Genomic DNA, 67,832 nt, shown 5'->3' with positions numbered 1-67,832 from the left:
AAAAAGCATGTCCTGCTTTTGATTGGTTTTATCAGCTATTTTAAAAGATTTTTCATTCAAATTCACCAACTTTATCATTCAATTTCGTCCACGAAAAATTTCACACGCTTAAACAAAACCAATTTAGTCCAAGTTAGTCCAGATTTTGGCCCCAAAATAGCAAAACGCTCTGAAGCTGAAACAGAAACTTATGTTTATAATGTCTATAATAAGTCATTATGTCTATAACATGGCTGAGAATGATCAGAAAAGTGAGTGCCCACCCAAGACAAGCAGTTTACTTTATATAGTTATTACGGTTTGTTGAAATTCTGTTTCGAAGGAAGACCCCGTCAGCTAAGAATGCCCACTTTTTTTGTAGTTTTGGTCCTAGACTTTACTACAAGTAGGCTATTTTTATACAAATCTTCGTTTATTGCGTTGGGATTCATTTCAGGTGTTCATCGGTAACACCGATATCGACACCCCGGTCACTAACCTGTTTGATGAGAGTGTGGTCGCCACGGTAGTACGCATTGAGCCTACTGGATCGTATTTTTATCCCGCTCTGCGATTGGAGCTGCTTGGATGTCGTCGTGGTTAATTCAGCTGAAGCATTCAGGTGATTCTCTCCGATAACGCTGACAAAATTTCACTCTATATAAAAGTAAATGCGACGGTAGATAATATTAAGGTTGATAATAAATACCATGCTTTGTAGGAGGAATATTTACACAAAGTAAGGATACACTGAATATTTAGAATAACCACTACGGACTCTTATGAGTTGTTTTGTCTTTAGCTTAAGAAGTAGCTCCCGGAAAAACAATATAGGTTTTACCGGCTATTTTAAAACGTTTGTCATTCGAATTTACTGTTTGTAATATTTAAATTGGTTAATCAACATCGATTAAGTTTAATTTCGTTTAATTCTATGTTTAATTTTGTCTTTTGTCAGACAATTTCAAATTCAGTTCAAGCAAATTGAAACAATAAGCACACACTTTTTTCTCGGGTTATTCAATTTTGTCTCATCTACGCCGAAGACGTTATTCAGAAATTCAAATCGTGTGATTGATTTATATAAGACGAATTCGATCTCTGAATGCTGCCATTTGGCAACAGCTTAGTGATGGCGAATATTCTCGAGCAGGTGACTAAAGAGCGTGACCAAACTTTGAAATTGAATGGTAAATGACTAAATTGAATTTGATAACGGGTGTGAAATTTTGCCCGGACGAAATTGAATGTTAGAGTTGGTGAATTTGAATGCAATATTTTTTAAAATAGCCGGGAAAACCAATACATTAGGGTAATGTTCACAGTTTATATTAAAATTAATGAACCTATTATCGGCAAGTTTCCTACATGGAATGCAATATAAACAAGATTATCTGAAATTTAAAAAAAGTCAAAAAAAGAAAAAAATCACCTAATGAATAGTAAAAGTAAAGTATATATATATATTTTTAAAAGTATTTCCGCTCTAAACAGAAACGTCTAAATTTTGCAGTATTTTTGTTGCATAGTTGTTTTTTATTGTATATATTAAGTTTACGCTGTTTATGAATTGATAAAACGTGATATTTCACACACAAAATAAGAAAATCGAAATGGCTAGTGGCAAACCATCTCGAGAATTCAAATCTTTTTAGTGATCAAACTTTGAGTTTAAAGTCCGGTTCATATTTTACACGTATGCAACTGCGAAGTGCATTTGACGTAAGGAAAGCATTCGCTACGAATTGCCTTGGTGTTGAAATGTGTTCAACTTTTGCGAATTCCCGGCAGGAAAACTTGGCATGATGTCACAAGGTCGCGTTCGCTTTCGTTCCAAGTATTATTATTATTATTATTTATTCGGCCAACAAATGAACAAAGGTACATTGACAAAGCAAATAAAAAGTAAACAGTAAACAAAAATTGGAAATTGAAAAGTAAGACCAGACAAGACTGAAGAATGCGAGTAGGAATGGGTCGTGGGAGGGGGAGGGAAGGGAGTTTGACAGGGGAGAGGAGATAGAGGGACAGAAAACAAAAACAATATAACATTCCAAACCGACCAGGGTAAACAAAAGTGTACTGAAACACTGTAGCCCTAAAGCCTGCCAACCCATGCTCGAAATGTCTACACAAAAAATAAATAGTATTCAATGTAAATATAAATATATAAATGAAAAAAAAGAAAAAAAAGAAGAAAAAAAAGTATGAACTGGTGTTGAATGTAGTCTTTGCTTAATTATGTTTAAGCATGTCATGAACCGATGTATGTTTTGCTGTCACTGTCACGATATCAGATAGTCATATAATACTTTAGGTGAATAGTATCAGGTGTGTAGTGTATTGCTGCCGTAATGCAACATCTTTATTGGCATTTGTAATTGTGGTGTTCGATATGGAAAATATTTAAATACAAATACGTGTATAGATTTATGTGTAACAAAGTTAATTGATATAACACCATGTGGTAATAACTACTGCTTAGAAGATATTAGTTCTGAGAAGAACTTGTCCTGCTCATTTTCAACTTTGCTAAGAGGTTTTTGTTCTGTTAAGAACAGTCCTGCTGTAAGTTCTATACGAACTTGTCTTTGGTCTCAACGTTTCGACTAGCCTACTCTAGTCATCGTCAGGAGACTGACGATGACTAGAGCTACTTAGCAAAGTTGATAATGAGCAGGACAAGTTCTTCTCAGAACTAATATCTTCTAAGCAGTAGTTATTACCACATGGTGTTACCGCAAACCGAAACGATACCGATACCCCACCATGCAAAGCCTCAAATCTTATATTAATTGATATAGTTTTAGACAATATTTTTATCAGTTATATCATTTTGACACGTGATTACTAGGATGTATGGGTCATCAAAATACCCTAATTTCAAACTAAGGGTCAATTTGTATTAAGAAGAAAACTACATGAGTATTAACACATAAAGTGTTATGTTCATTTGATGCCGAGCTGCCATAACAAGAAGCTAAGAGGAAGCAATATTTATCTCATTGAAGCACATACTTACCAATATTGTTCAATTATAATTCAAATGATTGTATACGCTTTGTGAATATGAACATGCTTGTGAAATAAAAAAAAAACCATAGAAACATTCACTCGTTTAATTTTTTAGTTGATCAGTTGATGTGCTTTGCGTATTAAAAATGACGTGTACAAAACGACTTGCTGCCTGTCCATATTTGATTGTAATGATTAAATACATCAGAAATGGAGAGAAGAAAATCCCACTTTGTACTTCTATCCGCGTATTTAGCAAAGTCTCGTAATCAAGGTACCGTTATCGTCTGTACCAACTTTATTTTACGACCAGAGAGCGCCTAGCAACACTGACCCATTGCTATAGAACCCAACGTCCCATCCTATACAATACTTTTGTTGTTTTGCTCTGTTTACTAGCTGTTTGTATATAATTAAGGCAATAAGGCCCTGAGACAAGGAGCTTAAAGATCGCAGTTTCAGTATCATAATCACCGAGCCAAGTGTACACATCGGATCGCGACGCTCCGTTAAGTTGTATCTGTACCGGCTAGGATGTATTTATGCGTGTATTCTATGGGCAAATGACTCTTTAGGCTTCCCTTCCATTGTCACGTCACGAAGAGGTTTGATTTAATTTTTCATATTTCAATCCCTTCTGACTCGTAGGGCGTATCCTATCAACACTGCCTTGAACTTTGTAGGCACAATACATGTATCTTTATTGTAATATCTTTAATATTACGGCCCTCTCGACAGTGTTGGAGTCAAGACCTCAGAGTCCTAGACCGAGACCAAGACCGAGACCTCATAGTCTGAGACCGAGACCAAGACCGAGACTAATTCCCCATTCGAGACCGAGACCGAGACCGAAACCTCATAGTCCGAGACCGAGACCGAGACCGAGACCTCATTTTAAAATAAATAAATAAATAAGTAACATGCGAGGGCGCACTCAATCCAAGATGGCGGCGCCCATGTTCCGTGAAAACTTTGAGGACCGAAATAAAAACGTAAAATCACTCAGCTTCAATCCTACTCAAGTCAAAGCTTGCCGCCACCTTCCGCCTGATGACTAACCCGAGCATTGCAATGCTCATACCAACGCTGTTGTACTTGGGAGTGGATGTGATGTTAATGGGCGGCCATTTTACAAAGGTGGGTTTGAACTCTTGGTGGTAGCAGACATGCCGATAGACTGGTTCCCCGACCTGACAATTTCCCCCGACGTCCACACGTCTAAATTGTAGGTCAGGCAGCCTCCGTGGCTAAAAATAAACCGGCATGACGACATTGACGGCCTTTTTTTCAAAGCTCGGCTTCGTTTCCGAATTTGCTTTATCACTTAAAGCTTTTAACGTTCCTATCAAATTTTTAAAATAAATCACTTGCTTCATATATCATACAGTTATGATAATATAGTTTGATTTTTCTGTAAGAAAATATTGACTAATGTTGACCTGGGATCTTGAAAATTAGGCACCCAAATAGCACTGTTAGCAGGCGGAACCGAATGAAGACCGAGTTTTGGAAAATCTCAGTAACGGTCGTCAAATTTAAAATAGTACATGACGAAGCAAAAAGTTCGCGCATACGATCCGATCGATGCACAAAATTGTCGTTGAATTTCAAGTTTTCTAAATAAAAGCAATGAATATTAATTATCAACTCATTAAAAAAAGTTTTTAATAAGCAATAAACAGTTAACTAAAACAATATTATACTCGGAAATACTCGGGCGCTATCCGATTGTCGACAAAATTCGGCAAACTTCGGACATTTTCGTAAAAAGGAGGAATTCCTCCCGTTTTAGTCACGTGACGTAAATTGTAATACATGTACAATGTATTACCGGAGGCTACCTGACCTAAGATTCATCAGAAATAGTCAGAATCGTTTGGTCTGGGAACCAGACTAACATGCCAAATGATCACGCCTGCGCACAACCGAAAGATTCACCGAAACAGGCTTGGATTTATCGGTTTTACATGTTGTGCAATTTGCCAACCAAATTAAAACTAACCACTGCAAAAGTTAAGTTAGACGTATGGTGACTTGAACCTCAGCATGTATATAGACCCTGTAGATAGGCATTTTGTAAATCAAATAGTGTATTGATTCCGTTATTGCAGTGGTCTGAAATTATCTGCTCGTATCCACTAACTTTGGTCACATAGTTTTTCGTTGGTTGCACACGAGGTTGTCGGCTACGTCATGATGGGCAGTTCCGTCTCCAGCTGCATCTCATCCTTCCTGATTGGTCGGCTGATGAAGTGCGTCAGCAGGTTTGCACTCTTCATCGTTGGGGGCGCTACTTACCTGCTGGTACTAGTTTTCATGTTGGTCTGGGACCCTAACCAGGGCAGATTGTGGCATCTCGTTCTGATGGCTGTGGCGGTTGGCTTTGCGAGAGCAAGCATTGCTACGATAAGCTCCGCAAATAGGGCTCATATTCCAAAAATCACCGGTTGTAATAAAGCTACGCAAGACAATTACTCCCAAATCAATTAATCATTTAATTGTTGTCTCTGAAATAAATCATCGTTGTTACTTGAGATTACAGACCATTCAGTTGCCAGTTGTCCTTGTTATTGTGTTATTGCCTAATTAACAGAAGGTTTAGGGATCAATTCCTGCGGCGGTAGATTTCCACCCAAAACGAGCCTGCATCCTTTAGCCTTTAGACTGCTTCGTGTAGTCCCTGGTCCGAGGAATAACTTGGTTTGGGAACAGTCCCGCCACACTATACTTGTTGACAGAATATTTTTTAACCCTATGCACCCCGAGAAACATGTTGGAATTTTATTTTGGCATTCCGCCAGAATGCGATGTGATGCGGGGATGCAGCCCAGGGGCGGATCCAGGAATTTTTGCAGGGGGGAGGGGTGCCGATAAGCAAATAAATGCTGAAAGGTAGACAGGTTTTTTTTGTCCCGACACTTGGCTCCGTCAAATAAAGGGGGAGGGGGGGGGGGGGGGCTCGTTCCATACTTTGAATGGGGTCGCTGTTCAAATGCTACGATAATTAATACTATTTTACACGATAGTGTACAAATACCCCCGTTACCAAGCAGGCTCTTTTCTTTATTTTTTGCAAAGGCATTTATTAATACCACTATTAAAAGCTTTTAAAATGCGCCGTTTTGATGTAGGAAAGAGTATACATATTGATAATACATCTACATCTTGAAGAGCCCCTAGTGTAATGCGGTGTCCAGCCCCCCCCCCCCCACCGCTTTTCGCATTGCCACGGCCAGGCAATTTTTGGATTTTGGTCATCCCCCATCACCCCCCATTCGCCGGCATTACTGCTGATGCTTCCGCTGCTGATGCTATTATTCATTTACAAGCAAGTAAGGTATTTTATAATTATTTGGTGTTTTTTTTATATTTGAAAAAAAAATGCACAAAGCACAAAACTGGGTAGAAGTATCTATACACCCAACGAATGCATAATATTATTAAATAGGTATTAGTTAGTCTAGACATTATGCCGGCAGACTGATTAATAAGTGACAGCAGGCAGCCAGTTGTAACCTCCATGTGCAATTAGTTAATTAGCAACAACGACTAGCAAATTCTGGTACCGAGGGTCTATTCCATTTAAGATGGCAGTACATTATCCCGCCTATTCTGGGAAACCAACCATGTCGAGGGGAAACACCCATCCACCCACCACGCCCCCCCAACCTTTGGCATGCACCGATCTTGGACTTCCTGAAACATATTTACCGCTTTTTGTTCCAACAAAAATCTTTTAATTATATTGCAAAGTGGGAATGTATGCTGCCCTTCTATATTTAAAATAAAAGTGAAATTAAATCACAGGTAATAATATAAACGGCATAAAATGAATTTCAGTCTACAGTTAATCATAGCCCATTATAACTTGTTACATTTTCTACTTTTTTGTTATCAAAACTATTAGAAAAACAGCCACATTACTGTTTAAACCTCAATTATGAGCAAGCAAATTTCCGACGGATTTGGTTAGTTTCCAGCATGCATTGGACCATAACGTTTCTATTATCATACTGGCCAGTTCTATTTTTCCATTCCAACCAATTTAAAATGGCTATATCGAAAGACTCACCAGATAAAATTTCATTCAAAGGACAAATTTTCTTTCAAACAATAGCCGCGCTCTCGCTTCACATTTTCCCAAAGTTAATTAGCGTTTCATTACGGAGGTTCGTTAATGGAAGCACGCTTGTTGGCTACAAGGCATTATGTTTTAATATGTCGCCTTTTCAAGGCATTCTAGCGTCCCCTTCAAAATCCTATGATCACGTTAATATCAAGGACAAAACTTCTTATAAAATTGCAATATCTGCGCTCTCGCTTCACATTTTCCAAACCTTCATTAGTGGTTAATTATAAAGGTTCGTTAATTGAGCAAGTTTGTTGGCTTCAGGGCATTATGCGATTTTCAAGGCAATCTAACGTCCTCATCATGATCACGTTAATTCAATGACAAAACTTCGTTATTACAATATTTGTACATTTTTGTATCATAATTTTAACGTTCCAGCCTAGTTCCTGATTGGCTAGGTTTGCCATAACGTAATTTTGTTCCGTGGTATACGGCTGCGCAGCTGCTGGGGTGAGCTGTGCCGTGGTTGTTCCTATCGGTGATTCTATCAATATAACAGACTCTCGATCATAGCGTCGATCATAGCGTCAGACACGGTCTTAGGCACATTGCCCATCGTCGTGCAGTACTCTACCTGCGTAGCTTACTTCTAGTAGGTCGCGTTGGTGTGTGTGTGTCGCTGAAGAATACAAACAACACAACGGATTGCCAATATTTGCACTTATCAGACAAAGTTTTGGGCAAGTTTTCGAGTTGAGGCTGTTACCCGATTTTTGTTCAGTGGTTTAATGCGTAGCCTTTTAATTCGCGTAGGTGCTTGAGTCGTTGATATATACATCTATCGCATTCGTGCTCTGAATTCACCTCATCTAGGAACATGGATGGAGCAGCAGCTTTGGTTCTGATGTTGTCAGCAATGGCAGGTAAGATGTAATATCTATCCCCTGAGGTACTCTCTATAAATTCCAAAGAGTGAAATTAGGGACTAGACGTTTTAGAGTGAAAATCACTCTAAAACGTCCCTAGTTTTCGACTGTGGAAGTTAATCTTCACTCGAATGGAGTGAATTTTCACTCTTTGGAATTTGGAGAGTATGTCCTCAAAACCATGGCTGGTTTGCTGACAATAGCAGTCCAGCTTAGCTAGAACATTTCAAAACCTCACGTTTGCAGTTGTCGATCACTGTTGAATCTGATGATCCTATCTTTGAAGTAAATGTGTGTTGGGTTGAAAAAAATACTTTGAGTTTTTGTATGATCACCATGACAGCCGATTAAACAAAACTTGATTTTGATGTGGTAATAATTATGCGGGTGTAAAGGAGAATCCCAGATTGTTTTGGGGGCCGGGCTGCTACATTTACTACCAGTATGATTATCCCTACCAACATTGACCCAGTCATGTCCTTTGAGGACGAGGGGAAGGTACGTTGTGCCCCATCCTTATTTCCATACTGTAGCGTTTTCGGTGGTTCAATTTTATTCAGTGGACAGACAGAATAAGACACAAATGACACCAATATTCCGGTTTCTTAACTTCTAATTCTTTCCTCCAAACATCCAAACAATGACTTTTCGCGCCAATTTCAAGCTGACTTGCGCTGACCCTAACCTCCACTAAAAGTAAACAGCGCCGCCTATACTGGATTCTGCAAACTCTACATCATCCACTCCCCGGGGAAAGAATGCGTCCCTCATTCACAAACAACAAATTTAACTAGAAAAACGCCATTAACAAGTTAAGGTTCTAAAAATCAAGAACAATTAAAACTATAAGTTGACCACCATGTCCTACTCCTGAAAGAATTCCTCCGAAGTAATCCTCGCGATCAAGGAATCCTCATCGTAGAGGTCGAAAACGCGCCTCCGCTTGACGAGCTTTCCTGTTGCCTAATCTGATTGGCCCGAAACCGTTGCAAAACTTGGGGGTATGATAACTTTCCTTAAGGATGTTGCACCTTGTGGCGAAACCAAACGCCTCACGTCATCTGGAGACAAGTGTAATTCCAGGCACGGTCCGGACTTCTATTCGGGCGTCTTGGAGATCTCGGGCGTCTTGAGAGCTTTGGAGGAGTTGCTGACTGATACCGGCGACTTGTTGCCTGCATCAAGATTGCCTGTGTGAACCCGTCGGATGTGCCTCGCCAAGTCGTTCTTCCGGCCGTAGATTATGTCGCAAAACGGACAGGGGAACCGATCACGTGGTTGGTGTTGTTCGGCCATGTGCCTTGCCAATGCTGACGTGGCCCCAAATGACTTATCGCATTCGAGGCACCTGCAGCTTTCCGCTCGTTCATCATGTCGTTGGTGGGTTCGGTCAGGTGTGGGCGATCGGCGAGGAGAATCCCGGTGATGACGGCTGTGACTTCTTCTCGGCATCTGCAGAGAATACAACAGAGAACAGGGGATTAGGTTAGTTCGTATTTGCTCCGTAGTTAAAAATGTTATTCGGTCCATTCGCCATAACGCTGAGGAGGTCGACGTTTTCTGTTGTGCCCGTCCTGATGACCGTCTGTGTCTGAAGCTTTCTTAGGTTCAGCAACTGGTGGAACCCCAATCTCTCCATTGACGACTTCAATATGTTCCTGCATGTTGTGGTCTTCTGCTGATTCCTGTGAGAACCCTTCTGTGGTAGCCTCTTTGCTCTCCTTGCCTCCACCAGAAATATCCGGCTGCAGAACAACTCGAGGGGCTTCCTCTTCCCCCTCCTCTTCGAGCTCTTCGGACCCAGGAAGTTGCTGTAATGCATGGCTCTTTGGCCTCCACCATGACTTGTCCACTTCACCCACAAAGCGCTTCAGACGATTAATATGGACAACTTTGGGCTTATGACGTGTCCTCGTTGGATTCTGACGTTGACATCATTTAGCACTTCAGTTACAAGGTATGGGCCTACCCATCTTGGCTGGAGCTTGGGAGACAGCCCAACAGTTCTTTGCTCAACTGTTAACATCACAGCAGTACCTGGTTCCAGACACTTCGGCTTGCCTGCTACTTTGTAATTCCGCCTTTGGTGCTTTGCGGCCTTATGAAGGTGTACTCGTGCCTTCTCATGGGCCTCGTGCATTCTTTCTCTCAGGTGTATGGCATATTCGGTGATTTTTTGGGGTTCTTCTGGGGATCTTAAAACCAGGTCTACCGGGAGTTCTACTTCCCTACCAAAAGTGAGATAGTTGGGTGTTTGTCCAGTGCTGCTATGCTCTGATGCCCGATATGCCATCATCACTAGTGGTAAATGAAGGTCCCAGTCCAACTGATTTTCAGCAACATAGGCGCGCAGCATGTCTTTAAGCGTGCGATTGAATCGTTCAACTTGGTCGTCGCTTTAGGGATGGTGGGGACTCGTCCTGGTCTTATCTATTCCAAGGATTACACACATCTTTTGAACAGCTTGCTTTTGAATTGGCGACCCTGGACCCTGGTCGCTATGCAGCTGTTGCGGTACACCGAGTCGAGAAACAAACTCTTTGACAAAGACATTGGCAACCGTCTGGGCTGTAACATCCTGTACGGGAAAGGCTTCCGTCCACTTAGAGAAGTAGTCCGTGATGACAAGGTTATATCGTTTTTTCTTGTTTCTGTAATCGGAAATGGTCCTGTAATATCAATGGCGACCCTTTCCATCGGAACCCCGGAGACCTGTTGTCTAATTGGTGCTCTGCCCCAGTTGGGAGGAGGTTTGCGTTTGGCACATTGGAGGCATTGGGTACACCACGTCACCACTGAGTCTCTCAAGTCCTCTACTAAGAATCTGGACTTCACCTTTGCATGCATTTTGTTAATGCCGAGGTGGCCAGCTGTAAGGTCATGAAGTTGCTTGAAAACGTCCCCATGGAGGGGCCTGGGGACTACTAAAAGCCACCGAGAGTGGTGCCGATCATCCTCGTTCCAACGCCTGTATAACACGCCGTCGTGCAAACAAAGCTGCTGCCATGCCCCCCATAAAGTTTTGAGCCACGTACCCTCAGCAGACACATCTTTTCAAGTTGGTCGTGGATTTCCACTTTCCAGCCAGCCTATGATCTTCTGCAGAGTCGGGTCACCTGTTTGTTTTTCTCTCAACTCCGAAGCAGTGAAACCTTTCAGCCAACAGAAAGACGACACCTCACGAATGAACTGACTGCTGTCTGAACTGTGTGTATGATGCTGCGCAGGTAGTGAATGGACTGGTTCAGTTGGCAGGTCTGGATCTTGCTCTTGAATTTTCCACAACATTTCTATTCGTTGGCATTTCTCCTTTGTGCTATGGTGCTGGTCTCCCTTAACTTGGTGTCCGTCCCTCACGCGATGGTTGTTCCCTGCTGTCGTATCCTTGCTCAACTTGGTCGCTCTGACACCGTGTACAAGTGCACAGCTTTCGTGACACGGCATCGGCATTGCTGTGCTTGCGTCCCGGTCGATGTTCAATATTGAAGTCATATTCTGCCAGCACTTGCAGCCATCTTGCAACCTGCCCCTCTGTTTCTTTGAAAGTGAAGAGCCATCGGAGAGATCCATGATCTGTTCTAAGAAGAAAGCGGCACCCATATAAGTAAGGTCGAAAGTGTTTGATGAAGTGTACGACAGCAAGCAACTCCTTTCTCGTTACACATTAATTTTGCTCTGGCTTTGACAAGGCACAACTGGCGCTAGCAATTACGCGCTCCTGACCATCTTGCAGTTGGCTAAGAACAGCACCTATTCCGCTATTGCTGGCGTCGGTGTCCAGAATGAATTCTGCGTCAAGTTTCGGGTATGCCAAAACCGGAGCAGAAGTGAGCCGCTGTTTCAGTTGTTCGAAAGCCAATTGGCAGTCATGCATCCAGCTGAAGTCCTTGTCTTTTTCTGTAAGCTTGTGAAGTGGTCTGGCGATTACTGCAAAGGAAGCTACAAACCTCCTGTAGTATGATGCCAGGCCCAAGGGACTTCTCACCTCCTGTATGTTTCTTGGTACTGGCCATTCCTCGATTTGCCGCGTCTTGCTTGGATCTGTCTTGACTCCCCCTTTTGAGACAATATGCCCCAAGTAGGAAACCTCTTCCTGAAGCAGATGACATTTATCCGGCTTGAGCTTTAGTCCGGCCTGCCGTATGCGATCTAGCACCACTCCCAGTCTGTCAATGTGCGACTCAAATGTCTTGGAGAATATAATGACGTCATCTAGGTACACAAGACATATCTGCCACTGTAGCCCATGGAGGACTCTCTCCATTAGACGTTCAAAGGTCGACGGGGCATTGCAAAGCCCAAACGGCATGACCCTAAACTGGTACAGCCCGCAATGGCTTGAGAAAGCTGTCTTTTCCTTGTCTGCCGCGCTCATTGGTACTTGCCAATACCCCGAGGCTAGGTCCAATGTTGTAAAATATCTGGATCCTGCAAGTGTTTTGAATGAGTCGTCTATTCGGGGTATTGGGAAAGCGTCCTTTCTAGTGATTGCGTTGAGCCTACGATAATCAACGCAGAATCGAACTGAACCATCTTTTTTTTTCACGAGCACAATAGGCGCTGCCCAAAGTCCGGTTCTATGATGCTGCCGTCCATCATCTTCTTGATTTCTTTCTCTACCGTCTCTTTCTGAAGGAGGGGTATGCAACGAGCCCCTTGTCTTATGGGATTCGCACTTCGGGTGTCTATAGAGTGTTCAGTTAAAGAAGTAAGGCCAATGTCTCCTTTATGTTGAGAAAACACATCTCGGTGTTCGCAAATAAGCCTGTGTATGCGGCCCCTCTGTTCCTCGCTTAATTGGGACGAAGTTCTCACTTCTGTGCTGGAAATTGGGGCGGCCAATAACGTCTACGGTCTGGAACAAACCCGCTGCTGTTCCCTTTCGCAAGATAACGGTGTCCTCACTGGGGTTTAAGATGCGAAGCGGAACCCAAGACGTATCATACCGAGTCACTGCTGGGGCGAGAAGTATGCTGTGCTTCTCCAGTAAGCTTTGGATCGGTTCAACAATCCCAATGCCATTTGCACAGTTCTGTCGCTCTATGTCACCTTCGACAACAATCTCAGAAAATGGTGGAATAGCTACTGTATCTTTCACCGTCACTCGGCAGCTCTGTTGTCTTACGTTGATGTTTCTCAGAGGAACTTCCAAATTTCCATACACGAGGTGTCTTCTTCCAACGTCGATGACGCAGTTGTGCTTGTCCAGGAAGTCCAATCCAAGAAGAATGTCATTATGAATATCAGCTATCACCATTTCGTGGTGCACTTTTTTACCACCTAGCTGAAGCTCGACTGTTGCCTCCCCATAAACACTTAGCAATGTCTCGTTTGCTTGGAAAACTTGCACGCTAGAACTCTTGATTATTGGCTTGTTATCAAAGTGATCTACCACTCTTTTGGAAACGATGGAGATAGTCGCACCCGTATCGAGAAGCATTTCTACTGGAGTTCCGTTGATGTGCCCAGCTACATGGAGGCCCGCCCCAACCGGGGCTATGGTTCCGCTATGAAACACTTTCTGTGGTGGCCTTTCGTGCTTGGTGTTTGCCTATCTGTTCCATACGCTGCTCAAGCTTGGATACGGTACTGTCGTGGGGTTCACATTTGCTGACCTCATTGACAACCACCTGTTTCTTCCCTTCACCTACGGAGCGTAGTCTCTTGGTGTTGTTCTCCTGCTCAGCACCATTTATCGCTTCAAGTTCGATCGCAGCTGTGAGTGCTTCTTCTAAATTACAGGGACGCATTTGAAGCGTCCGTGTCCGCGTGTCTCCATCTGCCAAAGCATCAAGAAAATAATCTCTGGCCATTGTTGCCACCCCGGCGGCTGGAAGCTCGCCGAAAGTCTTCTCAACGATAAACCGAATATCCTGTGCGAGCTCCGACAGAGTCTCTCCATTTTTCTGGCGCCCGTTCTTAAGTTGCACCCTATATAGTTCCTTCCGTCCATCTGGTTCAAACCTTGCTTTCAAAGCATTCGCCAGACCGCTGAATGTTAATGGTGTCCCATCTGACCCTGCAGCACCTGTTGGGCTGCTCCGGCCAAGGATACAGCAAGATACTCCGTTTTCTCTATCTCCCCCATCCGTTAATACTGGCACACATTTCAAAGTGTCGATAGTATGCAGTCCATGAAGTCGTCCCATTGTATCTATCGGGTCGCAGCTGCTGCAAACGTGCTTGTGTTTGAATGTTGTGGAAAAGCAACAGCGGCACGAACATTTCGCTGACCGACTCCTGGTGTATCATTCCATGGTCGCTGACCTACTGCAATGTGTTGCTGCGCCGACCCGACGCCTGTGGCTCCGTGCTCGTTGTGTGCACCGACGAACTGTTTATTGACAACCGATGAACCGGGCGGCGCAACCGATGAACTCGCCGATACCGACGCATCGCCACCTGGCGCTTTGGCCGTCGGTATGACCCCTGAACCGCCAGCGGCACGAACATTATCATACCCTCTTGTACCGTTCCATGGTCGCTGACCAACTCCGATGTGTTGCTGCGCCGAACCAACGCCTGTGGCTCCGTGCTCGTTGTGTGCACCGATGAACTGTTGATTGCCAACCGATGAACCGGTCGGTGTAACCGATGAACCCGTCGTTATTCCAGAAACCGACGCATCGCCACCTGACGCATTGGCCGTCGGTATGACCCCTGAACCGCCAGCGGCACGAACATAATCATACCCTGGGGTACCGTTCCATCGTCGCTGACCGACTCCCATAGGTTGCTGCGCCGAACCGACGCCCCTTGCTCCGTGCTCGTGGTGCTCACCTATGAATTGTGGATTGACTAACGATAAACCTGTCGGTGCAACCGATGAACCCGTCGGTGCCCCCACAACCGTCGCAGCGCTATCCGGTGCGCTAGCCGTCGGTATTATCATTGAACCGCCAGCGAAGTGCAGTCGCCCTTGTCCGTCGTGCCACGGTTGCACTGCGGAGCCATTGCTGTGCTGGGTTGTCGCGTCCCCGTTGACTCCATGTACCTGGCTTGTACAGACGAGTGCCGAGGAAACGATCGGTGGACCAATCAGTGCATCGGTGGCTCCGTCGTATGATGCGGCGCCGTGAAAGAGTGGTTGCTCCAGTGCTCTGCTGTGGGGTGACGGTGTGGGCGTGGAGGCCTCGGCCGGATACCCTGCGGTTGTCCACTGCAACGAGCCGGTCGCTGGTGGGAGGATCCCCGGTAGCGACAGGAATGAGTACTCCGGGTCAAAAGCTACACGGGGAACTTCATGCGGGATGTCAACTACAAAACTTGACATGTCGCCTTGCGGGGCAGGGAAAATGGGGGAATTGTATGGAACCATGGTGTCGGGAGGGAAACGGGTGGAGGGGGCATGGATGGACGAGTAGAAGGGTGCATTGCGTTGGTGTCTGACATGTCGGTGGATCAATCCGACAATTTTATTCAGTAGACAGACAGAATAAGACACAAATTACACCAATATTCCGGTTTCTTAACTTCTAATTCTTTCCTCCAAAACATCCAAACAATGAACACACGATATCAGTATTACTTGTGATTTACCTTTATCTGCACTATACTGGCAATCGCAACGTGGAGCCTGGGTTGTGTACATACGGAGCTGGCCTTTCAGAACAACCTTCACAACCAAGATCTGTACAGCAACTAACCGCACATGCGCACGCACGCACATTTCGCGCAAATTTCACGCTGACTTTCGCTGACCCCAACTTCCCAGGATCATCTCCCTAGCTATTGGGCTATTATCTAAGAGCAGATTTGATAAAATTAGGGTCCAAAAATGGGTCCTATTAGCACGAGAAAATATACGGATGCCATTGGTAAATTTGGCAGTGTGCAGGCTCAGCAATTACCGGCACACTCTCGCAAAAAGTGATTCGGCCAGCTTTCTATACGAAACCTCATTGGCTCGGGGTTTTGTGCGCAAACCTTATTAGTCAGCCGATCACGCTCAACTGACTTCGGCAAAACCGCAAGTCCCATCATAAAGAATGAGTTAACTAGACAATTTTTTTCCAAGAGTGTGTTTCTAATGTTGTGGCCCTTTAAAGCGTACTGTAAGGCCGGATATCGGGGGTCCACTCACAAGTCCGACGCCTCATAGGTCCGACGCCTCATTGAAGTCCGAAATTCCGGACTTATGAGGCGTCGGACTTATGAAGTGTCGGACCTATGAGGCGGATTTAGGCTATTAGTCTAGCTTTACTGGTCTTCATGCATATGATGCTCCGATGGACTTTTACACAATACACGGTATGTTGTACATGTACCGAATGCATACTGTACCCGTGCGGTATGGGGAAAGGGTTTACGAATTGGAACACATGCACAAAGTTGAATTGGCAAGTCAAAAGAATTATGTTTTATTTTTTTAATTGAAAAAAAAAGAAGTGAATCTCGAACTTTAAAAACATCAAACGTTTTGAATGGCCTCTAATGCAGTAGTCTTACACTTGAAACATACATTGTTTCCTTCTGATTGTCGTATAGTTGTAAAAATACCAATTTGATATTTTATTAGCCACATTGTTTTATAGAGTGACCATCATGGCATTGTTGGCTTGCATCTATGTTTTAATGTAATTAATTCCAAAGTGCTGTTGGTTGGTGTGGAGAGCCAGCAGAGGGTGTGTTACTCCGGTCCCCCACCGGAACCTGATCCTGATAATCCGGATGACTGGATGAAGCAAGTCATGCAAGAGATACGGAAGCGTTGCCCGGGAAGGAGGCAACCCACCCCAGCTGGTAAGTCGTCCTACGATCACCCATATCTTAGGTATGACAAACAAGCATGCGGATATATTCTATCACAAGGTTTGTGTTGTATTGAGATCGAACTTTTTTGTTTACCGAATATCAAGGTCCATCGAAGGCTGCAAATGACGTTAAACGACTGCTAAAAAGAGATATGTTTCCTGCTTGCTTGTTTGCTTCAAAAATGTTACACGACTCTTTCAATTCGAACAAAACATTTAGGTGTTTTCGTGCAACTCCCTAGACTTGGTGCCAAGTCGGTAGTTGTTTTGCGTACGGTACCGGTTACTGGCTCCACGCACGCAAAATATCGCTGCAATGCGCGCAGTTTGGTTCCCAGTCCAAATGATGCTGACTATTTTTGATAAATTACGGACTTGGAGAAAACGTTTTCAATTTTGTACACAACATATTGGAGTATTTTGATTTTGATAATTTTGCGAATTCTATGGGAGCACTAGACTGATTGGTTCAGATTCCAGAGTGTATTCTAGGCCGGCACGGAAGATCATTCTCATTACTTCGAGGGTTTGTACTTTGTGTTGTGTAACATCACAAAACTCATTAAAGGGCATACACGACTCAAATAAATCAAGTATATCACAATGATACATTTCTTTTCTATACACAATTGAGCAAGCTGAGTGTACTGGTCGTTAAAACGTCGCCAGAACTGCAAACATGTCCCTGACGTATTGAGATGAACTCCACATGTAACGGAATGAATCAATGAGGCCTCATTTGCATAGCGGTGCGCGATTGGATCTCACCGGAAAAATGCACTGCATATGTATTGTACTGCTTGCATATATGAATAACATTGCTAGAACATAATCGTCAAGTCGTTAGATTTGTCGCAACCCCGCCGATTAGGTACTAGTCGTATACCAGCCGCACCGATGGAGCTCGACTGAAGTTCAAGGACAAAATACGGGTTTCTAACGACTTGTCATCAAGTCTAGCAACTTCCAGAGTAAATTCAAAAAAAAAGAAAAGATTGAAAAATCCTTTGTTGCATGGTCATGCACATTGAATTTTCTTCCAAATTCAAAATGTTTCTCACTGCCGAATCTGAGGGAGGGGGAGGCTTTTTTATATTTGCAATAACGAGGCCCTACAATCAATCTAAAACCTACCCCAGCTGGTACGGGGAAACCTACCCCAGCCGATACGGAGAAATCTACTTCAGCTGGTACGGAGAAACCTACCTCAGCTGGTACGGAGAAACCTACCCCAACTGGTATGGAGAAACCTACCCCAGCTGGTACGGGGAAACCTACCCCAGCTGGTACGGAGAAACCTACCCCAGCCGATACGGAGAAATCTACCTCAGCTGGTACGGAGAAACCTACCCCAGCCGATACGGAGAAACCTACCCCAGCCGATACGGAGAAATCTACCTCAGCTGGTACGGAGAAACCTACCCCAGCTGGTACGGAGAAACCTACTTCGGCTGGTACGAAGAAACCCACCTTATCTGACTCGTGGAAACAAACCTAACTTTAAGTCGTCGTCTTTACCCTGCGCAGCGTTTACAAAAAATGTTTATCAGAACTCGCCAACGGTGGCCCTTTGGGCCACAGGTACTTTCCCGCACTACGCAAGACCCTATTCATGTCAAAACAACAAAAAGCCATGTGCCAGACGGTGTCCAGGCAGTTGCCAGACAGTGCACTTAAAAGATAATTGACTGGCGGCTGTGGTTTGCGGCTATGAAGGGAGATAGCTGTGTCAAGTTACAGGTGTTTGTATATGTTTCAATGAGACTTGGCAGGAGGCCTGGTCGAAAGTTTGTTGACACGGCTTGGGTGAAGCCCAGGCTGCAAAGTTCATTGAACCAGGTGATTTGGCATGGGTTGAATGAGGGTTAGATGGAAGGTGACCGTCATTGGCCCTCATTTTTTCCCCCAAAAATTCGGTCACCTGCGTACCCAAGGTACGGAGGTCACTCTGCGCAGGGTTAAGATATCCCAAAGCGTAGGTTTGACTAATAAGCATATGGATCTGTTCTATTACAAGGTTATTGCATTGAGTTTGAACATTTTTTTTTTTTTTATCCGTTAATCAAGTTTCATCGAAAGCTGCTTACCCAACTTCTCCCAATTGAAAGAAAATCCCTTCAAGTGTTTTTGTGCACCCCCCCCCAGAGTAAACCCAACAAAGATAAACAACGGAAAAACCATTGGTGTATTGTCATGCTCATTAGTATTTTCTCCCAAATTCAAAATGTTTCTGACCGCCAAATTCGAGGGGGGGGGGGGGCTTTTTCTTATTTGCAATAACGAGGCCCTACTATCAATCTAATGTTTGTAAGGTAAAATTTGCAGTAATGATCAAATTATCATTCTCTCAATATCACTGGTTTTTTTTAAACTATGAATATAAAATATTTCATTTGCTTACTCATTTGTTGCCAGCAGAGTGTTCTAGTCCGCAACCCCTTGGTATGGAGGACGGGACAATCCGAGATGATCGCATCACGGCGTCCAGTATTCTGAGCAATACATATCCAGCCCGGGAGGCACGCCTCAACAATGACAACGGATGGGCAGCCTCGAGGTAGATATCAAAGGGAAATACCACACCTGACACTTCACTCTCATATTCACTCTGTATCATTACAATGCCACAAAACCCTCCTGAATGTGTTTAATTAATGAACATCTAATTGCCTCAGTGGGGTTTTGTTTCTGTACGTTTTGTTTTATTTTGTTTGGCATTGTCTTCTTTTTTTTGCAATGGTTCTCCTTTCCATTATATAAAAAAGTTATCACCCCCGGCCAAAGCCCAACCCGGACTCATGCGCATTTGAATTGCACACTGTAACGAGTTTTAATAATAATATTTGATTTTCAAATCCATTCCACAAGCAGATTTGTGGAGTATCGTTATTTCATTGTTCCTCATCCTCTCTTCACTCTGTGTACAGTGGCGACGCCAATCCCTGGATCGAGGTGGACCTCGTCCAGAGTACAGTGGTGACTGGGGTCACCACACAAGGCACCCCCGGCGGCAGTTGGTACGTGAAGCGGTACAACGTGGCGTATCAGCAGCAGCCCTTATCCCAACGCAGACACGTGACAAATGGAAACGGAGACATCATGGTAAAAATCAATCTTTACTAAGTCTTGCTGTAAGCTACATTTAACTTTCGTTCGTAAAACAGTTTTGAAAAGAAAGTGTAAAGGGTTTTTTTCTCATATTTTGTTTGGGCTTTTATCGCAATATGATAACTTCATTGTTTACGACTTTGTACGGTTTCATGCTCATGCAACCATTTAGCCATTCTGAAATCGCGTCTGATTATACCACGTGTGAACAAAAAAACATGTCCTGCTTTTGATTAGTTTTCTCAGCTATTTTAAAAGATTTTTCATTCAAATTCACCAACTCTATCATTCAATTTCGTCCACGAGAAATTGTACACGCTTATACAAAACCAATTTAGTCCAGATTTTGGTCCCAAAATAGCAAAACGCTCTGAAGCTGAATCAGAAACTTATGTCTATAATGTCTATAATAAGTCATTATGTCTATAACATGGCTGAGAATGATCAGAAAAGTGAGTGCCCACCAAAGACAAGCAGTTTACTTTATGTAGTTATTACGGTTTGTTTAAATTCTGTTTCGAAGGAAGACCCCGTCAGCTAAGAATGCCCACTTTTTTGTAGTTTTGGTCCTAGACTTCACTACAAGTAGGCTATTTTTATACAAATCTTCGTTGATTGCATTGGGATTCATTTCAGGTGTTCATCGGTAACTATAATCCCTACACCCCGGTCACTAACCTGTTTGATGAGAGTGTGGAGGCCACGGTAGTCCGCATTGAGCCTACTGAATGGCAGAATGGTATTGCTCTGCGATTGGAGCTGCTTGGATGTCGCCGTGGTTAATTTAGCTGAAGCATTCAGGTGATTCTCTCCGATAGCGCTGACAAAATTTCACTCTATATAAAAGTAAATGCGACGGTAGATAATATTAAGGTTGATAATAAATACAATGCTTTGTAGGAAGAATAGTTACACAAAGTAAGGATACACTGAAGATTTAGAATAACCACTACAGACTCTTATGAGTTGTTTTTTCTTTAGCTTAAGAAGTATCTCCCGGAAAAAAATATAGGTTTTACCGGCTATTTTAAAACGTTTGTCATTCGAATTTACTGTTTGTAATATTCAAATTGGTTAATCAACATCGATTAAGTTTAATTTCGTTTTATTTTATGTTCAATTTTGTCTTTTGTCAGACAATTTCAAATTCAGTTCAAGCAAATTGAAACAATAAGCACACACTTTCTTCTCGGGTTATTCAATTTTGTCTCATCTACGCCGAAGACGTTATTCAGAATTTCAAATCGTGTGATCGATTTATATAAGACGAATTTGATCTCTAAATGCTGCCATTCAACAACAGCTTAGTGATGGCGAATATTCTCGAGCAGGTGACTAAAGAGGGTGACCAAACTTAGAAATTGAATGGTAAATGACTAAATTGAATTTGATAACGGGTGTGAAATTTTGCCCGGACGAAATTGAATGTTAGAGTTGGTGAATTTGAATGCAAGATTTTTAAAATAGCCGGGAAAACCTATACATTAGGGTAATGTTCACAGTTTATATTAAAATTAAAGAACCTATTATCGCCAAGTTTCCTACGTGGATTGCAATATAAACAAGATTATCTGAAATTTAAAAAAAGTCAAAAAAAGAAAAAAATCACCTAATGAATAGTAAAAGTAAAGTATATATATATATATTTTTAAAAGTATTTCCGCTCTAAACAGAAACGTCTAAATTTTTGCAGTGCTTTTGTTGCATAGTTGTTTTTTATTGTATATATTAAGTTTACGCTGTTTATGAATTGTTAAAACGTGATATTTCACACACAAAATAAGAAAATCGAAATGGCTAGTGGCAAACCATCTCGAGAATTCAAATCTTTTTAGTGATCAAACTTTGAGTTTAAAGTCCGGTTCATAATTTACACGTATGCAACTGCGAAGTGCATTTGACGTAAGGAAAGCATTCGCTACGAATTGCCTTGGTGTTGAAATGTGTTCAACTTTTGCGAATTCCCGGCAGGAAAACTTGGCATGATGTCACAAGGTCGCGTTCGCTTTCGTTCCGAGTATTATTATTATTATTATTTATTCGGCCAACAAATGAACAAAGGTACATTGACAAAGCAAATAAAAAGTAAACAGTAAACAAAAAGTGGAAATTGAAAAGTAAGACCAGACAAGACTGAAGAATGCGAGTAGGAATGGGTCGTGGGAGGGGGAGGGAAGGGAGGGTGGACAGTTTGGCAGGGGAGAGGAGATAGAGGGACAGAAAACAAAAACAATATAACATTCCAAACCGGCCAGGGTAAACAAAAGTGTACTAAAACACTGTAGCCCTAAGGCTTGCCAACCCATGCTGGAAATGTCTACACAAAAATAAAATAGTATTCAATGTAAATATAAATATAACAATGAAAAAAAAAAAAGAAGAAAAGAAGTATTAACTGGTGTTAAATGTAGTCTGTGCTTAATTATGTTTAAGCATGTCATGAACCGATGTATTTTTGCTGTCAATATAAGAAATTGAACTCACGATATCAGATAGTCATATAATAATTTAGGTGAATAGTATCAGGTGTGTAGTGTATTGCTGCCGTAATGTAACACTTTTATTGGCATTTGTAATTGTGGTGTTCGATATGGAAAATAATTAAATAGAAATACGTGTATAGATTTATGTGTAACAAAGTTAATTGATATAGTTTTAGACAATATATTTTTCAGTTATATCATTTTGACACGTGATTACTAGGATGTATGGGTCATCAAAATACCCTAATTTCAAACTAAGGGTCAATTTGTATTAAGAAGAAAACTGCATGAGTATTGACACATAAAGTGTTATGTTCATTTGATGCCGAGCTGCCATAACAAGAAGCTAAGAGGAAGCAATCTTTATCTCATTGAAGCACATACTTACCAATATTGTTCAATTATAATTCAAATGATTGTATACGCTTTGTGAATATGAACATGCTTGTGAAATAAAAAAAAACCATAGAAACATTCACTCGTTTAATTTTTTAGTTGATCAGTTGATGTGCTTTGCGTATTAAAAATGACGTGTACAAAACGACTTGCTGCCTGTCCATATTTGATTGTAATGATTAAATACATCAGAAATGGAGAGAAGAAAATCCCACTTTGTACTTCTATCCGCGTGTTTAGCAAAGTCTCGTAATAAAGGTACCGTTATCGTCTGTACCAACTTTATTTTACGACCAGAGAGCGCCTAGCAACACTGACCCATTCCTATAGAACCCAACGCCCCATCCTATACAATACTTTTGTTGTTTTGCTCTGTTTACTAGCTGTTTGTATATAATTTAAAGGCAATAAGGCCCTGAGACAAGGAGCTTAAAGATCGCAGTTTCAGTATCATAATCACCGAGCCAAGTGTACACATCGGATCGCGACGCTCCGTTAAGTTGTATCTGTACCGGCTAGGATGTATTTATGCATGTATTCTATGGGCAAATGACTCTTTAGGCTTCCCTTCCATTGTCACGTCACGAAGAGGTTTGATTTAATTTTTCATATTTTAATCCCTTCTGACTCGTAGGGCGTATCCTATCAACACTGCCTTGAACTTTGTAGGCACAATACACATATCTTAATTGTAATATCTTTAATATTACGGCCCTCTCGACAGTGTTGGAGTCAAAACCTCAGAGTCCGAGACCGAGACAAAGACCGAGACTAATTCCCCATTCGAGACCGAGACCGAGACCGAAACCTCATAGTCCGAGACCGAGACCAAGACCGAGACTAATTCCCCATTCGAGACCGAGACCGAGACCGAAACCTCATAGTCCGAGACCGAGACCGAGACCGAAACCTCATTTTAAAATAAATAAATAAATAAGTAACATGCGAGGGCGCACTCAATCCAAGATGGCGGCGCCCGTGAAAACTTTGAGGACCGAAATAAAAACGTAAAATCACTCAGCTTCAATCCTACTCAAGTCAAAGCTTGCCGCCACCTTCCGCCTGATGACTAACCCGCGCATGGCAATGCTCATACCAACGCTGTTGTACTTGGGAGTGGATGTGATGTTTATGGGCGGCCATTTTACAAAGGTGGGTTTGAACTCTTGGTGGTAGCAGATATGCCGATAGATTGGTTCCCCGACCTGACAATTTCCCCCGACGTCCACACGTCTAAATTGTAGGTCAGGCAGCCTCCGTGGCTAAAAATAAACCGGCATGACGACATTGACGGCCTTGTTTTCAAAGCTCGGCTTCGTTTCCGAATTTGCTTTATCACTTAAAGCTTTTAATGTTCCTATCAAAATTTTAAAATAAATCACTTGCTTCATATATCAAACAGTTATGATAATATAGTTTGATATTTCTGTAAGAAAACATTGACTGATGTTGACCTGGGATCTTGAAAATTAGGCACCCAAATAGCACTGTTAGCAGGCGGAACCGAATGAAGACTGAGTTTTGGAAAATCTCAGTAACGGTCGTCAAATTTAAAATAGTACATGACGAAGCAAAAAGTTCGCGCATACGATCCGATCGATGCACAAAATCGTCGTTGAATTTTAAGTTTTCTAAATAAAAGCAATGAATATTAATTATCAACTCATTAAAAAAAGTTTTTAATAAGCAATAAACAGTTCATTAAAACAATATTGTACTCGGAAATACTCGGGCGCTATCCGATTGTCCACAAAATTCGGCAAACTTCGGACATTTTCGTAAAAAGGAGGAATTCCTCCCGTTTTAGTCACGTGACGTAAATTGTAATACATGTACAATGTATTACCGGGAGCTTCCTGACCTAAGATTCATCAGAAATAGTCAGAATCGTTTGGTCTGGGAACCAGACTAACATGCCGAATGATCACGCCTGCGCACAACCGAAAGATTCACCGAAACAGGCTTGGATTTATCGGTTTTACATGTTGTGCAATTTGCCAACCAAATTAAAACTAAACCACTGCAACAGTTAAGTTAGACGTATGGTGACTTGAACCTCAGCATGTATATAGACCCTGTAGATAGGCATTTTGTTAATCAAATAGTGTATTGATTCCGTTATTGCAGTGGTATGAAATTATCTGCTCGTTTCCACTAACTTTGGTCACATAGTTTTTCGTTGGTTGCACACGAGGGATCGAGGTTGTCGGCTACGTCATGAGGGGCAGTTCCGTCTCCAGCTGCATCTCATCCTTCCTGATTGGTCGGCTGATGAAGTGCGTCAGCAGGTTTGCACTCTTCATTGTTGGGGGCGCTACTTACCTGCTGGTACTAGTTTTCATGTTGGTCTGGGACCCTGTTCAGGGCAGATTGTGGCATCTCGTTCTGATGGCTGTGGCGGTTGGCTTTGCGAGAGCAAGCATTGCTACGATAAGCTCAAGTAAGCCATCGCAAATCAAATTACGAGTCATTCACAAGTCACATCACAAGTCGATCACAAGTCAAATACAGTTAACCACAAGTCAATCACAAGTCACAACACGTCATTCACAATTCACATCACAAATCAATCAAATCACAAGTGACATCAAAAGAATCACAGCAAAAGCCAAATCACATGTCGATCACAGAAAGGTGACAGTGAATGAACGCTGATATATGAAGGAATGTGTCACCGATTCGGGATTGCTTAATCGTCCCTTGGCTTGGGACTGAATGACTTGTGAAAAACGGGACCCATGATTTGACTTGTGATTTGTTGACCTGTGATGAATTGTGAGTACTTGTTTAATCTCCTTGACTTACAGTTTCTGTAACCTTACAAATTAAGGTTCACATTTTGAGTCGAAACGACTGTACGTCTTTGATCTTTATTGTCATTTTTGTATATAGCTCTTTTGGGAATGCTGTTTGTATGTCAACAAGAGGCAGCGTTCGGCAATCTGTGCTTCTGGCAGTCCCTGGGCTCCGCCGCCATATTGGCCCTTGGTATCCCACAATCCATGTGTGCCTACCACGTGATCTCAATCGTCATGTGCATCCTCGTGTTCGCCCTGGGAATGTTCTGTTTGCTGGAGCTGCGATTGAAGCGAGAGCAGACACCAGGCGAGAAGAAGCTTGAGAAGGAGGCTGAGGGGAAAGAAATGACGACAGAAATGTTGGCCATTGCAGAGCCGACCAACAACGAAATATCAATCGACTGATGACATGTAGAGATCCCTATCATACCTATGAACCTATCCAGGGGCTGTCTAGTATGCAGCTTTTACCATGAGCCGAGGTTAGCACCGGTGACTCGCGTTGCGCGCGCAGAATGCATATTTATGAATCATGGCGGTAAAGGTACCCATAATGCTTCCCGTTTATTTTTTTGGAATGAAATGAGTCGCCCCGATCACTATTCGATATTGCAGTTGGTAGCTCTTTGTGCAAGAATTCGTTTCAATTGAAAATTGAAACAAAAATGTTTTTATATTTAAAAACCAAACATAATTATAAACATTAACTGACTCCAATTTACAAATAGAGCTTTTGTCAAGCTGATTATAACATGGCCAAGTTCGCGCAAGGACTATAGTTGACCAATGGTTAACTAACGTTTGCCCGAACTCTGTCTAGTCGACGATGGTTGACTACACTAGTCGACTATTTGGAACCAGCCTACTGGGGTTGGTTGCTTCGCTGGTAACCAATAGCCGCGCGCTATCATAACGCTAGCAGGGAGCCAGGATCCAAGAGTTTTGCGATGACATTTTAACCAGCGTTTGACTAGAGACGTTCGCACGTCGCTATCAGTGCGCAGGCGTAAGGTACGTCACAAATTAACCACTAGTCGACTAATGGTCCTTGCCCGAACTTGGCCCTAGCTGTATTCGTTTTCAAATTTGACATTTTAAACTTTTTGAAATTATAGTTTAATTTATTTACTGCAACACAGTGATTGTTATATTTTTAAATAATCAAATGTTTACTACAACACAGTGACTGTTAAGGTTCAAGGGGCTCTCGAAAGTGTTGCAAAAAGCGCCCTCTCGGTTCATGCACGGAGCCCATAAAGCATCAAATCATTATATCGTAGAGTTTTAGGTTAATTACTGGTGGCGCTGTTTACAGTGGAGACTGGGGTCAGCGCATATGGGTCAACGTGAGGTCAGCATGCACGCGCAAGCAGGCATCGCTGTCACGCGCGTGCGCAGGCAGTCGCATGCCGTGCAGATATGGAGTGTTGTGGATCGTTCACGGCCGGCCGGCTGGCTCCGTGAAACTCGAGGCTCCATATTCGAGTGTTGTTCAAGATTACTGAGGTAAATCTCAAATTATTACACCGATTAATTGTTCTGAGGAAGTGATTACAAGCCATTTAGACATTGGAATGTTATGTGATTGCCTCCGAGTTATTTTGTCTGTCCTTTTATTAAATAAAATTGAACCCCGACAACAGTACACCCTACAATATTATGATATGAACTGTTATCAATTTATTTTAAGCACAAAAGGCTCTTAAATTATTCATTTGCAAGAAAACAAACTGACTCAAATTCTGGTTAGAAAATTATTTTCGCAATTTTGCCACAATTTTGAGTTCTCATATAATATGTCCAATTTCGTTATCATTGTACATGTACGATTACGTCCCTGTGCTGTATGTGCCGGCAGCTTAGGGTATATTTATGCACAAAGTCTATGGGAAAATGGCTCTAGAGGCTTCACCGCCAACATTTCGTATTCCAATGCCTTCTGACTCGTTCGGCTTCTGTCAATACTGCCTTGACAATCAGAGGCAAACTATATTAATTGCAATATCTGTAATATTACGGCCCTCTCGATGCGCATCGTTTTCTAAAGGTTCATTGTTTACGCGGTTGTGTAATTATCTAGACCAACCTTGATTGCTGCTGAGGATTCTGTGTTTGTTACCGGAAGCCGCTTCCGCTCGTACGCGGTGCTGCAGCGTTCCATATCGATTCGTGACTGTTTATGACCGCGATGGTCGTCATTGTTCAATTTCAGGACGATATTTTGTTAATTTCAAGACGCTATTTTGTTAAAACTGGAAACTGTAATTACAACGTGTTTCCCACTTCCAGCGTTAGCTCCACCCATACTGTAAGATTGAACAAATTATACAAGTTGAAGCCTTCATGGCAAGTTCAGGCTCGTTTCATGATTGGCTAGGCTTGGTATGACGTCAGCCTGTTAGTTTTCTGCGGCTGCTTAGGTGCTGAGGCGAGCGAGTGGCGTTTTGTACTCGGTGATATACTATCAACACTAACGGAGTCTGGATCATTGCGTCAATCAGGTTTAGTCTTGGTGGCCAGGCTCTTTCCTGATCGTCATTCGGTACTCTACATGCGTAGATAGCTGCCTATTAGCTTGCGTTTGCGTGTTGTGTGAGTCGCTCATTACACTAATCAGAACAAGTTTCAAGTAAGGTTTTAAGTTGAGGCTCTCTCGCGTTTGTTGTTTTGAGTTTTACGTGCGTAGTTGCCTATTAATTCGCGTGGTTGTGTGAGTCGTTCATAAAAATCCCACAGCGTAGTGGATTGTGCTCAGAATTCATCCGCATCTTGGACAATGGACGGAGCAGCAGCTTTTGTTCTGATGCTGTCAGCAATGGCAGGTAAGCACGGCTGTTCCAGCGCAAAATAATGGCGCCCTCTGTGGTTCTAATCGCGCCAATCGAAAATCTCCGTAAAATGACGTCACCGACACGCTTCGTGGGTCGGGCCAAGCAAGTTTCATATCATGAATATTTATGTATGGGAATATTTGGAACGTCATTGGTAGATTAATCGGTCAAAGTTCAAAATGTTTCTTATTCAAAAGTTTGTTATTTTCCCCTAATTTCCATATATGAATATCAGCTCATGAATATTAAATTACTGAAAACGGCGTCCGTCAAAACTGGTGTTCGACCGAGCTGATTATCGCGGTGTGCGGTCATGTGACAAATTTGTCACATTGAAAGGTGTTTTTCTCCAAACAAGAGGTTTTCCCCGATGTAAGGCCCACATCAACTTTGTTTTGGAGATACGTGCTGCATATGTGTCCGGTTTGAAGGTAGGGCCAGCGGTAGATTTGTTGATATTTAGGTGCAAAAAGTGACATATTTTCGTTTGTGCGCGGAATGCCAAACGATCGAGTTGGTTGTAAAGCGTACATGGTTCGCGCGTGTGTATCACGCATAGCCCGAGCGCATGATGCTTTAGAGACAACTCGACCGTTTGCGTGTTCATGTATTTGTACGGAACGCGTGCGGATCTAACCCGTACCTAGGTTCGTGCATGTGTGGACGGAGATCCTCCATTGGCGTGATGCACATGTACATGACATGTCGTGTATTGTGCTTCAACTTTGTTATACATGGGAAAGATTTCCATACATAAATTACATCAACATGATCAACTAGGCCTGAATTGGAAGGTAAAAAAAGCTATTTGCATGATTCAGTATAAAATTAATAAAAACAATACGAACAGGTCATGACAAACAGAGAGAAAAAAAATGCCCCCCCCCCCCAAAAAATGAACATTTCATAACAATTTGATTCTGACAGTAATTAACAGGATGAAAGTAGTTATGTCGGACTAATCTTTTTTATTGTACATGCCACCTTTCATGTTCGCAGAACTTATTCTGGCATGTCTGACGTTGAATTTACTTCAGGCTTTGCATATTTATTCAGTAATGCTTAGCCAAATGCCAAATCAATTTTCATGTAAACACATTAGTGCCTCAGCTTCATGGGGACATGAAACAATTGGCAATTCTAAATTGAGGTGTTTTGTTTCTGTGTGATCCTGTTCCATACAAATGGATCTCTTTTTTCTAGATCACCAACCTTCCCAAATTGTTCAGCCATTTTAGACTTTGCACAGGCCTTATTGTGCAGTGTGCACCCCCCCCCCCCGATAAAGTAATATAAATATTGTTAAATGGTGTCATGATACATCATGTACATGTGACATGCACCACTGCTTTAGTGTTGGCGGTACATGTAGAGCTTTGAATGTATGGAAACATTTCTCCCATGCCCCACCCCCAGCCCACCCCCTAATAAAAGCAATTGTACATGTGATCCTGTTTTCTGAAAAAAAAAAGCATTTTGTTATGATTTTTCAGGAAGTTTGCAGTATCATTCTCCTGACAAGAGGGTTTCTCGTTTTTTCTGGAGCTCTGGTGAGATGGTGGTGTGATGAGCCGTACTGTGGAAGTGAATCTTTCATCCCACGTTTGTGCATGGAGGATCAGGATTACACAGACATGGGCATGTGTTGGGTGTATTTTTGGTAACTGGATGTGTGCAAAACTGTGTGATGCCATGTGCACTGCTAGATTTGAACAAACCGTGTACCGCCCTGATCCGACACATTAAGAACTTCTGTTGTCTGCTTGCCAAGGAATCACTCTGGAATTTAAGCTCAGGATTCACACGTCACACATGATCACTCGCGATGGACTGGTTCTCGCTCCCATAATATCGGACATGTTTACATTTTAATACCCATTTATGGCCATTGATTGGATCACCTCTGCACATGTGCAGTACAATGTTGTTTTTTAGAAAATGATATTTACATTCTGATTTCTCGTGCATGGCTATGGCAAAACTGACTCGTACATGAACCATAAACAGTAGGCAAAATGGTCATGTCTCTACTGAAACTGCAATAGTGACAACATTGTTGCCATTTTGAATGGGCTGGATCCATGCTTACATTATCATTGTGAGTTTGTACATAAGGGCAAAATTGTGACCTAGGCTAATTTGTTTACCCCGTAGGAATTCTTCCAGGACTACTGCGAACGACACTCTTAAGTGCCAAAATTAATTGAAATACAGCTGGATATTAACTTTCACTGAAAATCAACTAATTGTCGACACTTCTAAAATGCTATTAATAAATTATCTATTTTTATCGGTGCTTTTTTTTTTAAAGTAAGTAAATAGCCTACTAATAACAAGTTTTAAGTTGGCCTTCTTTTCCATACTCTAAAACAGATGAGACTTTTACGTGTATGTGGATTGCTTTTTTAGATGTACTGTGACCAATGGGAGACCAATGGATTTCATTAAATTGGCCGCCAACTTAGATAATGAAATAAAGTAAAATATAAATATTACCCTGCCAGTTTTTTAAATCTAATATTCAATTGGAGTCTGCCTTTGCTTGTGCCACATGCAATGATTGGCTGCAGCCTCTACTATCTCTGGGGGAATGCGGCAATCTCTATATATGCTGTGTGATGTCATGTGGCCATAGATTCAGCAACCTTGCTGGTTACGTTTGCTTCTTGTAAGGGTTCTGGACAAAAGTGTTGTGCTGACCCGACTCGAAACTGTAACCGACTCAACCAAAAACCAACTTTGTGTTTGGTCGGGTCGGTTTGTCCGTCATTTCAGTTGAGTTGGTCAGTTTTGTGTTTGAAAATTTGCGGATCAGGTCGGATCGGGTCAATTCAAAACCCGAAATAAACGGGGAAAAAAGGTGGAAACAGTTTGGAAATTAACACAGCGCAGGATTTGGATTATATATATAATGTTTCGCATTGGTTTGGCCTATAGTGGACCCGACCCGAAGCAAAACACTACTGGACAGGGGAGGTTTTCGAAGTTTTCGAGGTTTGGATGAAGCTAATCTGGACACTTGTGGACATATGCAGGACTGCATTTGCTCGAGTTTTCCTAATAGCCCGAACAGTCCTGAATCCTGGAAATTTAATACGATTCCCTCCCCCCCCCCACACCCCCCCCCCCCACACGGGGAGGTAGGGTTAATGAAAAATGTTTGAAGTAATAAGTGTTGCACCCGTAGTGGTTTAACTTCATGAATATTGCTGTGCAAATAGGGGCAGGATATTGTTTCTTTTATGAAATTTTTAAACAATTCCAAGCAAACTTGGAGCATTACATTTGTTCATATAATCATAAGGCCGTCTGACCTAGTCCGATGTAGAAAGCTCATCCTGCTTAAAATTATTGTTGTTCGTACGAAATTATTTGAATTCTTAACATGCATGATCTGGCTGGAGTTCTGTTGAATATTTCCCCCACAAACCACCGGCCTGTGACTCTCAGCGCACGGTTTCGCTGCCGGCTGCAGTTCAGCGGGCAGGGCAGTGCAACAACGCCGTGTTAACGCCGCGCGTGCCCCGGTGGTGTGTGCGTGCGTTCACGCTCTACAGCTATTGCGCCGTGTGATGTGCGTGTATACCGCGCGGTGTTCGTGAAAAGTGGCTGTATTTTAACGGTTCTAAAAAAAAATCTACCGCTGGCCCTCGAATGAAACTTCATAAGTCATTTAAGATGGCCCTTATTTACAAGTAGTGACCATGGAATAATTGGGGAAAACTTGGTATCAATAATAAAACGGGATTTTCGTCGGGGATTTTTAACAACTTCCAAACAAACAGCAACAGAAAACCTTACGCACGAAGTGTAATTAAACCTGATTTTTACAGGTATTTTGAACTTTATGGGCCAGCTCAATCTCCCGATGTGTGGAAACTCACGTTATCTGTCAGAAGTATAGTATGGCACCATAAGACATTGTTTGAGTCATGATTTAGGGGCAACTTTTGGGCATGTTTTTCGTTTGTTTTTTTTCGTGAAAATTTAGGACGCCATCTTGGATTTCCAAAATTGCATGACGTCATCACTTTGATACACTGGAGTAAACAAACGCTGTGCGGACAAAATTGCTCAAGTTAATTACGTTATGTCTATGGGATTGAAACGGCCGTGTAAGAAGAATAAATATCACCTGTTGTACATCCTCAAATTCCTGATTGGTTTGTTGGCAAAAGTAGACAAGATTTGCCATGATATCTGGATCAGGGACATAAGGTGCACCCCCCATTTCTTTTCCAACAACCCTCCCCCTAATTTGGTAGAAGCCGATCGCTATATTGAATTGGGTGATCGTATCCTGCCAGTTATTTGTTTCGTTTGACAAGATATTGATTTGGAGATATGATCACAGTGATGTTTGAATAATCAACACTTGATTTTGTTGTTATCAGTGCATACAAAAAAAATCAAAAAATGGTTAATTTTTGGGTTACTACGTCAAAAGTTTCCTAACTATGTAAAGAAATGCATAAATACCTAAGACAGTTTACCCATTGGCCCATTCCTATTGGTCGAGAGCCCGTCACATTGCCGGTCTTAAATGAATCATAAAGACCTGCTAGCGGCCGGCCGGCTGGCTGGTCTTAAACACTTTTCCATCCTTTTGTCATCATAAATTTGGATTTGTAACCAAACTCCGCCCATCTACCTCAGATAATGTAATAAATGAATTGGCGCAGTGACTGTATATACGTATGCCACTTCGCCCATGCCTTAGCCTTTCGCCAAGGCCATCGTGGCTTAGAGTGGTGGAGCTGCGAAAAAAACCGAAGCGACTGTCGCAAAGATTAAGTCAGCACGCACGAGTGGCGAAGCCACGAGGCCTTTTCCAACTTGATTTTGTTGAATTATTCATATTTTTATGCAAATAGGAAGAATGCAGAAAGGTTAACCAATCACAACGCGGATTTTGCCTAGTTGCTTCCATTTGTTGCCCAGCCAACAACGATATAACCGTGCGTGCACGGTACGCTTACCCACGACTTTGCAAAAACGATGTCAGTCACTATTTATATGCAGTAACTGGCCGGTCAGGAAAGTCGGGGTAAAATAATGTCTAAGTGTGTCCACCACTTATGCATGCGCGTGTTTATGGTGTAAAATCGAGGACACACACGTGCAAAATCATCGAAAAATTGAGGACAGGAACCAAACCGAGGACTCCCGGTTAGAAAACGTGTACAAAACCAATGAGAGCTGTTGCGAAAAAGTTAGAGTATAAACTAAGAAAAAGGGAAGAAGAACAATAGAAAATCCTCGATTTACACCATAAACAAACGTGCTGGTAAACATGTATGTATGGAGCCTTTTTGCAGCTCCATTCCCCTGTACATTTGGGTAGGCATTCACTGTGTGGACTTCCGAACAAAAGAGGTCAACATAAACCAGGTGGAGGCGACGTTGTGTGGACTTGGGCAAGTCCACACAGTGTTTCCCCATTGCTGGAAAACAGGTTTAGAGGCATTTTTGGGTTAGGTTTATCTGTGGCAGAATAAAGAGAAACACTAAAGGGAATCATAGAAAAAAATTGGGTCGCAAGAGTTTCCTCAGTTTCAGTGTTTTTCTTAACTACACGAAAGCAATGGAATGTCCACACTAGGTATGTAACGTAAACATGTGTGTGCGTGCATGTGTACGTGTTCATCTTTTCAAACCGTGGACGAAAAATACCAGAGAAAAAAAAAGAGAACAATATAGTCCACGATTCCCAGCATACGTCCGCGATTGGAGTCGTGTACAAAACCTATGGGAGTCTTCCTAAAAAGTTAAAGGGCAAACAAAAGAGGGACAATAGGACGTCCACAATCGACGGTAAACACACGCTTTGGTGCGTGCGAGCATGGGCGTGGGCGAAGTGGCAAATGGGTGAAGTGCCAATTTGGCGAACTTGGTACGATAATTTGCGAAGTGATAATTCAGCGAAGTGGTAATTCGGCGAAGTGGTAATTTGGAGAAGTGACTGAAAACCATAAATGAATGGCCAGGTATTTCATTGGACTTTCAATTTTTCATTAACTAACATCAGTTATTCAATAGGGGTGCGCATTGTGTAAATCGCAGTACCCGACATGTATTATAGATTTTCGGAAACAAGAGCCCACTTTTTGGCCGACTTTCTTTTTCCAGTCAAGCGCTTTAATAATGAATAAAAAGGAATGTAATGAATAAGACCATTGCCAATTAGTACACAACATTCTGATTCGAAGGTCCAGGAAATGCGCCACCAGGAGTGAACTTCCAGGCTCTATAGGCAAAAAGTGTCAAATAAGGACCACTGTGAGTAGTAGCGCCCCCATTTGTCGGTCAACCCCCTCCACCTTTCGATTCTGCGACGGCTGCGTATTAACCCAAATAGCATAACACTAATGGTGATTCGGCTGTGCGTTTACATTCTGCTTAATTAGGCCCCATTATGATGGATAAGAAGAAGGCAATGTGATCGTAATATTGGGAGCTGATTGCGTCTCTTTCATGGTGTTTTTCGTAGTAGTGATGGTCTCGTGCCATCAAGTCTGCTTCATCGGATCGGAGTACAACCCACATTCTGGTATCCCACCCCGTTGGTTCTTACCGTACAAAGATCCGTGCGAATGCACTGCTATACGCCTCGGCGGAATGCGCATCCCTGCTTCGTCATACCGCCAGGGGGCGCCCCACTACCTGAAGGAGCTTTTCCTGAGCGAGGATTCTGACGAAATTCAAGCTTACTTCAAATGTGAGCCTGCAGAGAAAAACCCAGGTAATAGACGCATGTTATGTTTGTAATGAAAAAACAGTAACACGTTTTTATTAAATTTGGACGCCAGACGTCACTTAAGTTCTCTTTAAATTCTCCAATAATGTGATTCGTGCTTAAGTACAAGTACCCTTATACAAGTGTGCCTTTACCATCTCGTGGAGCTGATCATTTTTCATTTCTTTTAAGAAGTATTAATCATGTAGTATGCGGATATATTATATGAACCAATCATCACGAAAAAGCCATTTTTGAGGGGATGCCACACTCGCGCGGCCTCAAGCGAGGACGCTGCACGCGTTCTTAAAAACAAGACGCGCACGCATTTAAGTCATGCAGCCCATTTACAATAGTCAAGAAGTCCATTTACATGGGAAATGTTCCTCTGTGCAAAATGCAAGGTTTTTTTTGAAATACCTAATGACGTATTGTTATCTTACCCAACTGGTACCCCGACACCTACCCCAACCGGTACGGAGAAACCAATCCAAGCTGGTGCGGGGATACCTACCCCAGCCGCTACAGAGAAACCTACCACAACCGTTACGGAGAATCCTACCCCAGTTGGTACGGAGAATCCTACCCCAGCTAGTACGGAGAAACGTACCCCAGCCGGGACGGAGAAACCTAACCCAGCTGGTGCGGAGAAACCTACCCCAGCTAATACAGAGAAACCTACCCCAGCCAATACAGAGAAACCTACCCCAGCTGGTACGGAGAAACCTACCCCAGCTGGTACGGAGAAACCTACCCCAGCTGGTGCGGGGAAACCTACCCCAACTGGTATGGAGAAGCCTACCCCAGCTGGTACGGAGAAACCTACCCCAGCAGTTATGAATAAACATACCACAGTCGGTACGGGGAGATCTTTCCAAGCTGGTGCGGGGAATCCTACCCCAGCAGGTACGAAGAAACATACCACAGTCGGTACGGAGAAACCTATATAGGCCTATTATAGCATACCCCAGCTGGTACGGAGAACCCCTTCTTTACGGGGAAACATACCCCAGCTTTTGTCGTATGATCTTCCGTAATCATAGGTTTGACTATAAGCATATGGTTTTGTTCTATCACAAGGGTATACATTGTATTGCATTGAGATTGAACATTTTATTTCTTACCGCATATCAAGGTTTATCAAAGGCTGCTTACCCAACTCCTCCAAATTAAAAGCACATACAATCAGGTGTTTTAGTGCAACTCCCAAGAGTAAAACCAACAGAATAAACAACGGAAAATCCATTGATGCATGGTCATGCTCGTTGTATTTTCTCCCAAATTCAAAATGTTTCTCACTGCCACATTAGAGGGAGGGAGTGAAATGTGCAGTTACAATTGTGCGTTTTACCCCCAAACAAAGTTGGGGAGGAAATTATCATTCTCTCAATACATTTTTTTTTTAAACTATCAATATGAATATATATTTCATTTGCTTACTCATTTGTTGCCAGCAGAGTGTTCCAGTCTGCAACCCCTTGGTATGGAGGACGGGACAATCCAAGATGATCGCATCACGGCGTCCAGTATTCGGAGCACTACATATCCAGCCTGGGAGGCACGCCTCAACAATGACAAGGGATGGGCAGCCTCGAGGTAGGTATCAAAGGGAAATACCACACTTGACACTTCACTCTCATATTCACTCTGTATCATTACAATGCCACAAAACGCTCTTGAATGTGTTCAATTAATGAACATCTAATAAGATTTGTTCTATTTTTTTGGCATTGTTTTTCTTTTTTGCAATGGTTCTCCTTTCCATTATCCATCATCCCCGGCCAAAGCCCAACCCGGACTCATGCGTATTTGAATTGCACACTGTAACGAGTTTCAATAATAATATTTGATTTTCAAATCCATTCCACAAGCGGATTTGCGGAGTATTGTTATTTCATTGTTCCTCATCCTCTCTTCACTCTGTGTACAGTGGCGACGCCAATCCCTGGATCGAGGTGGACCTCGTCCAGAGTACAGTGGTGACGGGCGTCATCACACAAGGCGGCTACAGTTGGTATGTGACTGCGTACAAGGTTGCGTATAAGAAGCAGCCCTCATCCGACCGTGAACACGTGACGGATGGAAATGGAAACGTCAAGGTGAACATCAATCTTTACTAAGTCTTGCTGTAAGCTACATTTAACTTTCGTTCGTAAAACAGTTTTGAAAAGAAAATGTAAAGTTTTTTTTTCTTATATTTTGTTTGGGCTTTTATCGCAATATGATAACTTCATTATTTACGACTTTGCACGATTCCATGCTCATGCAACCATTTAGCCATTTAACCATTCAAATTCACCAACTTTATCATTCAATTTCGTCCACGAAAAATTTCACACGCTTAAACAAAACCAATTTAGTCCAATTTAGTCCAGATTTTCGTCCCAAAATAGCAAAACGCTCTGAAGCTGAAACAGAAACTTATGTCTATAATAAGTCAATATGTCTATAACATAGCTGAGAATGATCAGAAAAGTGAGTGCCCACCCAAGACAAGCAGTTTACTTTATATGGTTATTACGGTTTGTTGAAATTCTGTTTCGAAGGAAGACCCCGTCAGCTAAGAATGCCCACTTTTTTTGTAGTTTTGGTCCTAGACTTTACTACAAGTAGGCTATTTTTTATACAAATCTTCGTTTATTGCGTTGGGATTCATTTCAGGTGTTCATCGGTAACACTGATGCCGACACCCCGGTCGCTAACCTGTTTGATGAGAGTGTGGTCGCCACGGTAGTGCGCATTGAGCCTTCTGAATGGCAGAATGGTGGTGCTTTGCGATTGGAGCTGCTTGGATGTCGCCGTGGTTAATTCAGTTGAAGCATTCAGGTGATTCTCTCCGATAGCGCTGACAAAATTTCACTCTATATAAAAGTAAATGCGACGGTAGATGATATTAAGGTTGATAATAAATACCATGCTTTGTAGGAGGAATATTTACACAAAGTAAGGATACACTGAAGATTTAGAATAACCACTACGGACTCTTATGAGTTGTTTTGTCTTTAACTCAAGAAGTTTCTTCGGAAAAAAATATAGGTTTTACCGGCTTTTTTAAAACGTTTGTCGTTCGAATTACTGTTTGTAATATTCAAATCTGTTTATCAACATCGATTAAGTTTAATTTCGTTTAATTTTATGTTCAATTTCGTCTTTTGTCAGACAATTTCAAATTCAGTTCAAGCAAATTGAAACAATAAGCACACACTTTATTCTCGGGTTATTCAATTTTGTCTCATCTACGCCGAAGACGTTATTCAGAAATTCAAATCGTGTGATTGATTTATATAAGACGAATTTGATCTCTGAATGCTGCCATTCGGCAAAAGCTTAGTGATGGCGAATTTTCTCGAGCAGGTGACTAAAGAGGGTGACCAAACTTTGAAATTGAATAGTAAATGACTAAATCGAATTTGATAACGGGTGTGAAATTTTGCCCGGACGAAATTGAGTGTTGGAGTTGGTGAATTTGAGTGCAATATGTTTTAAAATAGCCGGGAAAACCTATACATTAGGGTAATGTTCACAGTTTATATTAAAATTAATGAACCTATTATTGCCAAGTTTCCTACGTGGAATGCAATATAAACAAGATTATCTGAAATTTAAAAAAAAGTCAAAAAAAAGAAAAAAATCACCTAATGAATAGTAAAAGTAAAGTATATATATATATATTTAAAAGTATTTCCACTCTAAACAGAAACGTCTAAACTTTTGCAGTGCTTTGGCTGCATAGTGGTTTTTTTATTGTATATAATATTAAGATTACGCTGTTTATTGTGTTATTATCGTAAATCTTCAATACAATATAGAACGTTTCCATGCAGTGTTCTACATAAATAGATTTGAATTGTTAAAACGCGATATTTCACACACAAAATGAAAAAAATCGAAGTGGCTAGTGGTAAACCATCTTGAAAATTCAAATCTTTTTAGTGATCAAACTTTGAGTTTAAAGGCCGGTTCATACTTTACACATTTGCAACTGCAAAGCGCATTTGACGTAAGGAAAGCATTCGCTACGAAATGCCTTGGTGTTGAAATGTGTTCTTTTGCGAATTCCCGGCAGGAAAAGTTGGCATGACGTCACAAGGTCGCGTTCGCTTTCGTTCCGAGTATGAAATGGTGTTAAATGTAGTCTTTGCTTTATTATGTTTAAGCATGCCATGAACCGATGTATTTTTGCTGTCAATATAAGAAATTGAACTCACGATATCAAATAGTCATATAATAATTTAGGTGAATAGTATAAGGTGTACAGTGTATTGTTGCCGTAATGTAACATTTTTATTGGCATTTGTAATTGTGGTGTTCGATATGGAAAATATTTAAATACAAATACGTGTATACATTTATGTGTAACAAAGTTAATTAATACAGTTTTAGACAATATTTTTTTTCAGTTATATCATTTTGATACGTGATTACTAGGATGTATGGGTCATCAAAATACCCTAATTTCAAACTAAGGGTCAATTTGTATTAAGAAGAAAACTACATGAGTATTGACACATAAAGCGTTATGTTCATTTGATGCCGAGCTGCCGTGACAAGAAGCTAAGAGGAAGCAATCTTTATCTCATTGAAGCACATACTTACCAATATTGTGCAATTATAATTCAAATGATTGTATACGCTTTGTGAATATGAACATGCTTGTGAAATAAAAAAAAACCCATAGAAACATTCACTCGTTTAATTTGTTAGTTGATCAGTTGATGTGCTTTGCGTATTAAAAATGACGTGTACAAAACGACTTGCTGCCTGTCCATATTTGATTGTAATGATTAAATACATCAGAAATGGAGAGAAGAAAATCCCACCTTGTACTTCTATCCGCGTATTTAGCAAAGTCTCGTAATCAAGGTACCGTTATCGTCTGTACCAACTTTATTTTACGACCAGAGAGCGCCTAGCAACACTGACCCATTCCTATAGAACCCAACGCCCCATCCTATACAATACTTTTGTTGTTTTGCTCTGTTTACTAGCTGTTTGTATATAATTTAAAGGCAATAAGGCCCTGAGACAAGGAGCTTAAAGATCGCAGTTTCAGTATCATAATCACCGAGCCAAGTGTACACATCGGATCACGACGCTCCGTTAAGTTGTATCTGTACCGGCTAGGATGTATTTATGCATGTATTCTATGGGCAAATGACTCTTTAGGCTTCCCTTCCATTGTCACGTCACGAAGAGGTTTGATTTAATTTTTCATATTTCCATCCCTTCTGACTCGTAGGGCGTATCCTATCAACACTGCCTTGAACTTTGTAGGCACAATACATGTATCTTCATTGTAATATCTTTAATATTACGGCCCTCTCGACAGTGTTGGAGTCAAGACCTCAGAGTCCTAGACCGAGACCAAGACCGAGACCTCATAGTCCGAGACCGAGACCAAGACCGAGACTAATTCCCCATTCGAGACCGAGACCGAGACCGAAACCTCATAGTCCGAGACCGAGACCTCATTTTAAAATAAATAAATAAATAAGTAACATGCGAGGGCGCACTCAATCCAAGATGGCGGCGCCCATGTTCCGTGAAAACTTTGAGGACCGAAATAAAAACGTAAAATCACTCAGCTTCAATCCTACTGAAGTCAAAGCTTGCCGCCACCTTCCGCCTGATGACTAACCCGAGCATTGCAATGCTCATACCAACGCTGTTGTACTTGGGAGTGGATGTGATGTTAATGGGCGGCCATTTTACAAAGGTGGGTTTGAACTCTTGATGGTAGCAGACATGCCGATAGACTGGTTCCTCGACCTGACAATTTCCCCCGACGTCCACACGTCTAAATTGTAGGTCAGGCAGCCTCCGTGGCTAAAAATAAACCGGCATGACGACATTGACGGCCTTTTTTTCAAAGCTCGGCTTCGTTTCCGAATTTGCTTTATCACTTAAAGCTTTTAATGTTCCTATCAAATTTTTAAAATAAATCACTTGCTTCATATATCATACAGATGATAATACAGTTTGATATTTCTGTAAGAAAACATTGACTAATGTTGACCTGGGATCTTGAAAATTAGGCACCCAAATAGCACTGTTAGCAGGCGGAACCGAATGAAGACCGAGTTTTGGAAAATCTCAGTAACGGTCGTCAAATTTAAAATAGTACATGACGAAGCAAAAAGTTCGCGCATACGATCCGATCGATGCACAAAATCGTCGTTGAATTTCAAGTTTTCTAAATAAAAGCAATGAATATTAATTATCAACTCATTAAAAAAAGTTTTTAATAAGCAATAAACAGTTAATTAAAACATATTATACTTGGAAATACTTGGGCGCTATCCGATTGTCGACAAAATTCGGCAAACTTCGGACATTTTCGTAAAAAGGAGGAATTCCTCCCGTTTTAGTCACGTGACATAAATTGTAATACATGTACAATGTATTACCGGAGGCTACCTGACCTAAGATTCATCAGAAATAGTCAGAATCGTTTGGTCTGGGAACCAGACTAACATGCCGAATGATCACGCCTGCGCACAACCGAAAGATTCACCGAAACAGGCTTGGATTTATCGGTTTTACATGTTGTGCAAGTTGCCAACCAAATTAAAACTAACCACTGCAAAAGTTAAGTTAGACGTATGGTGACTTGAACCTCAGCATGTATATAGACCCTGTAGATAGGCATTTTGTAAATCAAATAGTGTATTGATTCCGTTATTGCAGTGGTCTGAAATTATCTGCTCGTATCCACTAACTTTGGTCACATAGTTTTTCGTTGGTTGCACACGAGGGATCGAGGTTGTCGGCTACGTCATGATGGGCAGTTCCGTCTCCAGCTGCATCTCATCCTTCCTGATTGGTCGGCTGATGAAGTGCGTCAGCAGGTTTGCACTCTTCATCGTTGGGGGCGCTACTTACCTGCTGGTACTAGTTTTCATGTTGGTCTGGGACCCTGACCAGGGCAGATTGTGGCATCTCGTTCTGATGGCTGTGGCGGTTGGCTTTGCAAGAGCAAGCATTGCTACGATAAGCTCAAGTAAGCCATCGCAAATCAAATTACGAGTCATTCACAAGTCACAGTCACAAGTCGATCACAAGTCAAATACAATTAACACTAAGTCAATCACAAGTCACAACACATGTCATTCACAATATACATCACGAGTCAATCAAATCACAAGTGACATCAAAAGAATCACAGTCAATAAAAAGCCAAATCACATGTCGATCACAGAAAGGTGACAGTGAATGAACGCTGATATATGAAGGAATGTGTCACCGATTCGGGATTGCTTAATCGTCCCTTGACTTGGGACTGAATGACTTGTGAAAAACGTGATTGACCCATGATTTGACTTGTGATTTGTTGACCTGTGATGAATTGTGATTACTTGTTTAATCTCCTTGACTTACAGTTTCTGTAACCTTACAAATTTAGGTTCACATTTTGAGTCGAAACGACTGTACATCTTTGATCTTTATTGTCATTTTTGTATATAGCTCTTTTGGGAATGCTGTTTGTATGTCAACAAGAGGCAGCGTTCGGCAATCTGTGCTTCTGGCAGTCCCTGGGCGCCGCCGCCATATTGGCCCTTGGTATCCCACAATCCATGTGTGCCTACCACGTGATCTCAATCGTCATATGCATCCTCGTGTTCGCCCTGGGCATGTACTGTTTGCTGGAGCTGCGATTGAAGCGAGAGCGGACACCAGGCGAGAAGAAGCCCGAGAAGAAGGCTGAGGGGAAAGAAATGACGACAGAAATGTTGGCTATTGCAGAGCCGACCAACAACGAAATATCAATCGACTGATGACATGTAGAGATCCCTATCATACCTATGAACCTATCCAGGGGCTGTCTAGTATGCAGCTTTTACCACGAGCCGAGGTTAGCACCGGTGACTCGCGTTGCGCGCGCAGAATGCATATTTATGAATCATGGCGGTAAAGGTACTCATAATGCTTCCCGTTCATTTTTGTTTTTGAATGAAATGAGTCGCCCCGATCACCATTCGATAATACAGTTGGTATGAGCAGCATAACAGCATACATCGAAAAGCTCTTTGTGCAAGAATTCGTTTCAGTTGAAAATTGAAACAAATATGTTTTTATATTTAAAAACCAAACATAATTATCAACATTAAGTGACTCCAATTTACAAATGTAGCTTCTGTCAAGCTGATTATAGCATGCTGTATTCGTTTTCAAATTTTACATTTTAAACTTTTTGAAATTATAGTTTAATTTATTTACTGCAACACAGTGATTGTTATTTTTTAAATTATCAAATGTTTACTACAACACGGTGACTGTTAAAGTTCAAGGGGCTCTCGAAAGTGTTGCAAAAAGCGCCCTCTCTTGTTCATGCACGGAGCCCATAAAGCATCAAATCATTTTATTGTAGAGTTTCAGGTAAATTACTGGTGGCGCTGTTTACAGTGGAGACATGGGTCAGCGTGAGGTCAGCATGCACGCACAAGCAGGCATCGCTGTCATGCGCGTGCGCAGGCAGTTGCATGCCGTGCAGATATGGAGTGTAGCAACCTCGTCTACAGTGCTTACTTTATTTCCAACCGCGTTTCCAATAGTAAACCCTGGATAGGAAACTTTCTTCCTGTATCCAGATTGGATACCGCAATTGGCTAGTAATGGATTTTTATCGTGTACTTGGTGCAATATATTCACAACGTGCAGTACGTGTTTTCGCAATCATTCGTCCACGCCTTCTCGAAAATACTAATTTCCTTTCCAATTTGCTCATATTAATATGAAATATGATACTGCATGTTGTCTTGATAAGATCGTAACAATTTGATTTCAAAAATCGTGTTTTCGTAACTCACGCCGTGCTCGCGCTGCTACGAATTGACTCTGTTTTTACCCCAGACACCGCATACGAAAACAAACGCATATCTAGGCACCAGACTGTTCCTCATTTGCATACGTGTGCAAAAATCTTGCACATGCAAATGATCCAATACCAGAGTGAGAGAGCAGGTAGTAGTGGGCGCGTACTGCTCGACACCCTGAGGACGAGGTTGGGAGTGTAGTGGATCGTTCACGGCCGGCCGGCTGGCTCCATGAAACTCGAGGCTCCAGATTCGAGTGTTGTTCAAGATTACTGAGGTAAATCTCAAATTATTACACTGACTAATTGTTCTGAGGAAGTGATTACAAGCCATTTAGACATTGGAATGTTATGTGATTGCCACCAAGTTATTTTGTCTGTCCTTTTATTAAATAAAATTGAACCCCGAAAACAGTACACCCTACAATATTATGAGATGAACTGTTATCACTTTATTTTAAGCAAAATTGCTCTTAAATTATTCATTTGCAAGAAAAAAAACCACTCAAATTCTGGTTAGAAGTTATTTTCCCTGGCACAATTTGAGTTCTCCTATAATATGTCCAATTTCCTCATCATTGTACATGTACGATTACGTCCCTGTGCTGTATGTGCCGGCAGCTTAGGGTATATTTATGCACAAAGTCTATGGGCAAATGGCTCTAGAGGCTTCACCGCCAACATTTCGTATTCCAATGCCTTCTGACTCGTTCGGCTTCTGTCAATACTGCCTTGACAATCAGAGGCAAACTACATTAATTGCAATATCTGTAATATTACGGCCCTCTCGATGCGTATCGTTTTCTAAAGGTTCGTTGTATACACGGTTGTGTAATTATCTAGACCAACCTTGATTGCTGCTGAGGATTCTATGTTCATTACCGGAAGCCGCTTCCGCTCCTACGCGCTGCCGCAGCGTTTCATATCAATTCGTTACTGTTTATGACCACGATGGTCTTTATTGTTCAATTTCAGGACGATATTTTGTTAATTTCAAGACGCTATTTTGTTAAAACTGGAAACTGTAATTACAACGTGATACGCATATTGTAAGATTGAACAAATCATAAAAGTTTAAGCCTTCGTGGCAAGTTCAGGCTCGTTCGTGATTGGCTATAGGCTTGCTATGACGTCAGCCTGTTCGTGGCCTGCGGCTGCTTAGGTGCTGAGGCGACCGAGTGGCGTTTTGTACTCGATTATTTATACGATCAACACTAACGGAGTCTCGATCATTGCGTCAATCAGGTTTGGTCTTAGTGGTCAGGCTCTTTCCTGATCGTCGTTCAGTAATCTACATGCGTAGCTGGTGTGGTGTCTGTGTCGTTCATTGCATTAATCAGAGAGAGGTTCCAGTAAAGTGTTAAGTCGAGGCTCTTTTCCCATTGTTGTTCAGTAGTCTACGTGCGTAGTTACCTTTTTTATAATTCGCGTTGGTGTGTGAGTCGTTAAATACATCTCAGCGGATTGTGCTCAGAATTCACCTGCATCTTGGACAATGAACGGAGCAGCAGCTTTTGTTCTGATGTTGTCAGCAATGGCAGGTAAGATTTAATAATCTATCACCTTGAGTACGTCGATCCTCCGACTGCCAATATCAGACAAGCTTAGCTAGATCAGGATCGGGGATACAATGTGCATCTCTCCCATTTATTTTTCAACATGAAATCCCAAGTTGCAATAGTCGTTCGCCATTGAATTTGTTGATTTGTGTCGGTTTGACAAGAAATAATTTGTGTATGTTTATGGTCACCGGCATAACCGTTTAAACAGAACGTTATATTGATAAATTAAACGGCGCGTTGAAACAGAAAGAATTGGAAACGAAACGGCGGCCGCTACATATATTACCAGTTTGTAACCACGGAAATGAAAAATTGAACTGGTAACATATACATAGATTTTAGTGTTAAGATTCTAGTATGATTAACCTTATCAAGATTGACCCTGTCAAGTCCCTTCGGGCTAGCGGAGGTATTGTGTCCTCATCCTTATTTCCAAGTACGTCAGCCGATTTTTCTAGAATTGAGCAATAATGTTGGTTGGCAAATAATCCAAAATATAACCTCACTTGTTAGCGCGACGGTGACTTCAAAAGGGCACGTCGTTTCATTTTGGATAAATTCATTTATAATTTTGACATTTTTGTTCAAATTATTTAAAATTCTGTACAAACATTTTTTTGGGGTCTTTTATGGTGGTCCAGAAGCCCAACAGAATAGAAACAAAGCTGATGGAACGTTTTGTTAAAATGCATTTCTACTTTTCTGCTTTTCTGAAGCAAATTCAATGTTTTGCTGAAATTCATTGCCTTTCTGACAAAATGTTTGATCTGCTTTTCTGGCAGCAGAAAAGCCAGTGAAGGACTAACGTTAAGCGTATTTTTCTGGTACATGTATAGCAGAATATCAGAAAAGTAGAAAAATTCGGTTTAGCTAAACTTTCATTCTGCTTAATTTCTGGTAGCAGAAAATTGGTAGCAGATAGTCAGAAAATGAGAAAACCCATTTTAACAAAACTTTCAATCAGCTTTTCTGCTATGAAGTGGTTTATACCGTCAGCGTGCTAAATGCAAAGAGGGCTTAAATCACTGGAAAACCGCTGCTACTCCCAATCCGCCATAAAGCAACAAGAATTCACATCATGCCAAAAACGAAAACGTTCGGAAGGACATTTTGTCAGACGTCCTTCAAACATTTTGATGGAACAAGTTTGAAAATATTATATCAAATTGCGTTTTAGGACACTTTTCATACAAATAAGGTGTTTGAGAAAGTACGATATTTTGTTAAGTCTCCTTACATGATGCACGCTTTGACAAACCCCATTCCCATCTCTACTCCGGCTCCGTCGTCCAACACATCAACTGGTTCCCGTAGTGGGTGCATCTAATATTTAAGAGAAAAATTACTCGAGACTTGTCTTGACTTGAAAACAATTTACTTGAGACTTGACTTGCTAAAATCTGAACTGGGACTTGACTTGACTTGGAAAAAAATTGACTTGGTTACAACTCTGTCAGTATACTTTATTCACATGTCGACCATATCAAATTCAAAGCTAAGTAAATTCTTCAGTTTTTAAACTTGAAGGTAGAAATGAAAGATTCATTCCAAATTGCTCTGATGAATCATTAAAAAAAAAATAATTAAACATACCCTTATGTTTTAAGCTAGCTTTAAAATAAATGAAATTGAAGATGGGACGCCAAATAGAGTATTCTGGCACCATCTTATTCAACTGTTTACAATTTGTGAAATAGAGTCGGGGAACATGATCGGAAATGGTTTCCTCGGATCATGAATAACGTCTGGTCTGATTCCCTGACCTGACAATTCCGTCCGGAAGTCTAGAAATTGTAGGTCAGGCAGCTTCCACCGGGCTTAAAATAAACATATGGCGGCCTATTTTCAAAGCCTCGTTACCGCTTTGACATTAACAGCTTTTAATGTTTCGATCAAAGTAAAAGAAAAACTTGCATCATATATCATAAAGTTTGATATTTCTTGAAGAAAAATTGACTAATGTTGAGCTGGAATCTTCTAGTTAGGGACCCAAATAGTGGACGAAGCCGAAATGAAGACGAAGCCGAGTTTTAGAATACACGTACAGGTGACCGTTGTCAGATTCCACAAAGTAAATGACGCAGCAAAGCTCGCCCTCGCATTGTATGAGTGCATACTTGATGCACAAAAACGTTGTGGAATTTCAAGGCTTTTTATGCAAGCAATGAATATTAATTATCAACTCGTCTTAAAAAAATGCAATATGCATGGCAGATAACTCCTTTTACCAATTCACGATGAAAGGTTTTATACTCAGCCTGGAAGGGGATATTCGATCTGAGTCTGTTGCATATGATGATTGATGGGTGGGTCATCGGAGACAGCATGTCTGGTTATTAGGGGGCCTGACCAGGCATCCAGGGGGGCACAGGAATGCCATCACATCATCATCATCATAAATCTATTTTATAGCCAATCTTGGTATGTGGGGCCTCTGGTCACTTGAACATGCTTGAGGCAAGCACATGGTCACTTGGTCCCAGCCCGTCACTAAGACAGGACTCAGAGGAAGTTTCCTTGCAAAATTTTTGTATTCCGTGAAAAACAACCCGTTGTTTGGTTATTTGGAGTTTTCAATCGGTTGTTTGGTTAATTTGGGTTTTTTCTTCATCGGAATCGAAATATCCTTTCGTTGGAATTAATCGCCCAACCGTGGGTTCGACGTTTTCTCTGGGTATTGTCTGACGATATGAATCGCGGAGATCTACACCGCACTCGCCGACGGCCGGCTCGCTTTACTGACACCACCGTACGCTCCGCTGCCAGCAAGCAGACCAACAAGAGGGCAGCAGCTACCGTGGTGCAGGCGGCGCGTCGCCGGGGTGCCAAGGCAGCAGCACCAGGACAACGATCCCGCACCAATGTTTTCCCCTGTCCGAAGGAGTGACACCAGCCACCCTGAACGAGTGCTTTGTAGTGCCTCCGGTTTCCTCTGCGGATCCTGGGACAATTTTTTATCCCTACGGCGCCGGTATTTTCGAGCGGCATGAGTGCACCGGTCTTACAACCACTCGCCAATGCGACTGCCCATTTTAGCATGGCTGGCGGTACGAGGATGTGTTCCCACGCGGCATCAAACACCATGACAACCAGCCAGTACCAGTACCCGGCAAGCGCAGCTCCTCCGGCTTTGAATATTATGCCGCCATCAGCGTTAAGTCTGCCAGTCATGCCTACCTCCACCGGGTTGATGACCAGCGGTGCAGCCGGGCTGCTTCTGGAAGTCTCCCGAGTTCAAGAGAACTTAAATAACTTAGACAATGCATGTTCAGTACCTCGCCCTATTTGTAGCGAGACCCTGGGGCAGTCCATTCCGCCCAGACATTACACCAATCTTGTGGCTGGGGATGGACCGTTTCCGCCTTGCCGCCCCTCATGCAGACCTGGGGATGGACCGTTTCCGCCTTGCCGCCCCTCATGCAGACCAAGTTATGACCCAACTTTCTCCTTTCCTACAAGTTTGGTAGATGACGAGGTGGAACGATTACTAGCTGCATCAATTTCTGAGAACTCGCACAAAACATACGCTACTGGTTGGAGGGCGTTTTGTCAATTTCGGCAGCAGAGTATGGCTAACAGTCTGCATCAGTTGAAGAGATACGCCAATTCGTAGCATGGCTCTCTCTCCGGGGTTTATCTTCCTCCACAATCGCTACATATGTATCTAGAGTGGGTCATGCCCGCCGGCTTCGCCCGGTTCAAGATTCTCGATTGCCAATTACCCTGCCCTTGCTGGGGCGTATTATTAATTCACTGTCTGCCGTTTGTTTTTCTGAGTTTGAATCTGAGTTTTTCTGAGTGCCTTTTTCGGTTTTACGCGGGTAAGCGAATTTGCAGTTGGCTCTAAACAGGGCCTTCATGAATCAGTTTTGAGTTATCATGACGTACATTTTTCCCATCCCACGACGGCTGATCAGTCCATTCCGTTGTCCTACAGTTTCGTAAATCTAAGAATAATCAGCGTAGCCTTTCCCAGAGCGTTCGTTTAGTGCAGTTCTCTGATCAGTCCCTGTGCCCTGTGTCAGCATTATTACAGTTTTCTTCTGTGCGCCCTTGCATTTTAGGTCCATATTTCTGTCACTTTGATGGGAGTCCACTCACACAGTATCAGTTTAATGCGGTCTTGCAGAAAGCTCTAGGGTTTATGGGACTCGAGGAAGTCCGCATTAAAGATCATTCTTTTAGCATCGGGGCTGCATCTTCTGCGTCGCATATGGGGGTGACCAACACTGATATTCAGTTGATGGGGCGCTGGCGTTCAGATGCATTTTTATCTTATCTACGCCCCTTACCACTTTGCAGTATTGAGGTGCGGCTGGAAATGGACCGCGCCCCAACTAGCCTAGACTAGCAATTGCCAGAATATTGTCCCACTTTGGTAGTCCGGTCTAGTCCTGGCTGTATACAATTTGCTTACAATTATTTCTAGATCCCATTTGGATCATTGGTGACTCCATCATTCGCTGGGCAGAGAGTCGTCTTGATCTCTCAGTCAATATGTGTTGGCATGGTAAAGGTGGGGCTGGCGTTGCAGATCTTTATGACCTGATATTGGGTTAAAGCCTTCCTCCACCAGCAATGTTGATTATACATTTGGGTACTAACGACCTCGTCAAAATTGATGCGTATGCCCTTCGGCAGGGGGTTGCAGTCATGCTTAGGGACTGTGCCGCCTGGTGTCCCACTATGACTATTGTATGCTCCGACATTTTACCGCAGGTCTTCTATTTTGGTGCTCACTTGCAGCCAGCATTAGAACGCAAACGCCACACAATTAATAGATGGGCGCGGTCTCAATGTGCTAAACTACCACACGCCCCTTTGCCTTCATCACCCACAATTTCAGTGGTCTGATTCTGCTTTATTTCAGTATGACTGAGTCCACTTATCCCCAGCGGGAAACCACTTTTTCACTTCCACTTTGCGGCAGTTTATTTTGTCTTATATTTCATGCTAGACTTTGTTGATTAGTAACTTGGTCTGTCTGTCTCCTAGCCTGGTGGGCGCGCTTTGCGCGGGTGGCATTTTTTAGGATACAGCCAGCCAGTAACTTAACTTCTCAGATTATGGGGCAAATGAAACCAGTTAAATCCCTTGTTTTTCTATTTTGTTAGGCAAATGTGATACTTGCCGTAGCGCTCTCAATTTTCCCGAGGCTTCGTTTTCCTGACTGAATGTAACATTAGTGGGAAGCTAATTTTTATTATTCAAGTTTAATTTTTTATTAATGGCCATATATCTCATTTTCATACATGTATTTCATTTATTGTCAGGTATATCGTGTATGCCACTGTGGCTTTGGGCCTCTGGTGTTGCCCACTTCTGGTCGGGCCTGGTGTTGCCCACGTGTTATGTGTTTTATAACATTATGTCGGTTCTCACATGTGAACTCCATTTCGTAATGTCTGTAAAATGTTCGTTATTAATGTGTGCCGCTGTGGCTTTGGGCCTTTGGTGTTGCCCTTTCTGGTCGGGCCTGGTGTTGCCCATTATTATTACAAAACAATTACAATTGACAATTCAACCAGTTTGCCCTATCTTTGGTATCCGGAATAAAACACTCCTCTGTCTGTGGTTGTGGCATAAACACAATGATTTGTTTCCCTTGTCCTTCAATTCAAGTCTGAGTATAGGTTATTTTATACCCGCCTGGTGGCTACCTCACCCAAGATGATTTTTTTTGGGTCTGGGAACCAGATGAAAGGAGGAGGGGGTGTCAACATGTGACTGTCACCATATGACCAAAGAGGGTGCTCTTCGTTTTGCATGTATGTACAGTCAGTGGCCGTGTCACACGCGGAGCCCTGTTTGACCTCAGTTTCTTGTTTGGGGGTCACGCACGCATGGCCCGAAAGCCTACGCGAGATTTTACGAGACTGCATTCGAGACTACACAAAACACCGACAACTACTCGGATGTACAACTATCGGCCAAGATGACGATGCAAGTGAAAAGTTTAAATTTTATTTTGATACCAAATATTTTTGCATTTGACCAATTTAAAGTGTTGTTTAAAGTGTTGTTTTTTTGTTTGACGTCGCGTAAAAAAAAAAGATACTTTATAGTAACAAAAAGCGAGGGCCAGTTGTTTGTAGGTTTACAAACGATTCTTAAAGCAAACTGAAAGAAATGTCAAGGTTCAGTAGGTGGAGGATAGTGTACGCTTCATTTACGTGTGAAACACTTGCAGGAGCCTTTTCTTTTTTTCGGTCCAAATTGCCGGTTGCAAACTGAAAACTATTGCGAGAGTTCATCGATTTGCGTGTAAACGCAAATTGATCAATTGCACTAATTTAAGTTAGAATTTCTACGCGAGGTCATTAGCATAGAAAGTAACCCCCCCCCACAACATATTTTGAAAATTAAGAACGTCTGGCTTTCAAAATAGTGGAATTGTGTTTATATAGCCAATGATCAACTCCATGGATTTTGGGCTTCCATCTGAGGTCACGCTTGCTAAAATTTCGGTAGAAAAATGGGTCCTCTTTGCCTGGGAAAGTGGAAGGATGCCACGTGTAAAAGAGCGACTTGCAGGCTTGAGAACTATCACTTACGAAAGCCCTGTAGTGTCATCAAGTATATATTTTGTCCAAGTTCGTTTTTATGAGATATATTTTTCCCAAAGTTCGTTTTTACGAGATATATTTTGTCCAAGTTCGTTTTTATGAGATATATTTTTCCCAAGTTCATTTTTATGAGATATATTTTCCCCAAAGCTCGTTTTTACGAGATATATTTTGTCGAAGTTCGTTTTTACGAGATATATTTTGTCGAAGTTCGTTTTTATGAGATATATTTCCCCAAAGTTTGTTTTTACGAGATACATTTTTTTCCAAAGTTCATTTTTACGAGATATATTTTTTCCAAAGTTCGTTTTTACGAGATATATTTTTTCCAAGTTCGTTTTTACAAGATATATTTTTTCCAAGTTCGTTTTTACGAGATTTTCTTGTGTGCAAAGTGTCACGTGCGCGTTGGCGTTCATCATTTGTAATTCTGCATGCGAGTTCTGGATCGATCCTAGGCCTAGCCCACAGTACAGGCCGTAGTCTGGTTCCCAGACCTGACAATTATCCCCGACGCTTACGTCAAAATTGTAGGTCAGGCAGCCTCCGTGGCTAACAATAAACATGACAACATTGCTGACCCTTTTTCAAAGTTCGGCTTCGTTTCGCTTTATCGCTTGAAGCTTTTAATGCTCTGATCAAATTTTTAATTAAATCACTTGCTTAGTAATATCATACAGTTATGATAATACAGTTAGATGTTTCTGTAAGATAACATTGACTTATGTTGATCAGGAATCTTCAAAATTAGGCACACAAATAGCACTGTTAGCAGGCGGAGCCGAATGAAGACCGATTTTTGGAAAATCTCGGTAACGGTCGTCAAATTCAAATTGTACATGACGCAGCAGAAAGTTCGCCCATACGATCCGAGTATATTTGAAGCACAAAATCGTCGTTGAATTTCAAGTTTTCTAAATGAAAGCAATGAATATTAATTATCAACTCATTTAACATAAAATTAATTTGCAATTAGCAGTTAATTAAATCTATATTATATACTCGGAAATACTCGGGCGCTATCCGATTGTCGACGAAACGACTTCGGAAATTTTCGGAAAAAGGAGGAATCCCTCCTGTTTTAGTCACGTGACGTAAATTGTAATACAATGTATTACCGGAGACTACCGGACCTCAGATTCATCAGGAATAGTCAGAATCTTTTTGACTGGCAACCAGACTATACAGGCCCCTGAGGCACGCGGATGACTATCGAATGAAATCCGCTCGAAGCAAAATATAATAAAAAAAAAACGAACTTGTAAAAATATATCTGGCAAAAACGAACTTGGGAAAAATAAATCTCATAAAAACGAACTTTGAAAAAAATATATCTCATAAAAACGAACTTTGGCAAAAATATATCTCATAAAAACGAACTTGGACAAAATATATCTCGCAAAAACGAACTTGGGAAAAATATATCTCATAAAAACGAACTTCGAAAAATATATCTCGTAAAAACGAACTTTTGGAAAAATAAATCTCATAAAAACGAACTTGGAGAAAATATATCTCATAAAAACGAACTTGGACAAAATATATACTTGATGGCACTACAGGGCTTTCGTAATCACTTTTTGAGAGGTGGTTTTGTTTTGGTGTAAATATTAAAAAAAGTAATTGGCCATATTCGACCCAATGTAGTAGGTCTTTTAATACTTGAAACAACTTTATTTGTGTGGATCTGTTAGGGTTTGGCATGGAAATCGTGAATTTTCTGTAGCGTTATTTGCAGCCATCGTTCGCTAGCCTCGCGATGCAGTCAGTTTGTGTGGACGAGAAATACGACCAGCTACGCGCGACACGGCAACTTACTGTGTAGGTGCATGTAGGAACAAAGAAATGACTCCACGACGACACAAATGTGTACAAGCATTACATTTACTGTGTGGACTTCCCAACAAAAGATGTCCATATAAACCAAGTATAAATAGTTGCGACGTTTTATGGACTTGCCCACGTCCACACAATGTTTTCCCCCTCTCTGGAAAACATATACGAAACAAAATTTGTACGTACACTTGGACAAATTATTGCGGAACAGCGCCATCGGAGTCCTGTGGCCAAAAATATCGAGGGAGGGGGGGGGGAGGGGGAAGGGTGAAGGGGGGGGGGGGAGGAACGGCATTCCCGTACGTATAGGGAATCCAACTGGAAACACGTACAACAAGTCCATTCTAAACGGTAATAATAAGTATTAGCTCGCTTTTAAAAAAGATATATATTTCGTCTTGGTGTACAGAAGTGTAATGACTCCCATTAGGCCAAAAAAAAAAGCCATGCGCGTCGGCAAAACGAAAATTTTTTTTTCAATGAAAGATGATGTCTCAAAACCGTCAAACTCACTGGTTTGACTGGAATCCTGCTGCTGCACAATATTAACGTGTTTTTAGATGGGGTTATGATCGAGAATAAGCTTTATGTGGCCTCTCTGGACTCCCATATATTTGCAGTAAGTTTAGTCAGGCATTATTTGCAGTGATCAGCCGACATTTGAAGCCAAATAAAAAAAACAGGTAAAAAAGACAAAAAAGCCGCGTCGCCGCACCACTTTTTGGGCAAGCTCCATACCAGAAACCGGAGACTTTTTTGTGTGGCCTTATTCACATTCAACTTGCGCTTTCCAGACGTGTGGGCGCTGCCATGTTCATTGCACGCAGATATACCATGCGCATGCATGCAGGTTGCCTAAGTAGTCTTGAACACAAGTACGTTTATTTCGTTGTCGCGATTATGTCGTAACCAATGAACCTGGTATCTCGCTACATTTGCACGGCGCACTGATTTTACGCATGTTTTAAGTCTAACTTTACTGGTCCCCATGCAATATGATGCTCCGATGGACTTGTACACAATACACGGTATGTGGTACATGTACCGAATGCATACTGTACCCGTGCGGTATGAGTAAAGGGTTTACGAATTGGAACACATGCACAAAAGTTGAATTGGCAAGTCAAAAGAACTATGTTCTATCTTTTTAATTGAAAAAAAGAAGAAGTGAATCTCGAACTTTAATTAAAAACATCAAACGTTTTGAATGGCCGCTAATGCAGTAGTCTTACACCTGAAACATACATTGTTTCCTTCTGATTGTCGTATTGTTGTAGAAATACCAAGTTGATATTATATTAGCCACATTGTTTTATAGAGCGACCATCATGGCATTATTGGCTTGCATCTATGTTTTGATTTAATTGATTCCAAAGTGCTGTTGGTTTGTGTGGAGAGCCAGCAGAGGGTGTGTTACTCCGGTCCCCCACCGGAACCTGATCCTGATAATCCGGATGACTGGATGAAGCAAGTCATGCAAGAGATACGGAAGCGTTGCCCGGGAAGGAGGCAACCCTTTCCAGCTGGTAAGTCGTCCTACGATCACCCATATCTTAGGTATGACAAACAAGCATGCGGATATTTTCTATCACAAGGTTTGTGTTGTATTGAGATCGAACTTTTTTGTTTACCGAATATCAAGGTCCATCGAAGGCTGCAAATGACGTTAAACGACTGCTAAAATGAGATATGTTTCCTGTTTGCTTGTTTGCTTCAAAAATGTTACACGACTCTTTCAATTCGAACAAAACATTTAGGTGTTTTCGTGCAACTCCCTAGACTTGGTGCCAAGTCGGTAGTTGTTTTGCGTACGGTACCGGTTACTGGCTCCACGCACGGAAAATATCGCTGCAATGCGCGCAGTCTGGTTCCCAGACCAAATGATGCTGACTATTTCTGATAAATTACCGACTTGGAGAAAACGTTTTCAATTTTGTACACAACATATGGGAGTATTTTGATTTTGATATTTTGCGAATTCTATGGGAGCACTCTGATTGGTTCAGATTCCAGAGTGTATTCTAGGCCGGCACGGAAGATCGTTCCCATTTCTTTTAGGGTCTGTACTTGTGTAACATCGCAAAAATCATTACAGGGCATACACGACTCAAATAAATCAAGTATATCACAATGATACATTTCTTTTCTATACACAATTGAGCAAGCTGAGTGTATTGGTCGTTAGAAACGTCGCCAGAACTGCAAACATGTCCCTGACGTATTGAGAAGAACTCCACATGTAACGAAATGAATCAATGAGACCTCATTTGCATAGCGGTGCGCGATTGGATCTCACCAATATCACTGTTTTTTTTTTTTTTAAACTATCAATATGAATAAATATTTCATTTGCTTACTCATTTGTTGCCAGCAGAGTGTTCCAGTCCGCAACCCCTTGGTATGGAGGACGGGACAATCCAAGATGATCGCATCACGGTGTCCAGTATTCTGAGCAATACACATCCAGCCCGGGAGGCACGCCTCAACAATGACAAGGGATGGTTAGCCTCGAGGTAGGTATCAAAGGGAAATACCACACCTGACACTTCACTGTCATATTCACTCTGTATCATTATAACGCCACAAAACCCTCCTGAATGTGTTTAATTAATGAACATCTAATTGCCTCAGTGGGGTTTTGTTTCTGTACGTTTTGTTTTATTTTGTTTGGCATTGTTTTTCTTTTTAGCAATGGTTCTCCTTTCCATTATCAAAAAAAAGTTATCATCCCCGGCCAAAGCCCAACCAGGAAACGGAGACATCAAGGTAAACATCAATCTTTACTAAGTCTTGCTGTAAGATAAATTTAACTTTGTAAGTTAAACTGTTTTGAAAAGAAAAATTCACGTATTTTGTCTCATATTTTGTTTGGGCTGTATTGCAATATGTAATGTTATTTAAAAACGTAAATGGAACCAAACATAATTTCAGATCATGTAAACAAGGAATGACAAATTAAATGGAGCGAGTTTAATTAGCTTTGTGCAAGATGTCGATATTTAAGGTTTTAAGGATCAAAAGCAGGACATTTTTTGACACGTACTAGCAACCAAGAACAAACATCAGAAAAGATTGATGCTGCATTCTCTAATATAAAGATTATTGAAGAGAAAATAGCTTTCCCCCACCCAAAAGCAAAATGCTCTGAAGTTGAAATAGGAACCCAAATGAGCCCAGTCAAGAGATGTCTATATGGCTGAAATGATCTTAAAAGTGGGTCACAACCCAGGACAAACAGTTTACTTTATATATTTATTACGGTTTGTTGAAATTCTGGTTTGAAGGAAGATCCCGTCAGCTAAGAATGCCCACTTTTTTGAAGTTTTGGTCCTCGACTATAGAAGTAGGCTATTTTGTTACAAATGTGCGTTTATTGCGTTGGCATTCATTTCAGGTGTTCATCGGTAACACCGATTCCGACACCCCGGTCACTAACTTGTTTGATGAGAGTGTGGAGGCCACGGTAGTACGCATTGAGCCTACTGAATGGAATAAAGGTGTTGCTCTGCGATTGGAGCTGCTTGGATGTCGCCGTGATTAATTCAGCTGAAGCAGTCACGCGATTCTCTCCGAAAGCGCTGACAAACTTTCAAACTATATAAAAGTAAACGCGACGGTAGATATTATTAAAGTTGATAATAAATATTTAATAACCGATATACAGATCCTTGTGATTTGATTGGTGGAACTCACATCACGTGACATTTGTTATTACTGCCATTTACGCCGGGGCTCAAAAAGTACTATCCGCCCATGGGGAATGGGAAATACTATTGAACATTCATGAATACCCAAACCGTTTACGCATTCCTATTGGTCGAGAGCCCGTTACGTTGCCGGTCTTAAACGGATGTTAAAGACATGGCTAGCTGGTCTTAAACACTTTTCAAGTGTCACATGAAATTTTGACCCCCATGAAATCCGGTGCCTTTTACGTTTCATTGGTTGAACGTTCAAATTCCCAACGTATGCATGCGCAATACTACCAGTGAATCATTATTTCATAATCCGATATTCGTACTACACCAGCCCAGCTGCGTTTTGCGCGACATCACGCAGTACGCGCGACCATGGAGGTGGAATGCATGACGCGCACGCAATTGTGTAGGGGCATTCCATATGATAGTCAGAGGGGTGTTTCATAATAAAAACATGAAGTAAAATTGTTGAACAAAATGGTTGGCAGCGTCTAGTTTTTGACTTCTTTCGATTTTTGGACCGAAAAAAATTGGTTTTTGACCAAAAAGGTATTTATGAAAGGGAATAAATAACACTCTGTTTAAAACCAGTGTGAGTCTGGATGAGTAATAATTACCCATCCAAACTCACACTGGTTTTAAATAGAGTGTTTTACTATACCTCATACATATTCATGGTCGAGAGCCGAACACTCACTGGTCAATTCGCCATCACATGCCAGATGTTATTTGTGCTGTTTACCAGACGCGCGCGCGAGGATTCACACACAGGGTAAATACGCATGCGTAGTAGACTGTCGCACGGGTTACCCGTGCGACAGTCTACTACGCATGCGCTTTACAAAGCAATCTTGGAACTGTCGCACGGGTGTAGTACGCACGCGCGAACGTCGCCCAAACGAGTTACACACGATGAGATGGTTGCACGGCGCGTTATTTTCCCGAGCGAGCTCAATGATGCCGAACTAGAAAATATTTATGGACAATAAAGATATCTCCTGTACAAAAGAATGTTGCACACAAACTATTTACAGCTGTACTGCATTGTAAACGAACTGAACTAGTGAAGTTGAGCAATACAATTCTTTTGGTGAACTGGTGAAGTTTAAAAAAAAAATGAGGTGCATACTGCAACAAAAAAACAACCCAAATCGGCGCTAAATATGTATGAGGTATAGTAAAACAAATATAACATAGTTTATTTCGGGTGGACAGCCGATATTCGGTGACAGATTGAATGTTCTATTCCACTCAGCTTCGCCTCGTGGAATAGAACATTCAATCTGTCACCTCATGAAATTATTCTTACCATCGCGCTCACAAACATTCGTTATTTGTATAATAATACCTCCGAAACACACATTTATTCCGTTAGTTAGGATCATTCTTGTTCCATGGCGCGGTGTTTATGTGCAAATTCATGTTGGTGTGCGCGTTCAGCGTTGCGCGTAGCGGATATTGTTCCAAAGAGCCAGCGCTTCAGCGTTGGGTTCAAACATTTTCGTGAAGGGGTGGTTTGGAAGAGAGAAATACATTTCACCAATTTTGTATTGAAATAAAAGTTCAAATATATCAAATGACAAGGATCTATATGTCAGTTATATAAAACAAATATTGAGTGGCTTTTAATTGTGAAATGGGAGGAATATTATCGCTTGGTGAAATCTCCCATTCCACGCTGATCCACTCAATATTTGTATACTATGCTTGGTAGGAGGAATTTTTATCACAAAGCAAGAATGTACTGAAGATTCAGAATAATTACTACTGACTCTTATGAGTTGTTGTGTCTTAAACTGAAGAAGAATATCCCGGGAAAAAAATATAGGTTTTACCGGCTATTTTAAAAGGTTTGTCATTCGAATTTACTGTTTGTAATATTCAAATTGGTTAATCAACATCGATTTAATTCAATTCAATTCAAGAAAACATTTATTCCACACTCCTTTAGAGAATACATCCATAAATAAAAGAAAGACCGGTAAATAGCAAAATAACACTAGGTCCCGAAATCCCCGAAAATTTAATGTTTTGGATTGTTTACCTATCCAATTTCAAACATGTTGTTGAAAGGAAACCAACCTAATGTCTTACCGTTCCCGAGAAAAGAGGACAATTCCCCGTTTGTTTACATCGGACACCACGGAGTACGAATACCTTTTTTTGTGTCGTTCTCATACTGTGTACTATATACACGATGTGTCTCGGGAACAGCGGTCACTAATCACCAATGCAAAAATGTGGTTTTCTCAACGTCCGCAAAAGGCATTAACAATGGCTTTTATTGTAAACATCAGGGCCCAATTTCATAGCACCGCTTAACAGTAAGTAGAAAAGTTGTCCCTGCTATAGCAGAAAATCATGCTGCTGCTTAAGCACTATTTCATATTAATGGCTGCGCGCGCATGGAGATTTATATTGTAACGTCACTGATTTAAGCAAAGTTTTCTTCTGTTGTTAAGCGTGCTTTTGCTGTGCTGACTGCTTAACGGTTTCTATGAAATAGATGGAGGCTCGGTAAGCACAAAGTCGGCTGTTAAGCAGCGCTATTAAATTGGGCCCTGGATGATCACAGGCTGTGAGTTGACAGTTTGGCCTATACTTAGGTTTTACAAATTATACACCATGAGTAGAAATGTACCAGACTTTTTTACGATGGTTTCGCACACTTGCTCAACTCACCACTCTTACCTAAGCACCTTGAATACAATCATTAAAAGTGATGTTAACAATGGAATTTGAATTCTCCGTTGGTACCAGACTATACCACAGAGGTTTACGTGCACTTTGTGTTGAAAGGAAAAAAATAAGAGGCGAGTTGGCTTAAGTTATTCTTTATATTGCCCTAGTTGAGTGATGTCACCAAAGGACCTTGGGTCGTGCACGTGTGCCCACCAGACAATCTACACCGAGGGTTACACGTACTCTCTGATAAAAGAGTACAAGACGATTAGAATATTTTTATGTTGGCTTTGCGCTTCGTCGAACTGTACAATGAAAAGGTTAATGGTATTGGATTAATGTCTTTGTTGTAATGTACTATGAAAAGGTTAATGGCTGTACCTCCTTGCATTTCCCCGCAGTTACTGCATTATAAATGATAGCTCTTCACATTGTGATCCTATTTCCAACGCAAAAAAAAAGCGACCACAATGGCCTCGCCATTGTACCATTTTCAGGATACAAATAAAATGGTGGATTGTATGGCCAAGTTTTAGATTTTAAATTGCGTTGGCACCGTTGTCTTGTTTTGTTTTAGTTTAAAATTTATTGAAAATTGTTAATATCTGCGTTATTGCATCATGGGAGTTTTGATATCTTAACTGTTTAATACAACTTAGATTTGGGAAAAAAACTACATCCACGAATGTTGTTTTGGTTGTTTTTGTTCTCGCGTATTGTTGACACCAAACACCGCCGAAAGTTATCAGCTGGGGGCTCTACATGATGTTTACTTACACATCACATATCTCAGTAAGTTTCTGTTTTAGCACAGTGTAGACTTCTTGATGTTCAAAGACTGAATTCAATCGTCAGTTGGGCCAATGCTTTTTTTTAATTAAAAACCATGAAGAAAATGAATTTCACCTTTTAAAGATGGTTTTGTGCACTCACTAAGGAGTGCGCGAAACCATCGTTAAAAATGTACATATTACCAATGGACAGTGAAACTAATCATTAAAAGTGAATTAAAAATGTATATCTCTGTCGGCACTAGACGATCCTAATAGGGGTTTTCGTGCACTTTGCTGTTAAAGGTAGATTTAAGGGGCGAGTTGGTTTTAGTTATTCTGTATGTTTCCTTAGATGGAGTGACGGTAATACCAAGGGCTTTCAAAAAGTTCATGACTACGTTTTTAGTGAATGGGGCTTTTGGTCTGAATACAGGTGCATGTTATTCACCAATTTGTTGTATATTTCACAAATTCATATGATATTGATTAATATATTTTTTTACGTGAAGATTGCGGTTTACCGCGGTACAAATGTATGCACGTATCTTTTAATGGAGACAGCATGTCATCATTGCTCAATGTTATCAATGTTATCAATTGCTACGTGTGTACAGATTTATCAGAATACCTAGACTTTAGGGTGAGTCGTTAGAGCCAGTCGTGTTTTGTTCGACGAGGCCCCAAATGTTTAATAGCACGGCGCTCGCTAGTGCTGTATATGTGATTACATTACTATTGCAGTATTTTTGTTCTATAGTTTTGTATCATTGCATATTACGTAGTGTTGAAGTCGAGTCCTCAAATCCGAGTACAGAGTACTCCGAGTACTTTAGAGACCGAGTCACACTGTGATTTCCATAGGCAACGGACAATACCTGTGCTTGAAATGTGCTCACGAAACACTGCATGTGCAGAGGGACAAGGATTTTGCTTGGGAAAATCCCGAAAATGGCCTCACTGGTAACCGTGATGCGGCGAGCTGACATAAGAAGCATGGTCTTGGCTGGCTCCACATTCGCGAATCATCACTGCTACGACTTCGAATGTTAGTAGTAATTTGGGAGGCGAGAACTAGACTTGGCCGTAATACAGACTGCAACTGCGCTACATTGCGTTCCAGGTTGAGCTATGAAATTGATTTTAAATAAATGTACTCGATTTTTACTCCCGAGTACAGGAGTCCAGTACCGAACACCAAACCATCAAGGCCGGGCAAAATTCGAGTACAAAGAATCGAGTACGGGCCAAGTTCAGTTTTTTTTTCGAGCACTAATAGTCGAGTACGGGCCGAGTACTTGCGTGTACTCAAGTTGTACTCGAGTAAGAAAGAGTACGGGTACGAGTATTAAAACACTGATATTACGCTTTTTATTGTGCTTTTATCATAAATCTTCAATACAATAAAGAACGTTTCCATACAGTATTCTATATAAATACATTTACGAATTGTTAAAGGTGATACTTCACAGACAAAAAAAAGGTCGCAGTGGCTAGTGGCAAACCATCTCGAGAATTCAATTATTTTTAGTGGTCAAACTTTTTGAGTAAATCCGGTTAATACTTTACAGGTTTGCAATTGCAAAGCGCTTTTGACGTCGGGAAAACGTTCGCTACGAAATGTGTTGGTGTTAAAAGGTGTTAAACTTTTGCAAATTTGTGACAGGAAAACTTGGCATGACGTAACAAAAACTTAGGTATAAACTGAGGTATTTTGCTCTAAATATAAGAAGGTGAATTCACGATATCAAATAGTCATACAATAATTTACGTGTATATTTTGGTATAAGGTGTATAGTGTATTGCTGCCGTAATGTAACATTTGTATTGAAATTTGTATTTGTTGTGTTCGATATGGAAAACATTTAAATGCAAATTCGTGTATACATTGATGTGTAACAAAGTTAATTAGTATGGTGTTGGACAATCTTTTTTCAATTATATCATTGCCACGCATAATTGCTAGGATGTATAGCACCTCAAAATACCCTAATTTCTATCATAACTACCGGATCAAATAGAGTGAAGGGTCAATTTGTGTTGATAAGAAGAAAACAACATGAATATGACCACATGTTAATAGTGTGATGTTCATTTGATGCCGAGCTGCCATAACAAGAAGCTAAGAGGAAGCAATCTGTATCTCATTGAACCACATAGTTACCAATATGGTTCAATTATAATTCAAATGCTTGTAACGTTCTATGAATATGTACATGTAGGTGAAATAAAACATATCCAACAAAGAAAACATGCACTCGTTTAATTTTTAATTGATCAGTTGATGTGCTCTGCGTATTAAAAACGAGGAGGGCGAGACGACTTGCTGCTTGTCCAAATTTGATTGCAATTATAAAATACATAAAAAGGAGAGAAAAAAATCCCACTTTGTTCGATTCACGCTCGTTTGTGATTGGGTAGACTTGCTGTGACGTCAGCCTGTTCGTGGTCTGCGGCTGCTCAGCTGCTCAGGCGAGCGCGTGGCGTTTTTACTCGGTGATATATACGATCAACACTAGCGGAGTTTCGATCATTGCGTCAATCAGGTTTGGTCTTAGTGGTCAGGCTCTTTCCTGATCGTCGTTCAGTAATCTACATGCGAAGCTGGTGTGGTGTGTGTGTCGTTCATTGCATTAATCAGAGAAAGGTTCCAGTAAAGTGTTAAGTCGAGGCTCTTTTCCCATTGTTGTTTTGTAGTCTACGTGCGTAGTTACCTTTTTTGATAATTCGCGTTGGTGTGTGAGTCGTTAAATACATCCCAGCTGATTGTGCTCAGAATTCACCTGCATCTTGGACAATGAACGGAGCAGCAGCTTTGGTTCTGATGTTGTCAGCAATGGCAGGTAAGATTTAATAATCTATCACCTTGAGTACGTCGATCCTCCGACTGCCAATATCAGACAAGCTTAGCTAGATCAGGATCGGGCATACACTGTGCATCTCTCCCATTTATTTTACAACATGAAATCCCAAGTTGCAACAGTCGGTCGAGATTTAATTTGGTGATCTGTGTTGGTTTGACAAGAAAACAATTTGTGTATGTTTATGATCACCGTCACAGCCGATTAAATAAAACGTCATTTTGATAAATTAATCTGTGTATTTAAACAGAAAGATTTCAAAACAAAACGGCGGCCGCTACATATATTACCAGTTTTAAACCACGGAAATGGAAAATAAAACTAGTAACATACACATGTATAATGGATTTTAGTCTTAGGTGCAGTATGATTAACCTTATCAAGTTTGACCCTGTAAAGTCCCTTCGGGTTAGCAAGGTTTATTGTGTCCCTATCTTTATTTCCAAGTACGTCGGCAGATTTTTCTAAAATTGAACAATAATGTTGGTTGGCCAATAATCAAAAATATAACCTCACTTGTTAGCACGACGGTGACTTCAAAAGAGCACGTCGTTTCATTATTGGTGAATGTATTCAGAATTTCGACATTTTTGTTCAAATTAATTAAAACTCTGTACAAACGTTTTTCGGAGTCAATTATGGTGGTCCAAAAGCTCAACAGAGAAGCAAAAAAGCTGATGGAAGGTTTTGTTAAAATGCTTTGCTACTTTTCTGCTTTTCTGTTAACAGAAAAGCAAATTCAGTGCTTTGCTAAAATTTATGTTCCTACTTTTTTGCCTTTCTGACAAAATGTTTGATCTGCTTTTCTGGTAGCAGAAATGCAGATGTCCCTTTTGAACCGCCACTGATGGAGTAACGTGAGCCTATTTTTCTGGTATAGCAGAATATCAGAAAAGTAGAAAAATGCGTTTTAGCAAAACTTTTAATCTGCTTAATTTCTGATAGCAGAACATTAGAAAAGTACAACTCAGCAGTTTAGCAAATCATTCAATCTGCTTCAAATTTTCCGGTAGCAGAAAATCAGAAAATTAGAAAAACGCATTTTTACAAAACGTTCAATCAGCTTTTCTGTTATTCTGTTAGCAGATAAACACTTTTTAACCTCCATAGATCAATACACAGTGTTGTTGACTCGAGTCGCTGACTCGGACTCGAGTCGCATTTCTTTTTACTTGAGACTTGACTTGACTTGGGCAGACATGACTTGATACTTGACTTGACTCGAATAAATTTGACTTTCTGACATGCGCACTAGCATAATCGGTTGAAAAGAATTCAGATATACATAGTGAATTAGCAACCAGCACACGATAGCTGGGCATCCTGAGCCTGCCACATGTTATGTACACGACCAGCGCTATGCGTGTGTTATGGTGAAGTTTGTGCTGTGCGTAGTCTGAGTGCTGTGGCCTCGTGGCTAAGGGCACTTATTTGTGGTCTGTGGGTAAAGCTGCAGGTTGTGGGTTCGAGTCCTGGCGGGCTCATGGTGCGTCTGCCCTTAGACAAGGCACTTTGTCACTCATTGACTCGAGACTTGACTTGACTTGACTTGAAAACAATTGACTTGGGACTTGACTTGACTTGTGAACAATTGACTCGAGATTTGACTTGACTTGGAAAAAAATGACCTGAGACTTGCCTTGACTTGCTAAGATTTGAATTGGGACTTGACTTGACTTAGAAAAATTTGACTTGGTTACAACTATGTCAATACACCTTATGTCGACCATATCAAATTCAAAGCGAGGTAAATTCTGCAGTTTTGAAACTTGAGAGTAGAAATGAAAGATTCATTCCAAATTTGAGGATGAGACGTCAAATACACAAGTATGGCACCATCCTATTCAACAGTTTACAATTTGTGAAATAGATTCGGGAAATATGATCGGAAATGGTTTCCTCGGATCGTGAATAACGTCTAGTCTGGTTCCCTGACCTCACAATTCCGCCCGGACGTCTATAAATTGTAGGTCAGGCAGCTGCCACCGGGCTTGAAATTAACATGACGACCCTTTTTCAAAGCTCAGCTTCGTCTCAGCTTGGACTTTATAATTGAAAGCTTTTAATGTTCCGATCAAATTTAAGAAAAAAATGCTTCGTATATCACACAGTTTGAATTTCTTTAAGAAAACATTGAGCTCAGTATTAATGTTGAACTGGAATCTTCAAGTTAGGAACCCAAATAGTGGGCGAAGCCGAAATGAAGACAAAGCCGAGTTTTGGATTACACGTATAGGTAACCGTCCTCAGATTCCAAAAAGGAAATGACACAGAAAAGCTCGTTAATCGCAACCTCGTCCCCAGTGCTTATTTTATTTCCAGCCTCGTTTCCAGAAGCAGGCCCTGGATAGGACATGTTTTCCTGTATTCTGATTCGATACCGCAATTGGCTAGAAATGGATTTATATCGTGTACTCGGTGTTGTTATTTCCATTATGCATTACATGGGTTTGCGATCATTGTCATTATAACATCCACGCCTTCTCAAAAATATTTATTTTCTCTCCAATTTGCTCATTTTTAATATGAAATGTGATACTGCATATTGCTAGATAAGAAAGTAACATTTTGATTTTGAAAACAATTGTGTTTTCGTAACCCACGCCGCGACGAATTGATTTTGTTTTTACCCCAGACACCGCATACAAAAACCAACGCAATTGTAACGCACAGGCAGGCACCAGAATATTTCTCTTTGCATACGTGTTAAAAATGTAAGCACGTGCAATCGATCCAATACCAGGGTGAGAGAGCTGGTAATGGTAGGCGGGTACTGCTCAACACCCTGGGAACGAGATTTCGCCTCTCAAACTCAATGCAACCAATGAATATCAATTATCAACTCAACTTAAAAAAAATAACAAGCATAACAAATATAATTAGTTAGAATATTTTGGTCTGGGAACCAGATTTAAGCGGGGGGAGGGGGGGGGGTTACCATATATATATTTAAAATATTTACGAACTGGGATAAAATGATTGTGAAACAATGAGGATGGAAACCCCGGATCAGAGGCGACGCATGTAATGCAGTAGGCTTACACCTCAAACATGAATTGTTTTTTATTTGATTGTCGTATAGTTGTGAAAAATACCAAGTTGATATTTTATTAGCCACATTGTTTTATAGAGCGACCATGTAATTAATTCCAAAGTGCTGTTGGTTGGTGTGGAGAGCCAGCAGAGGGTGTGTTACTCCGGTCCCCCACCGGAACCTGATCCTGATAATCCGGATGACTGGATGAAGCAAGTCATGCAAGAGATACGGAAGCGTTGCCCGGGAAGGAGGCAACCCACCCTAGCGGGTAGGTCGTCCTACGATCACCCATACGTTAGATATAACTAACAAGCATGTGGGTTTGTTCTATCACAAGGTTATGTATTGTATTGAGATCGAACTTTTGTTGTTTACCGAATATCAAGGTTCGTCGAAGACGGCAACTGTCGTTAAACGCCTGCTAAAATGAGATATGTTTCATGTTTGTTTCTTTGCATTATCACAATGATATATTTCTTTTCTATACACAATTGAGCAAGCCGAAAGTATTGGTCGTTAGAAACGTCGCCAGAACTGCAAACATGTCCCTGACGTATTGAGAAGAACTCCACATGTAACGGAATGAATCAATGAGACCTCATTTGCATAGCGGTGCGCGATTGGATCTCACCGCAAATATGCACTGCATATGTATTTCACTGCTTGCATATATGAATAATGGTGCTAGAACGTAGATTATACGATTAGGTACTAGTCGTATACCAGCCGCTACGATGGAACTTAACTGAAGTTCACGGACAAAGTACGGGTTTCTAACGACTTGTCATCAAGTCTAGCAACTTCCCACATTCAAAATGTTTCTCACTGCCGAATTCGAGGGGGGGGGGGCTTTTTTATATTTGCAATAACGAGGCCCTACTATCAATCTAACTCTTACCCCAGTTGGTACG

At 41.4% G+C, this 67,832-nt stretch overlaps 6 protein-coding genes across 6 annotated transcripts in view; all 6 read left to right on the top strand.

The window, feature by feature from the left end:
* Nucleotides 1–583, top strand: part of LOC119731269 (EGF-like repeat and discoidin I-like domain-containing protein 3) — a 7,027-nt gene extending 6,444 nt beyond the window's left edge. Inside the window, exon 5 of the mRNA XM_038204402.1 lies at nt 437–583. Within this exon, the coding sequence (XP_038060330.1) occupies nt 437–583 (147 nt within the window). The remainder of the gene's footprint in view (nt 1–436) is intronic.
* Nucleotides 584–7,904: 7,321 nt separating this feature from the next.
* LOC119741343 (lactadherin-like) lies at nt 7,905–20,636 on the top strand. The gene is made up of 5 exons (XM_038217457.1): nt 7,905–7,989; nt 16,585–16,734; nt 19,164–19,302; nt 19,673–19,847; nt 20,490–20,636. The coding sequence occupies exons 1-5, from the start codon at nt 7,944–7,946 to the stop codon at nt 20,634–20,636; spliced, it is 657 nt and encodes a 218-aa protein (XP_038073385.1). The 5' UTR covers nt 7,905–7,943.
* A 4,474-nt stretch (nt 20,637–25,110) lies between these two features.
* On the top strand, nt 25,111–26,120 carry LOC119740581 (protein unc-93 homolog A-like). Its single transcript, XM_038216303.1, has 2 exons — nt 25,111–25,172; nt 25,625–26,120. The coding sequence occupies exons 1-2, from the start codon at nt 25,121–25,123 to the stop codon at nt 25,933–25,935; spliced, it is 363 nt and encodes a 120-aa protein (XP_038072231.1). The 5' UTR covers nt 25,111–25,120; the 3' UTR covers nt 25,936–26,120.
* A 10,442-nt stretch (nt 26,121–36,562) lies between these two features.
* LOC119724194 (EGF-like repeat and discoidin I-like domain-containing protein 3) lies at nt 36,563–37,905 on the top strand. Its single transcript, XM_038195141.1, has 3 exons — nt 36,563–36,693; nt 37,028–37,196; nt 37,759–37,905. Exons 1-3 carry the CDS (start codon nt 36,581–36,583, stop codon nt 37,903–37,905), a joined length of 429 nt encoding a protein of 142 aa, XP_038051069.1. The 5' UTR covers nt 36,563–36,580.
* A 2,821-nt stretch (nt 37,906–40,726) lies between these two features.
* Nucleotides 40,727–42,872, top strand: LOC119731259 (protein unc-93 homolog A-like). The gene is made up of 3 exons (XM_038204393.1): nt 40,727–40,813; nt 41,830–42,097; nt 42,562–42,872. The coding sequence occupies exons 1-3, from the start codon at nt 40,727–40,729 to the stop codon at nt 42,870–42,872; spliced, it is 666 nt and encodes a 221-aa protein (XP_038060321.1).
* A 20,948-nt stretch (nt 42,873–63,820) lies between these two features.
* The window catches only part of LOC119724187 (EGF-like repeat and discoidin I-like domain-containing protein 3), an 8,745-nt gene continuing 4,733 nt past the window's right edge, over nt 63,821–67,832 (top strand). The window contains exons 1-2 of the mRNA XM_038195127.1: nt 63,821–63,866; nt 67,040–67,189. Coding sequence (XP_038051055.1) covers nt 63,821–63,866; nt 67,040–67,189 — 196 coding nt within the window. The remainder of the gene's footprint in view (nt 63,867–67,039; nt 67,190–67,832) is intronic.

Source organism: Patiria miniata, unplaced genomic scaffold (genome assembly GCF_015706575.1).
Source record: "Patiria miniata isolate m_02_andy unplaced genomic scaffold, ASM1570657v1 HiC_scaffold_1, whole genome shotgun sequence".
In the NCBI taxonomy this organism is placed as follows: domain Eukaryota; kingdom Metazoa; phylum Echinodermata; class Asteroidea; order Valvatida; family Asterinidae; genus Patiria; species Patiria miniata.
The sequence above is the reverse complement of the archived record's forward strand: the minus strand, read 5'-3'. Positions and strand labels throughout refer to the sequence as shown.

What these genes read in the sequence shown, in the direction of transcription:
- LOC119740581 (XM_038216303.1), top strand. Translation starts at nt 25,121, where the DNA reads ATGGCTGTGGCGGTTGGCTTTGCGAGAGCAAGCATTGCTACGATAAGC. An exon ending in CATTGCTACGATAAGCTCAA is followed by an intron (nt 25,173 to 25,624) that starts GTAAGCCATCGC and finishes TTTTGTATATAG; the next exon opens with CTCTTTTGGGAATGCTGTTT.
- LOC119724194 (XM_038195141.1), top strand. Translation starts at nt 36,581, where the DNA reads ATGGAGGACGGGACAATCCAAGATGATCGCATCACGGCGTCCAGTATT. An exon ending in AAGGGATGGGCAGCCTCGAG is followed by an intron (nt 36,694 to 37,027) that starts GTAGGTATCAAA and finishes CTCTGTGTACAG; the next exon opens with TGGCGACGCCAATCCCTGGA. An exon ending in ATGGAAATGGAAACGTCAAG is followed by an intron (nt 37,197 to 37,758) that starts GTGAACATCAAT and finishes GATTCATTTCAG; the next exon opens with GTGTTCATCGGTAACACTGA.
- LOC119741343 (XM_038217457.1), top strand. Translation starts at nt 7,944, where the DNA reads ATGGATGGAGCAGCAGCTTTGGTTCTGATGTTGTCAGCAATGGCAG. An exon ending in GAGGCAACCCACCCCAGCTG is followed by an intron (nt 16,735 to 19,163) that starts GTAAGTCGTCCT and finishes TGTTGCCAGCAG; the next exon opens with AGTGTTCTAGTCCGCAACCC. An exon ending in ATGGAAACGGAGACATCATG is followed by an intron (nt 19,848 to 20,489) that starts GTAAAAATCAAT and finishes GATTCATTTCAG; the next exon opens with GTGTTCATCGGTAACTATAA.
- LOC119731259 (XM_038204393.1), top strand. Translation starts at nt 40,727, where the DNA reads ATGACTAACCCGAGCATTGCAATGCTCATACCAACGCTGTTGTACTTG. An exon ending in TGGGCGGCCATTTTACAAAG is followed by an intron (nt 40,814 to 41,829) that starts GTGGGTTTGAAC and finishes TTGGTCACATAG; the next exon opens with TTTTTCGTTGGTTGCACACG. An exon ending in CATTGCTACGATAAGCTCAA is followed by an intron (nt 42,098 to 42,561) that starts GTAAGCCATCGC and finishes TTTTGTATATAG; the next exon opens with CTCTTTTGGGAATGCTGTTT.